The 70,110-nt window shown below is 52.2% G+C and overlaps 1 protein-coding gene and 1 non-coding gene across 2 annotated transcripts; one reads left to right on the top strand and one right to left on the bottom strand.

The window, feature by feature from the left end:
* Window positions 1–2,534: 2,534 nt before the first annotated feature.
* Window positions 2,535–13,775, bottom strand: STC2 (stanniocalcin 2). Its single transcript, XM_024577112.4, has 4 exons — window positions 13,417–13,775; window positions 11,198–11,340; window positions 8,544–8,755; window positions 2,535–3,659 (listed from the first exon to the last, which is right to left on the bottom strand). The coding sequence occupies exons 1-4, from the start codon at window positions 13,565–13,567 to the stop codon at window positions 3,257–3,259; spliced, it is 909 nt and encodes a 302-aa protein (XP_024432880.1). The 5' UTR covers window positions 13,568–13,775; the 3' UTR covers window positions 2,535–3,256.
* An 18,208-nt stretch (window positions 13,776–31,983) lies between these two features.
* LOC112319773 (U2 spliceosomal RNA) lies at window positions 31,984–32,173 on the top strand. The gene has a single exon (XR_002976374.2). It is a non-coding gene; the product is annotated as a U2 spliceosomal RNA (small nuclear RNA).
* The last annotated feature ends 37,937 nt before the right edge of the window (window positions 32,174–70,110 follow it).

Consider the following 70,110-nt stretch of genomic DNA (forward strand, 5'->3'; position numbering starts at 1 on the left):
TGGAGACCTCCTGAATGGCCATGGGGCCAGCACCTCCAGGCTGGCTGCTTGGAGTTCTGCCTCCTCGTGGTCTGGGTGACTCAGGCAGGGTTTTGGACAGAGTCCCTCTGACCGGAGAAGCCGGGTGGTCTCTTTCACCGGGCTCCCCTCCCTGTGAACTGAACATGCAGCCTTTTCAAAGGGCCCCCAGCGCCCACTGGCTCACAGCCCCTCCCCCTTTGCCCTCTCAGACGATAATGCTGCTTGAGTGCAAGCCATTTATTTAAAAGCTTTATTAGTGCTTGGAGAAAATAATCCCATGTGACAGTGCACAGGCCCTGCTGCCGAAATCCACAGCAGACACAGACGTAGTGAGTTGGCTCACACGGTGCCGGTGCCGGGTCTGAGATCAGACGAGGCGGTTCTGCCTTAGGCAGTGGGCCTGGCAAGCACTGTTTGCCGAGGCCGTGCTAGTGAAACCCTTTCTCTGGTCAGGGTTTGACTTTCTCTGTGTGCCTGTGTGTGTCGAAGCAGGACTATAGCTCTGGGCTGGTGTTGGCTCTGTAGTTGTGTCCGCCTGTCCGTCCGTTCAGTCCTCTCGTTTCGGAAGAACGGGGCTATTTATTCACACAAAGGGGAGGTGTTAGACTGCCTTGTTAAGATGCAGAGCTCAAAATAAACACGATATATTTGCGGGGAAATCCACATCCTTCCTCAAAGGACGACTCACGAGTAAATCTGGATGACGTACGAAGCCCTAGCGCAGGCTCTGTTTTTAATGGCGGCTGGGCTGATGTTTTAGGGTGCACCAATCAGTGCCTGTCTGCCGACACTGACAGGAATCCGGACTTTCCTCCGTTTTGAGCAAAAGAGCCTTAGCAATAAATACTATTATTGTCAGCCTTAAAATATCAGGAACCAGAACGAAACACTAGCTACCTGACTTTGGAGAAGACACAGACCCGTAGCATGAAAAACAGACAACAGGGATCATTGAAGGGGTTCAGAGGAGCACAGTGAGCAATTTTATGCCTTAGAAGGAAGCTAATAAATACAAATGAGACATATTTACAATAGAAGCGACACACGAAACATTGAACACAGAGGGAGATAGAGAAGTGATGCCTCTCACACGTCCAGCCCAGCAGCCGGTGAACACAGGAATAGCTGACCCAGCAACACAGGCGAATGTTACTGCTTCAGCTCTTCAGTGACATCAGGAGAACAGTCAGCATGCTGCAGTGGCCCGTGGCGTGAGACGGCCACAATTCACGCTCCGTTCCCATGGCAGAGCCTGACACCCCAGTCCTCCCCGCGCCCGGTGGGCAGGGCCGGATTAAATGCACCATCTCCTCCGCTTTCTGCAGCTCCAGCTCTTTCTAGGTGCTTCTCCAGCATTTGTTCCCCCTCCCCCCAACACCCAACACGGGTTGTGAAAGATTGGCAGCAGGGACCAGGGGCCATAAATCCTAGCTGTGTTTTGGTTCAGGGCCTCCCCGGCAACAAGGCATTTTAGCAGAGATAAATTTAGTTTCCTTATCTCTGGCTTCAGGACGCTTTCAGGGCGAGCTATGAGCTGATGTAAATGGAGGATGCATATGTTTTCATCTGCTTGGTAGAACAGGGGTCAGCAATCTGAGGCACAAGAGCCGAATCCAGTCGGGCGCCTGTTAAATAACATTGTATGGGCGTGGAGCCAAGCCTGTGATGTCTCATCTATGTGTGTTTGCATTTGGGCCACAATGGCAGAGTCGAGTAGTTGTGACAGAACCGTATGACCCACCAAACTGAAAACAGTGCATTCACTCTCCAGGTCTTTGCAAAAACCTTGACGACCCTGCTCTAGAAGGACCTGGCCCAGAACCTTTGTCCCCCGTGTGCCGTCCTGGGTCCCCATTTGAGTACTGACTGCAAAAATAGGGCTAACTTTTAATCTGAGACCTGTTGGGAGAGGAGAGAAAAGGCCTCTGTCTGCAGCTTTGTCAGGAGCTGCCAGAACCCTTCCAGGGACACCTTCTGCTCTGATCCACTTCCTCCTGGTGTTTTAGAGAACGTTCTGTCTCTGCCCCCTGCCTTTCGTCCGCTCTGACTCCTTTCCTCAGAGATGAACAGCCCATGCAGATCTGGAAAATCCTGGCCCTCCACATGATTTTCGGCCCCTCCCCCATGTGTGTGAAAGGCCGGCATTCCCCGATGGGAATTACCGAGTGGCCTTGCTTCTCTGTCCCCTGGTCTGTCCTCCAGCAGTGTAGCCCTCCCAGAATCCAGGCTGTGGGGCTTCATAGGCAGGGCCGGGGTGGCGTGATGTGATGCCAAGGGGCCTGGCGGATGTTCTCGTGTGTGCCCGGCCCTGGTGTGGGGCTCACCCGACGTGGCTACAGCCCCACCAGGCAGCCACAGGTACAGCCACAGTGACCCTGCTGTAGAATTCCTTTTAAAAGAGCACCCAAAACAAACGCATACACAAAGTCAGCTCCCAAAGATGGGCTGGGTTTTTTTCTTGTTTGTTTGCTTTTCCTTTGAGCTGATTTTAATGACCCAGTTGCTTTGTTTGAAAGCCGTTTATTTAAATGACAGATATGTAGATGTGACTGGATAAATAAAAAAGTGAAATCGAGACTTTAAGCAGTGGTTAAAATACAAACACACAGGGGCCACGCCCTCAGGCAGAGCGCCCCAGACAGGACAATGGCTCAGAAGTTACACTTGGAACCCTCGCCCTCTCCCTGCTCCCCCACCCCCCGCTAAGAAGCTCCAGACCTCCAGGTCCCATGCAATAAAATGAATTTCCATTTGGCACCAAGCACCCACATTTCCACCCTTCTCCTCCTTCCCAATGAGATTATCATGTACATTCCCGCACCGGAACCACCGCCCTCCACCAAGACAGCACCAGACGGGCGCAGCACCAAGTGCGTGGTCCACCCGGTGGGCCTGCTGCCCCCTCCCCGGCCCACCGCCCACCCAGCAGAGGAAACCGCAGGCCACACCCAGTGGCTCCACGGATGGAAAGAAGACAAAAGCTACAGGGAGCACCCGCAGCGTGTTCACAGGAGGCGCAAGCGTGGACCCCACCAGGCCCAGCCAAGACCTCGCCGCAGCCCCGGGAGTCCCTGCCTCACTGTTCATTCCGCTAACATACAAGGTCATCCAGTCCGCAATCCCCACCAAATCCTGCCTGTGACATCCCCCCACTTTGATGGCAAATGTCTTGGAATGTCCGTAGAGAAGAAAATGTACGGCGTGGAGGAACGATTTCCTGGTCTGGCCTGCCGCTTCACCTGCGGATGTCGGAATACTCCGACGGCTCCTCCTCCCACTCGCTGCTTCCGGACATTCCCTGGGCCCGGTGGGTAGCCGTGCGGCCGCGCGCGTGGGTGTTTGGTGCGCTCTTGCTGCCTCGCTCGCCCTTGGCACCTCGAACGGTCTCCCTGCTGCTGGGCTCCGGGAGGTGGTGCCCGGCGTCCCGGTGGTGGGCCCTGGAGGGTTTGGCTCTGTCGGCCTGCGGCTGGCGCTCTGGAGGCGCCGTGGGTGGCCTCTGGACGGAGGAGGTGCAGAAGCTCAAGATGGAGCACAGGCTGCCCCAATTCTGCTCGCACTGAGCCTGCACGCTGTGGGTGACCGCCTCCTTCACCTCCTCCCCACAGGTCAGCAGCTGGTTCACCAGGTCCACGTAGGGTCTAGATGGAGAGCAAAGAGAGGGAGAGTGGCACCCGTCCCGCCTGGGCCTCACAGGGCTGTGACCATAGCAGAGAAGACAGGGGTGGTAAACCCAGGGCTTGGCTGGGGTTCCATGTGGTGGAAGAGCTTTCTGGAATTACCTCTAGCCTTTACCCATAGCCTACGCAGTGCTGGTCTCAACCACCATTTACTGGGCGCCCATTACACGCCAGGCCCCACGCCAGGCTTTGGAGAGTGTTAGGGCCTTGGGACAGAGCCCACTACAAGGAAAAAGGCCAATAACAATTCATAGGTGGCTACGATGGAGGAATAGCCTCTGGGGAAGGTGGGCGGACCACGCCAGCTGGGCAGCCGTGTGAACCATGACAGGTAGGCCAGAGAGCTCTGGGCACGTTTTGGGGTGGGCGGGGTAGGAGGGTTTCAGTGGGCGTGGGGATGGGTCTTGGGGGCCAGAGGAGCGATCATTAGGTGAGTGGTAAAGGGCCTTAAATAGTGAACTGAGGAATCTTTCCGGTAGGAATGGGAGGAGCCCCAGGTTGTCCCCTCACATGTGATGCCAGCAGGGCCAGCTGGCCGGGTCACTCTTCCAGGTAAGCGAGGCTCCTTAGGCACCATTTTCCCTGTGTCGGTCTTGGCCCCTGGTTTAGGCTTGTGACCAAGAAGGATGGTCATGGAAGTTACCGGATGTGCTTCCCTGTGCACCTGGACGAGTCTGGACCAGGAGGACAGGGTTGGGGGGAAGAACCGCTTCCCTGGGCTGTCACGTCCCGTGGAGTGCTCCTCCGGGTCAGTAGTAGGGGCAGAGGAGCAGAGGTGGCTGGCCAGGCATCTTCCCATGGGGGCTTCCCCACAACCAGAGGTGAGGGCTGGCTGCAAGGGGCCGGTGTGTTTGGAATGAAAGTCAGCTGTCTCCGAAATAAACACGCTCGGTTCCGGAGGAGACAGCTGGTGGCTCAGGCCGTGCCAGTGGCCATGGGTCTTTCTTTAGGGAAAGTGCAGGAGGGATGACCGCATGAGGCCAACCTTCCTCCTGCGGTTGGGAGCTGCGTGCAGAAGGTGGGAGCGGTGCGCTTGCTTTTTATATTTATGGGCCCAGCTGGGAAGAGGTGTCCCCAGCAGGAGGTGGCTCTCACAGCTCATAAGCTTTCCTTACACCTCACTGGCCCTTTCCCATCCCCAAGGTGGGCGTGGAAGGTTTCATGCGGCTCCCCAGCCCTCTGAAGCTGGTCCTCGCTAGCGAAGTTCCTGGGTCTCTCTGACCACGAGCATCGCGGCCGTCAGCTTGGGCAGCAAAATCACTCTAGGCCCTGATATCACTTCCAGGGACCACGACTGTTTTCCCCTGTGAGCCTGGACCACCCGGGTGCTGCGTTGTATATAGCCCACTTTTTCCTTTGCCAGGTGGCAGTGTCGCTAGGCAGGAAGGCAGATTGTGTTACGACCTGGGAAGCCTGTCACTGCCATTTTTATGAGTTAGTCCTCCAGTTGTCATTGAGTGAACTGTCCTTGTTTCATAGAGGCAAAGATGGACTCAAGGTGGGGGAAAGGGCCTTCTGGAATCTTCTGGGCCTGGTTGGCCTTGGGCTGGGCTGGGAGTGGAGTGGGGGATGTTCTGGCTGATGGATCAGGGTGCCTTTTAAGGCCTCCTGGACACCTTTGGAGTCACAGTTTGCTCATGGCTGATGGGCAGGGGGCCTGACCTCTCTCTGGCAGGCCCCGAACAGTGACAAGGAGATAAGGACAGTGCTGACGCTTGTCTTCTTGGGCTGAGGGAAAAGGGCATGGGGCAACCCGGGGAAAACGGTCAATTCACACTAGTTTCCTTCCTGCTGCCTCAGGGAGTTCAAGTTCACCGAGTGTGTATCAGCTACAGCAGCACCTGACTGTCCCTGGCATGGCTCTGGGGCTCCATGAGCCAATTGCAGGGGCTGAGAATCTGCCTGTCTTTTGGGGACACAAAAATGATGCTCCTCTTCCAGTTTCTTTCCCAGAGTAAGGGGATGGCTCTCGGGAATGAAGGTGCTACCTCTCGCCTCCTTTGCCCAGGCGGTCAGCCCGCCAGATGGCTCTCAGCACCCAAGGTGGGCCTGAGATGGCTGGCTTGGCCCACGTGCTCTTTGGCCCCTGGTGCCCTGAGCTGTGTTAGGGCTGTGTTACTCCACGCTGAGGGGCCTGTGCTCGCTGGGGAGGGGCGTGTGTTACTCCACGCTGAGCTCAGAGCTGGTGTAGCGCCTTCTCAGGCTGAAGCCCAGCCCGTCTAATGACAAAGCCCAGCTCTCTCAACTGGGTGTCAGCAAGGTGAAAGGATTTTAAAAAGGAAATACTTGGAAGGGGACATGCCCGGAGGCGGCCAGAACCCAGTGACAGGCTGTGCAGTGGCCAAGGTGGTTGATATGGAGACAGGGGGGCAGGAAGGGGTGAGGGGACCACTTTAACCAAACGTGACAGTGTTTGGGGGGGATGTGGATGGACTTGAGGAGTGGGGGTGATGTGGTTATGGGGGTGACTATGATTTCTTCCTGTCTAAAGAGAAAAGCAAATTCAGTTCTTATTTGCCTTGTCTGGGACCAATGGCACACATCCTGAAATGGTCTTCTTGATTTGGGGGGACCGATGAGATCTTTTGTGCCCAAATCAGTTTAGTTGAAAAAGAAAAAACCCAAGAAACTCATTCAAGTTAATGCACTACATAGTCGTGGCTTCTGAAGGGGCAGTAGTGGGGTTAGTGGGGGCTGGAGTTAGGTGGGACCCACTGCCTGGAGATGCTGCCTTAGCAGGAGGCGAGAGGGCTTGCGTTCAGGGCCTTGAGTCTTGTTAAAAGAGGCCCGGGCTTCCTTTCGGGGTAGGCCACCGGCATTTCCACAGTGGGCTGGGTGGGGGGCTACGTGTTTGTTCTCAATGAGGCAAGGAGCCCTTTGGAAGTTAAGGGTCCCAGGGCCCCATGGGCCCCATGGAAGGGACACAGAAAGCCACAGTGCTTTGCCGCTTCTTACACGCAGGGGTGGGGGCGGACTTTAAAACCTGCCATTTTCTGAAAGAAGCATGTCTCCCAAAAGACAGTCTTCTTGGCTCCAAGGAATATATTAAGGACTTATAAACTAGGTCCCTATCATCCATTCTTGAGGCCAACAGGCCGTCTCTAATGGGATGCGGGGTTTTGGACAAATGACCTTCATGAGTTTCTTAGCCATGCGGGCATTTGTGGGCTTCCGGGGCACCTCGAAGGGACTTCCCCAGCACGCTCCTCATGTAAAGGGAACAGCCCGGGCCACACGTGGGGACCAAGGTCTAGTGGGGAGAGAGCAGGCCACAGCAAGGAGCTTGGGGTCTGTTCCTGACAGCTGGCTTCAGGCACATACCTCACCTGTTCCCAGGTTGGAAAGTAGGAATCAAATCTCAGAGGGAAGTTTTTAAACGCGGCTTCACTTCCCTCCTCTGCTCAATGGGGGTGGTCATCTCCATCTTGCGGCGTGGGTGGGAAAGAACACTGGGGAAAATCCGGGGAAACTCCCTGGCCCAGGGCCTGACCCACTCAACAAGTGCATCATTAGAGTTGTTACTGCTGATGCCGTTGCTGCTTCGTCTCTTTACAGGTATTTGGAAGAACAAAAAATACTTTATCAAGCCTTAGTGTGACTCAAAGGGAAAAGCGGCCTGTGGAGATTCACGGTGAGTCTTCGAAGTCCAGCACTCACCGGGGTGTGGCAGGACACCTAGAGCCTTGTGACCAAGTGGAAAGTGACAGCAGGTGGCTGTCTCTCATGCTCTCTAAGTGCTGTAGGTGCGTGGGGAGCAGCCTGTTGAGTGAAGGTAGCTGGGGGAAGACAGGCGCGAAAGAGCAAGAGCTCCCAAGCGTGTGCTGCTTTGGCCAGTGAGTGAGTCACCGTGCAGAGGGGAACGGTGCCGTCGAGCTGACAAGGACTTGGCCTGGGCTGCTTAGCTAGGAGCTTGCTTTCTGTCCTAATTCTCTGAAGAAGGAGCTGTTGTACCCCGCAGGGACTATCGACGGTGCTTCGTGTTAGGAGCAGAGGTGCGCCCAAGGCCTCGCCGTTCTCCAAGACTTAGGATGCGCTCGATGGCGCGCTCTTTAGGGAGTGAGGCATCCTGGGCTTATTACTGAATTGTAAGTCTTCAAAGGAGTCAGTCCACGTTTCCTTGCTTTGGCCTAAAGGTGTCGGACTGATTACAGCTTTGGACACTCGTTTAGCATTTTCTCTGGGAGGCTATTCCTGGGCTAGAGAAGGTGAACTGGACTTTCTAAGGGCAAGGAGAGCTTATGGAAACGGGAGACAAAGAAGCTTCTGCTCTCGGCAGTTGGCCTTGAAGAGTGTAGGTTCTGGAGCCGAACTGCCTGGCGCAGGGCCTAGCTTTGCCTCTCACTGTCTGTGACCTGGACTCAGTGAATCTCAGTTTTCTTATCTGAAAATGCAGATGAGACTGGGACCAGCGCAAGGCTAGTGTGGGGATCAAGTGAAAAGCTCACAGAAGGCACTCAGCCCCCGACCTGGCACCCAGTAAATGCTGGACAGATGTTACAGGCTCTCAGTGGTCCGTCGAGGCCCCTTCGGAGCTATGGGGAATACTCAGGGAATGCTGGGGGTCTTGGCCAAGCGGAAGACAAAGGGCATTTCTGAATCCCACCCATCTCATGCTTAGTAAAAAAGTTTTCTGTTTCTATTGCTTATGACTTTGAAACCGATGGTGGAAACTTCTTTCACTTTCTCTGAAGGTCAGCAGGAAAGGCGCTCCCAGGGGAGCCAGGGCCGATTTCAGACATCAAATGCAACCTCCCCCCACCCCGCCCCGCCCCGCCCCATCCGTCTGACAGGAGAGCTCAGCCCCTACACATGGGCCCCTGAACCTGAACCCCAGGAGACACTCACTCTTGCAGTAGCAGGTCCTTGAAGTGGATCATCTCGGCCATCACCCTCATGTTGTCCCGGGCGGCGGAGCACAGGTCGTGTTTGAGGTAGCACTCCCGCTGCAGCTGGGACACCATGTCCCTAATGGCCGGGCACTTCCGGCTTATGCAGCCGAACCGGTGCCGCAGAGCATGGGCCTTACACTTCAAGGTATCTTTGATGAATGACTTGCCCTGCAGACGGAGGACAGAGCGGGGAGAGAGGGGCAGGAGAGGCGAGGCCTTGTCACACGCTCAGACACGGACCCTTTGGCCTCACACAGGAGCTTTCTGAGAGCCGAACCCCAAGGCCCCGCCATTGACTGACGTCCTTGCAGGTGACACGTTGACGCTTTATCAGGAGGTGTGTCCAGAGTGACAAGGCACCTCTGGCATTTGGCCAAAAGGAGTTCACGTGGGGAGACTGACAGACCTGCCTCCTGCCCCCCAGCTGCTCTGCTAGCATCCCTCAGGCTGGGGCTTTCGAGGCTGCCTGTCCCCAAGGCGGACAGACCCGGGTTGGCTGTTGGGTGGCAACTTTTCTGGAACACAAGGGGACTTGGGCCAGACATAAATCCAGAGCCCCTTGGTGGTTCCCAGCAAGCCTCTTCCCCAAGTAGAAGGTGCCTGCTTCTCCAAGCCTCACACCTTCCCTTTTGCTCTGAGCCCACGAGTGCCGTCAAGATGGGCTGCTAAGGGTGCCTGTCCTTTCTGCCAGCACCCCAACCCACACTCGCATCTCCCCCATCCTTTAAGGAGGAACATTCTTTTCCTTTTTGAAAACCTTTCGACTCCTTTAAACTGTTAGGATTACTGCCTCTAAAAGGCCCGCCTGGCACACTGCCTGGCAGCATCTGGCCCGGCCACCAGCCCCGCCTCCAAGCCCCGCCCCTGAGTGGCGCAGGCAGCCAGGCATACATCTGGCCCACACTCCTCTTTCCTGGCAACCCCTTTAGATTGTTCTTATCCTAGAAAGGAGACAGCTGTTGGGGGTGTGGAGGCGAGCTGGGCCGTTAGCTCCCTGACCAACCTTGGGGGCAGAGAGGCATTGTGGGAGACCCAGCAGGGATGCCATGCCCCCATTACTATAGAAATGAGCTGGCCTTGGAGAGGTCACCCCTGTTTTTAGACAGGCCCAGGAGGAACGAAGTCGGGAAAGTGAAGGGGTGTAGGTCAGGAGTGGGAAGCCAGCCAGCATGTTTATTTCGGTTTTTTCCTTTAGAAGCAATGGAAATGTCTAGAAATGGTGTCTGGCCACTGAAAACCACCTCCCTCTGGCCCCCTCCGCGACTCTGCAGCAGCGGGAGCCCAGTAGGACGGAGGGCAGGGTGTGCCGGTTTACGGAGTAGCTATGCACTGGGAAATGACTTGTAAGGGGTGCTTCTGACTTGAGAACATACTCCTCTTGGTTGAGAGTAAGAGGGAAGATGAATTTATGCGAGGACTGTGGCAATCTGCTCTTGGTATTCCTCCGACATCCTGTGGGGTCGCCCTGAAACACACGTCTTTCCTCCGGATTTCCTAGTACGCTTCCTAATTCCAGTTCACCCAGAAGGGACGCTTTATTTGGGAGCCTTAAGGAGTTCAACCTTAATGTGTGACCTCTTTCCTTTGCCGGTTTCTGTTTCCCCTCCTGCCACCCCACATCCTCTGAAGGGTAGGCTGCCAGCCCTGCCGCATCCCTCCCGGGTTCCCAGGCATTGCTTTTGTCAGGCTCTCTACAGGCTGTCGGGAGATGGTGGCTGGTGACGTTCATAAATCACACCCACACCGCGGGCCTCATCCAAACGTTGTCATCGCTCGGGACGTTTATGGGGGAGACTAAGAAGGGGGGGAGGCATGAAGGTGAGCCTCATGACATCTGACATGTGGATGGTCAGCAACTGCAGCCAGAAGGTCGCTTCTTTCCCCGCCCCACGCTGCACCTGGGCTCTGCCCTTGGGACCCTGGCACAGCCAGAGCGGGTCAGGCCCTGGCTCTATTTACTACTCAGGGCAAAAGAAAAGTGTAGGCGTGCTGGACTCATTCACGGCTTTGACTGTGTGGGTTGGGAGAGGAGGCTCTGTTGCTGAGGAGGAAGAGAAATCGCTCTTCTGGCGTCCTCTATTTATCCATGTTGCCTGCTCACACCCCCCACCCCCAGGAGAAGGTGAATTTCTCCCAACTTTGTGTCTCATTTATTCTGGCCTATTAGATGAAACTAGCTTTTGGAGTGTATAATCGGAGTCTCTGCCTCTCCCCCCTTAACCTCATGTTCCTATGTGATGGGCCGTGCAGACTGGGTTCTGGGTGGCCGGACACAGTGTGCTCCCTTACAAGGTGTTTATCATGATCTCTGTCTTCTCAGCCAGGTCTCCTCAGACTGTTGTTCCGCAGGGTCTCCAGTCCCCTCTGCCTGTGTAGACACAGCTCAAGAGCGGAGGAGGATTTAGCTCCCCGTGACATCTCCAGAGAGAGGGACTCCAGGGCTGTGGCGGGGGACCCTGCTTCCTGCTGTGTGCCTAGAACTGTCTTGTAAGTGCTAATACACACTCGGGGGATCAGCGAAGGAAATCCACGTCAGCAAGGCTTTCCAGCGGGCATTTCAACCATGCTCCGCTAACCCCAAACGTCCTCTGCACTCTCTGTGGTTTTTACCTGGGCATCAAATTTTCCAGCGTTGTGCAGAAAAGTCATGCAGATCCCGTGTAAGCCCTGAATTTCACAAGAGTTGTTCTCGAAACATTCAAACACGCCACACCCCACATCGCCGGCGTTGACCAAACAGTGCTGGATTTCCGCTAAAATGAGAATTACATACAAATATATACAAAGTTTCTCAGCCGTGCTGGGGAATGCAGAGAGGTTAGCTGAAATAAAGGTAATGACCGAAAGGAAATTTAAGGGGGAGGGGGAAAAAAGTTAGAAGGAGTATTTCAGGATCTAAAAAGCCGGGCAAAGAAAATGTTGTCGTTTAATCTCCTGATGAAAAATAGCTGTATGTGTAAATATTTGTAAAAAAAATTAGCCAAACTCACGTTACAAAAATCACAACCAGAAGTTAAGTCTGAGCACCTTATCCTGGGGTGGCAGGATGGGAAGAGCACCTTCCCATCTTATTAAAGTGTTTGTGGGAATTCTTAGCCTGAGAGCAGAAGATAATTCAGCTTTGTAAACCCACAGACAAAAATAAGATTTTAAATGATTAGCGTGCCCCTCCCTCCTGTAGGCCGTCAATGAAATACCCTTCTCTGCTTGGAACTTGAAGCTGCTGCTATTAAATCACAGCCATTTCCTTCCTGACCCCCAAATGAGAGCGTCCAAAACAGTTTCAATTCAGCTTTACGATTCAACACCTAAAAAAATCACAACAAAATTCCTATTAAGGTAGCGCCTCCAAACCATCCGCATTAAAAATACCAGGCTAGGGAAGCTGGTCCCCGAGCAGGCTGGGAATCCAGGCAGATGGGGTCGAGCCTACAGAAAGCAACCTTCGCGGTCAGACGCTCCTTCTAAATAGAGATCCGGTGTGAGATGGCACTTAATCCCGTCGGATTCCCGCGACGGGGAGTTTGCCGCCCTCCTTTGCAGAATGTGGCCCTAATTCCTCCATCGAGAAAGGACCGACTGAGGGAGTTAACTGTCAAGATGCCGTGTGCAAAGCCTCCCTTCCTTCCCCCCACCCCCTACCCAATCCCCTGACTTAAACCAACCCCAAAATTACATCAGAAAAGTATAATTTGGAAGAAGGGCAGGTTAGGAGTAGATAATCCACATTCAACTTGAAGCTACCGAGGAACTGAGGGGCGTGTGTTTGTTGAGGGTCACCAGTCACCGAGAATTGTGTTCAGTTCTCAGGGAGAGAGCTGGAGGGGGGAGGGGAAGGGAGGGCGAGGATCCTCGGAGGAGCGGCAGGGACCTGGGCGAGGGCGCTCTCGTAGGGAGGTGAGGGGCTGCGGTGTGATCCCACGCGTGGCCCCAGCGCGCTGGGCAGGAGTGCGCAGGGCCACGATTCAATCGCTCAGGGAGCCCCTCATGGGCACTTGTGCATTTTTGCTCGTGCGGAGAGCGCACGCTCCCCGCTGCCAGGCTCTCCGGTCCCCTAAATGGAGGGGGAGCCGCCTAGAGCCAAGGAGCTGTAGGCAGGTTTTCCTTCTCTCCCCGGAGCTGGGAAAAGGGCCAGCCCCGCGCCCCGCACGCCTGGCTCTGCTCGGCAGCTTGCTGGTGAGCAGAGAGAGCCGGTTGAACAGTCGTGGTGAACAGTTGGGGCCGTGTCACCATTTCGTGGCTTGCTGACCTGCCCCGGAGCGGGGGATTGCGGCAGCACCGCGGAGGTACGCTTTGCGCCCCCCACCCCCACCCCAGGGGGAAGTTCACCACGCAAGGTCTTGCCTACAAAGTTCTTGGTTGCTGGGCATCTTTTGAGGAGGGGGAGAAGTGGTCCTGCCGCGGCCAGCCGGTTGGGAAGAGTAGTTCTCCCGGTGCAGGGTGCAGCCCAGCTCCGCAGACCCTCCGTGCCTTCCGCGGGGCGGCCAGAATGGGGCGGGAAGCTTTACACCGGACGGGGGGAGCCCGGGGTCCACACTGGCTTGGCCTCGCCAGGCGCTGCCTCATTTACCCTCGACCCCGGGGAGGACAGCAACAAGTCCTGCCCGAGCTATTTCATCACCCTGCCGGCACGTGCGGATTCCGGGCGCGCGGAGCCCGGCGCGGACCTCGCCCGGCCTCACGGTCTCCTTTGCATGTCCCGCGCCACCCCAAGAGTTTGCACTGCCCTAGGTGGGCGCCCAGTTCCGGGCGAAGCGCCCAGGGAGCCCTGCATGGGTGCCCGGTGTTGTCTCCCAGCAGCTCCCCGCCACGGGGGCGCACGAGCTTACCTGTGTTCTGCAGGGACAGGCGGCCTTTCTGCTGGGGGACCCTGTCTTGGAGACCCTCCGGCGGGTTGGTAGCGTCGGTCCCCAGCGCCGGGTCGAAAGTGGCCAACACCAGAGCCAGGGTCACAAACTGGCCCAGCCACTCGGCACACATGGTTCTTGGTGTGAACCTCCCGCCGGGAGACCTGGAATCTTTGTGCTCCCCTCCCCCTCCTCCTTCGCTGCTTCCCCTCCTCTTCCCACTCTTCCTCCTTGCTCGCCTTCCTCCTCGCGGCCGCGGCTGGATAGAGGTTACCCAGCGCCCTCCCGTAGCTCTCAGGAGAGCATGTGACCGGGCTGTGAGCAGCACCGCGAGTGCCCGGCAGTGGCAGTGATGGTGCCTCAAATATCCCTGGAAGCTCTGGTGTCACTTGAATGAGGGAGTCGAGCAGGTGTTGTCCCGGTGGCTGGACCAATCCGAGACCCCGGCCCGTTTGACAACACGGCCGGGGGCGGGGCCTGCGCCTAACTACTACAGGGGGAAGCCGGGCTCCGCTGGGAGCGCCCCACGAAGTTGCCGACCTGGCGATGGCCACCGGTGTGCGTGCGTGTGTGTGTGAGTGTGTGTGTGAGCGCGGCCGGAGGTGCGTGCGTGCGCGTGTGCAGGGGCTCCAGGGCAATGGCCGAACCGGTTTAAAACAAAAGCGAGTTGCAGCTCTGGGTGCAGCTAAAGAAAGGCAAGAGGGGAAGGGCTGCGCTGGGACTGCTTCCCCGGCCCCCGGCTCGCATCACACCCACATCGGACTTGGGAAGTTTCCTCTTCCCGCCATTCGGAGCTCAGTGAGAGTCCCAGCTCCGAGATCTTGACAGATTGAAGGAGTTTCGTGGTCACAGTGATGCTGAGGGCAAACTGAGCACACGTGGGAGTCCCTGGCGTTGTGACGCTTTGCATTAAAGAAACCCCCAAACTATTTAAGAGCAGAAGCACTAGATATAGGCCTTGGCCCCATCATCGTCCGCCCTTCCTTTTTGCCCCGCTGTAGTGGGCCGTGAAACATCTAGGGTGCCAGTTCCCCGCCCTCCCCCAATCCAGACCGATTTCAGCCCGGGCCGCAGGGATCCAGGTGACAGACTGGACTTGCATCATTTCCAGGCGGGTGGCAGGGAGGCCAGGCAGCCCTGAGTCAGCCGCCTCGGAGCATCGCTTGCCCAGGAGGCCGGAGCTTGAAAGGCAACTTTACTGTGTCTCCAAACACATTTCCATTTTCCCCAAGCGCTGCTCCCCCGTCCCACTCTGGGTTCCCTTTTCCCCCCAGTCATCTGATAGAAATGGTTAACGCCCCTCCCCCCCAAAAAAAACACCCGAGGAAATTCTCCTCATCTCTTCTCTGTTCTTGTTGGAGCGCCCTCCCCAAGCATGCCCCGGGTGGGATGCCTGCCCCCACCCCGCCCCTGCTTTCTCCACCAGCGCGCGGAAGCGGGAGAAACTTGGGCGCCGCTGAGAGCCGCGCTTCCCCCGCTGTGTGTGTACGTGTGCACGCTCACGTCTCCCGGCGCCGGCCGGGGGCAGGAACTGCTCCGTGCACGGTCAGTCCGCTGGCGCAGCTCTGGGGGCTCGCAGGGCCGGGGGAGGGCGCTGTCTCCACCCTCTAGCAGCAGAACAGGTGAGCCCGGGGACCAGCTCCCACCCACTACCCCACCCGGCTCCCAGCCGTGGCCTCCGTGGTAATGCGCAGGGGAGGTTTCGTCGCCTGCCGTCTGTGGACACTTGGCCCTGGGTCTCCGCGGCAGGATGCACTGGGAGCCTCCTAGGGGTCGCCATGTGACGAGTTTGGGGGAGGGGGTGCAGAGATGCCAGGTCATCCTCCCGCCGCCTTTGGGCTTCCAGGAGAGCTTCCTTCCCAGGGTCCCTCCATCCCTACCCGACTTTCAGACCCCCACAAATGGTCACTTTGAAGGTCTGAGTCTGCAGCGGTGGCAAGAAACTGACCACTCATGCCCAGGATTCCAACAGCAATTACTTCATGCAGCTTCAGGTCTTTTGTGGAAGCAGGTGGGGTACAAACACATTAAAACAGGTGGTTCGCATTTCCCAGGCTGCTTTTGTTTGCAGAGTGGACTTGGCTTCCTTTATTCTTTCTTGAAAACCTAACTCCAGTAAATCCTTCGAAGACAAAACCTAACAAACAAACAGCAGCGTTCTGGCCTCACACCAGCTCCACAGCCCCGGAATTCCTGGGGTAGGCTTTCTTGCTGAGGAGCCTGTTTCGTGGGTGAGAACATGGGCAATGTTGGCATTAAAAATGGCATCAGGCCACCTGGTTCTTTGAGCAGTGGAAATAGGAGAGGTCCAGCCTGCGGGAGCCAGGCCGCCTTTGCTGCAGGAAGTGAACAGTCGAGTCTACTTGAAGGAAGGTGCTGAGGGCACCTGGGGCTGCAGCCGGGCAGATGGAAGTCTCCCGGCTCCTGCTTCCTCATGGCCTTGGGCTCTGTACTGCCTTTGGCCGCCCTGAGGCCCCGGGGCTGCCCTCAGAGGACCTGCACCATTTAAACATTCATCTTGAGGCTATTTGCTCCAGCCTTCCAGGGGGTATTTGTCTCTGCCACCCGAGCCAACTGCCCCTTTAGAAGTAAAAGACAGAAGATAACTAGATTTTGAGGGGTGGCAAATATAGGCACCAGTTCTTAAAGGCTTTGTCTCCAAGCCACTTGGCCAGGGCCTGACATCCAGAGAATACTCATCCCAGTCAGTCCCATCAGGGCCAAGCAAATTCTGCAGAATCAGTAGGCAGTTTGCTGGGATCACCAGTCTAGGCCACAGGCCTGGGGGTGGGATGGGGGATGGGGGAGCTCGCCACCGTGACTTGGTTGTGGTCTCTCCCTCCCCTCGTTCTTTTAGCTCTGTAACTCAGGCCTGGCTTGGCCCACTGTGGCTGATGAGAATGGGGTGGGGAGGGGACAGTAATGACAGTGACATTGTAACGATTCTAAAGCTAACAAGAATTGAGAGCAGACACTGCCACACATCGAGCTTGCGGCTTTGGTGTCCTCCCTGGATGGGAATTGAGACTTGGGAGGAGCAAGGCCAGACCAGCTGGTGTTGGTTGCCCCCAGGTTCAGCAGGGAGCCCGCCCGATAGGCCCTCCTTCTCAGCCTTAGAAAGGGTGAGGCAGACTTGCCTCTTGACAGCCCGGGGCTTCTGTGGTTGACACAAGGAACCCACATTTTACTCTCTAACTCTGATTCACCCCTTAATTCAGTTAAACACTTGGTGAGTAGCTCTCAGGGAAGAGGGCATCTGGGCTGGACTTTGAAAGGCGAGAGGACACGGACAAGGGGGGGGGAGGAAAAGTGGGAGGGCCTCACGGGAGGGAGGGCCAGCAGTGATACAAGCATGGAGGGGTGTGGGGGGATTTGTGTCTGGAGTCGAGTGGCTCAGTTTGGTCTTAAACTGGAAGAAGAAGCTGGCAAGGGCAGCCGACACCCTGCAATCGAGGCCTTTGAGACAGATCTGTGCTCGCTGTGGAAGCGAGGGCATGTAAGAGTGAGACTCCGGGGTGCTCCCAGACTGGTTCCCTGCTGGAATTAGGACGTGTGCAGAGCCCAGTGCTGATGCTGGGAAGACCGATGAGAGGAATGGAAGTCATTAGTTGGGCTCCCGAGGTGGGTGGTGATGCCCGGTGCCCAGAAGGTGTTCTTGCTCAGGTGTGAGTAGGCAGGGCCTTGGAGGGTGGGAGCAGTTGCTGGGTGATGAGGCAGTCATGTGGAGGTTGATACCTGCTGTTTAGTCCAGGCTTCCTGTGAGTTCTAGAGCCTGGGTGGAAAACGTGGCTTCCACGTGGAGAGCTCCTCCTGCCTGCTGTAGGCCCTGCCCCCTTGGGATCACTGTCTGGGCCGATGGCTCCACCTTATGGTCAGAGAGGGAACTGTCTGGCCAAACAGTGGTCTCTCCCTGACTCCAGGGCCCGGGGCACTAACATTGGGTCTCCTGCCTTCTCCTTAATGTCCTTAGCAAATCAGTCGACGCCCATTTGGGCAGACCGCCTCACACTGACAGGATTTAGTCATCCATCAGGGAAATCCCTTTCCGACTTTTTGCTTTTCCTCCCCCTTCTTTGCTACCTTCCCCCGAGAGCCCCAAATCTACCCTATCCGTGGCTCCTTTGCATCCCGCCTAAAGGGAGGGAATGAAAAAAGGCACTGAAGTGAAACTGTAAGAGACAACACAACACACTGCTGCTAGAGGCCCCCACATTCTGGAAGGCAGAAGTCTCCCTAAAAAGTTCCCATCTTTTCCCTCCATCTCCTTTCACTGAACTGGTGGTTCTGTTACATAGAGTTCAGGATGAAGGAGAGTCTGTCTTCAGCATTTGAGCTGGTTTCTTAGCACTGCAACAAAATTGCTTTCCACTGATTTTTGCTCTAAAAGTACAGGGCTTCAACGGCATTATGGGTTCAGAAGGCTGTTGGGCTGGGCTGGAAAACCCTTCCATCATTTATAATACCGCTTATCGGAGGAAAATACAGGGTGCGGCACAAATAACGCCCCTTTTTATTACAAAGTCTTTTATTACAAAATCATGAGCATGTAATTCTTTAACATAACGATGTCACACTCAAGTGCACCATGTGAAATTTTAGGTGAAATGTTCAAATTAAAACTACAAATTATTACACCCATATTATTACGCTACCAACCACGCTCAAATAGGCATTACTTCTGCTGGACCCTGCATATTCTGAGTTTCCCCAAACAACCAATTCCCAAAGTTTTTGAACATGCCACGTTTGTGAACTGGACATTTCCTCTGTGTCATAGATGAATAGTCAAACCGTATATCACTGGAATGATGGAAAACACAAAAATGAAAAAGAATCCCCCCCCCCGTTCCCCCCCACTGTCTCCCTCACAAGAAACCCGTTTCCTGGAAAGAATGTAACAGCTGTAGATGTTACATGTCTGATTGTGCTCTGAATTTTGTCTCAGTTCCGTGCTTGGAAGTCTGAACAGTATTCCATAAGTCCTCCCTGTTCTCCTTGGGTCCTAAATCTGGCTTCCTCTCTGTGTGGGGGCAGAACTCCAGGAGGGAAATGCCCCAGGCAGGGGCTGCTTGGTCCCCATGGAGGCTGCCGGTGGAGCTCAGGGCTGCACCGCTCTCTGACTGCGTTTCAAATGTGGTCTGAGAACTCTTGGATGTCTCAGGAATGAAGGAGCAACCTTTTTGTGGGGCAGTTTTCCGGGGAGCCAGCTTTTGAAAATCTCCATGAAAGGACCAAACCTATTAATGTGATTTCACTGTTCGGGTCCAATCAGGGTCCCTTGAAACCAATCTTAGTTTTGTTTTTTTTCTCTGAGAAGTTCTAACTATTTGTAAAGGTTTCCATTTCATAACTTCTGTTCTTTTTTTAAAAAAGAAATCTTCCAAAGATCAAAGAACATTGACTTTTTAACAAAAACAGAATAAAACTCATTTTTCTTGAATTTGCCACATGGGACCATTGGAACCGTTTATAAATCTAAGATAGTTCATGGGATTTCAGTCACCTTTTAATTTAAAAAAAATGATTTTTTTAAAAACAAGATTTTATTTATTTATTTTTAGAGAGAGGGGAAGGGAGGGAGAAAGAGAGGGAGAGAAACATCAGTGTGTGGTTGCCTCTCATGCACCCTTTACCGGGGACCCCGTCTGCAACCCATGTGCCCTGACTGGGAATCGAACCGGTGACCCTTTGGGTCACAGGCTGGCGCTCAATCCACTGAACCACACCAGCCAGGGCTGACCTTATTTTTCTTACATTTTGAGTACAGCTTCCACTTTGTCATCCTAGGAATGATTTCATTACTCATCAATTATTGCCAATGATGCTACAGAACGTGAAAATAAGAGGAAATGGAGGCGTGACAGAGGCAGCACCTAGAAGGATGATGGGACAGGGGAATGAATGTCAGGACCACGTCCCCCTTCAGGGTCGCTATTCCGTTGCTGAGGGGATCGCATTGCCTTTCGAGGAGCTGTGAAGGAAGATACGGTCTTCGTAGCTTCATTATTGCTTCACGGCATATAGCGGAGAATACAGAAGCTTTTGTTTCCTCCACAGAATGGGAAAAAGAGGAAAACTGACAAAGGAAAATGTCTTACAGGAGCGAGGCAGAGCCGGAGAGAGAGCAGTGAGATGGACGCCAATGATAACAGCAGAGCGGATTTCATGAGCCAAGTCTCAGACTGCGAGTCTCGAAAGACAACGATCGGGGTGGGTTTTCTCGGGAACTCTGGAGCCAAAGAATCAACAATGTATTTCTGAGGAGGAAAAGAAAATATAGGGAGTTTCCATCCAGCTGGTCATTCCACAGGAAAGTTTTTATCACTTCATATTTTGTGGCGAGATCCTGGACCATCCTGCTTTGCTAACGGAATGGGGCCAGTCTTCTTTTATCGTTGGATGAAGTTCGATGTGTATGCACAGGCAACCAAAAGGAAACAGGCGATAGGGGAACACAAAGAAAATTACCGGGCTAATCACTCTTCCTGGTGTCTATAAATTTAAAAGTGAAAATGCTTTGCGATTGTGGAGAAAAGAGGACTATCTTCTCTTTAACCAAATTATGAGCCAGCAAAGGTTTCAAAGGTAACAAGTTTCACGATGCCCGTGGAGGAAGAACCCGAGTTTACTGGCGATTGACCCGGACTCTGCAATCCGTCTTTACGAGATGTGCCGCTCCCGGCTTCCTTCACGATAGCTGATGGCGAGTTAGTTGCACACTCCGAGAACACTCGTCACTTGGGGGTTTTGTGCCTCCGAAGCCCTGGAAACAGGGGATGAGAATTGGCTATGTTCAAATTAGAAAATTTTCTAATGAGGTTTTAAAACTATCCCTTTATTGTTCTATAAATTATTCATAAAAGTCAAAAGGCTAATTGGAACCTGCTGGTAAATGAGGATGATAACTTTTTCCTCGTGCACTGGGCCTCAGGTTACAGAGGCAAGATATTAAAACAAGAATCCAGCCAACTCCTTCAGGCACGGCGGAGTGACTGCAGAGTCTCCATGCATTCCCAGCCCATTCCTCCCCCCTCTCCCGCCCCCACCACATGCTCGCCGTGAGGGGTCAGTGACTGTTTGAAAGCGAGGGGTCTGAACGAGAGATGGTCACGGCCTCTCCGTTCATTCGTCCCCGACGTGGCACTCAGTGCTGCTCCAGGTCCGGCGGGGACAAGAAATACCGTGCAGGACGCACGGCAAGGGTGCGGTTTTTCGTATGTGGCAGATAGGATTTTTAAGATTACTTTGGACCATTCAAATTTCTCCTTTGTTTGCAGACTCGAGAGCTTAACTGTCTAAGTGTGTGGGGGCTGCGGTCACAGAATATCATGGACTGGGTGGCTCAGACGACAAACGTTTATTTCTCACAGTTCCGGAGGCTGGAAAGTTTGAGATGATGGTCCCCGCTGGCAGGGTGGAGTTCTTGGGGAAGGCCTGCTTCCCGGGTGTGTTTTCACGCTGCCTTCCCTGGAGTGTGCACAAAGAGGGAGAGAGGGAAGCTTATGTCCGCTCCTCTTTTTCTAAGGGCACTGACCCCACCAGGAGGGCCCCCCCTCATAACCTGTCTCACTGCAATCATCTTCCGAAGACCCACTTCCAATTACCGCCATGCTGGGGGCTGGAGTCTGAAGGTTGGAGTTTGAAGGGGACATGTCCGGTCTTTAGCACTCACTCACTCTGACAGTCCTTCATTCACAAGTGCGTGTGTGTCTGTGTGGTTCCATTAGCAGGGCGGGCACTGACAGAGGGGGAGCCCCGAGTGGGGGGAAGGCGGTGAATGTAAAGGGGGTGATGTCCAGTAGGTAATTCTGCAGGTGTCTTCCTACCTTTTGTGGCATTTCCCAGTTCCACCACGGCCCTGATCCCATACTGCTTTGTGCCGAAATTATTCATGGCTTAAAGGTGCTTCCACGAACATTGCTCATTTAAACCTTCCTACAGTCTCGGGAGGGAATCCAGTGACTGTTCCCATTTCACAGATGGAAACCTCAAGCTCAGAGACTCTTGTCCAAGGCAAGATGGGGACCTGGGTCGTCGGATTGCCAGGTCTCTGTGTTCTGTGGTTGCTCTGGAAGTCATACCCCCGCTTGCCACCCCCGCCAGTGAACAAGGAGGATTACAGCTCATGTTGCAAAACCCTGTCGTGCTGGTCACAGTGGCCAGAGTAATCCACCTGTGTACGTGTGTGTGTGTGTGTGTGTGAGTGAGTGTATACATACTTAAATTTTTTTCTCCCTTAGACCTTCTGACCTTGATAAAGCCCAAAGAACTAGGAAGAGAGAAAATAAAAAGAGAGAATCAACTAAAAGACCTCAGAAGAAAGAAAGAAAAAAGAACAAAGGTAAGATTATAATCTAAAAGAAAGCCCAAGACTCTTTTTCAGATTCTTCTTGTTCTTTGGCACGCTTACAAACAAAAACAAGTGGGTAATGAGATAAAATTAGGCGTGTCGAACGACAGCACGAAGCTGGCAACTGATGAGGAAAAAATAAAAGAGGAGAGCACAATCCCCGGGGAGAGGCAGAGGCTGGCCGGAGGGGAGACCCTGTGAGCCACAGCAGGAGGGGGGACCCATCGCCAAGGCCATGACCTTCAGAGACGGAAAAGAAGAAGATGCTGCCCCTTGATGTCAGTTAGCTGCTGGCGGAGATGAGGAAGGGCAAGGAGAGCTCATCGGTGGAGTGTGAGGGGGCACAGCCTCTGGGTTGATCGGGAGGGTCCAGACACTATAAGATTCAAATCTCAGTCTTGACTCTGATTAGCTGTGTGACTGTGGCCAGGTTCCTTCACCTCTCTGAGCGTCTGTCTGTTCTACCTGCGTCCAGGGATAATACTGTGCACTTCGCAGGGTCGTCTCAGGGCTAACCGAGGTAGTGCGTTGACGTGCTTTGCCCCGTGCTTGGGTCCTGCAGGCACTGAACAGCCCTGATTACAGAGCGGGTGGTGGCTGCGGCCATTCTCTGACCCACATGGAGTCTGAGCAAGAACTGCGGCCTTCTGTTGCTTTGGGCACCAGCAGCTCCTCAGAAGGCAGGACGGTGCTGGTGAGCTGCCCCCCTGCCAGCTTGGCTGACGTGGCCCTGTTTGGACAGTGCGGTTGGGGTGGGCCCCTTGGGGGAAGCCGTGTGGGCAGTAGCCGGTACCGGTGGGTTTCTAGGTTCTGGTGTGCTGTGAACGACCGCACTGGCTTTTCAAAGACGCCTTCATGGACTGCTAGTGGAAAGAGAGAAATCTTTCATTCGCATGCGCATGCCGTCCAAATGGTATTTTTAAAGATTTATTTTTGTGCGTTCGCAATGTTCTTGAATAATGTTTCCATAAGTACGGTCGAAGATAAACTTCGTGCGGTGTGCAGAATCTGCTTGTGCATATTTTTGAGTGTGGCCGGCTTGTGACCAGCCTCAGGTTCCACTTGTCTGGTTCCCGTGTGACTGTGTCTCTTTAGAGGACTTGCTGGAGCTGGCCTGCTGACCAGGACCTTCTGAACACAGGCCGAGTGAACGGTGGCGCCCTCTGCCGGTGTCACCCCTTTGCCTTTCCCGCCAACGACGTAGAGCGCCAGGCAATTCGTCCACGGAGTCTCGAGGTGCTGGCTGTGTGGACAAGCACATGAGCCACATTTGGTTCTTGCGCAGCAGTGGGTAACCCTTCTGTGGGTACAGAAGTGAAAGCAACACGGTGATTTTTAGGGTACAGGCTCTTTCATGCTGTGTTGGATGTTCGCACATGGCTTGATTACCAGCCTCCGAGTTCCCAGTCTGTTGTGTCCTCTGCTCAGTGCGAATATGGAGACTCCTAGAGCTGGAAGGTGTGGAACATCTCAGAGCCCTTCGGCATCCCCAGCACCAGATAATAAGTCCTGGCAGGGGACCCCCTACCTCTTAGGGCAGCTCCAGCATTGTCCAGGCTGCTGATGCTGGAAGCTGAAGCCCCTGCTCTCTGGACCCCAGGCCTCCAGCTTCTGGTTTGGGACAAGTCTTTGCAAGAATGTTGAGAAGCAGTGTGCCTGGCTGAGGACTGGAGAGGGCATTGCAAGCTGCTGGTCGAGATTGGGTGGCTCAGAGGGCGACCCAGGCTGATTTGCCGCTGTGAGTACCCCCATCCAATCAACGAGGCTTTCAGAGCAAAAGTGAGGTCTCTGAGAGAAGGAGTTTGGTCTCAAGACTGTAGTAGCCACTCCCGCCCATGTTTCCAGCCTCCCGGTGCACCCTGTGGTGTCTGACTTGCCACCCCCACAGTGGTGTGAGCCCGTTCCTTATTCGAAACCAGTTGTGTGTGTGTGTGCAAGCACACGTATGACAGGTTCTATTTCTCGAAAGCACCGCCTCTGGCCTGGCCCGGACCTCACGTTCCGGAGTACTCCTCCGAGTGGCCAGCCTCCAGGAACTGTGCCCTCCAGCCTGTTCCTTCTGCACCAATCACCTGGCTTTCTCCTCGACTTTTCTCGGATAGTGCCTGGCGGGGTTCCGTCTCTTTATGCTTGTGCCCCCACAGTTCGATTCTGGAGGCGAGGTGCCCATGTCCCCCTCCTTTAGATCTTCCTCCGCTCCCAGGAGAGCAGGCACACAGCAGGCGGTCACCAGGTATTTGCTGGGTGAGTGCCCGTGGTGGGGTTGGGTGGGCACTTGGGGCTGCTGGTGAACCTAGGCTGATTACAAACACTTCGCTGGTTTTGGGGGGAAATCAAGGGTATGTAACCCCAGGTCATACTTCAAAGAGTTGGTTTATTCTTTTTGTGTCTGAGGCCCAAGGCTCTAAAATATACCCACACTGCATTTCTTTTCCTCTTTTCTGTCTCTCACCGCCCAGCGTGGTTTCCGGATAAAAGTTCAGGCAGAGCAGACCAGGACTTGAAGCTTCCGAGCTTCCAGATGGTCATTTGCTTGGTGGACGCAGCTCGATTTTTGTTGTGCTTCAAACTGCATCTCGCTTGTGACCAAATGTCTTTCTGGGCCTTGCCTCCCAAGGGGCCGTCCCTCGGGTGCCTGAATGCGGACCGCTGAGTCGAGTGCCGGACAGTGGCGCCCTCAGGACCTGGAAACCAGCCTCCACCACGCACACGGATGCCCTCCCGGTCCTGCTGATATTTCTGCCGCGTGGCCTCGTGGCTGCAGGGGACGTTCAGGCACGAAGTCTCTGCCTTGAACTAGGGAGCCTTTCAGGGTTGACAAAAGCCAAGGCCTTCCTGGAATTTTCTTTGAAAGGCCTGCAACATAACCCAGCTTTACCTCTGCTGGGGTGGTTTGTAATTGACAGCCCCTCTGCTTTCTCTTTTAACCAAAACGCCACCCTTGTGGGTGGGCGAGGCTGAGCTAACGAGCCCAGGGAGCACATTGCAAATGACTTCAAAATGGCCAAAATTCCTTCTATTTTGTCAGGGCTTTTTTTTTATGAAAAAAAAAAAAATTGGGTGCAGGAAAATGTCTCCTCGGAGGAGTTATACTTAGGGTTGACCAAAAAAGCACACTTTGTTGATAAAATATGAACTGCCTGAGACATCTGTAAGACTCTAAAATCCTGGATGGCCCTTCTGAATTTGAAGCAGCAGGAAACGGTGATATTTTTAAAACAAGTATTTATAAAAGCAATTGGGTACTCTTGATGTGGAGTAAGGAGGAAAAGAAAACTGCTAAGGAAGCTATATTGGACTTGACATAAAAGCCAGGGATGTAATTTGGGAGTAGACCAAAGGCCGAGGAACCCGTACACGCAGTACCTGGGGGCCTTCCCGTCCGAGGAGCTGGAGGTGGGAGCCGAAGGCGGCGCCTCCCCAGCGCCCGGAGGGAGCTGGCGTGGCCAGGCCTGCGGGTAGCGCCCAGGTACGGCAGCTAATTTCTGAAACCCCAGCTTAAAACTCCGAGGCCTTCTAAAACTGATTACATGCAAACAGGACAGAAAACACATGTTTCTGAGAACATTTTGGTTAAAATTAAAAAATGTGGCAGAGACCGTGCCAATAATTTACTTGAGAATATCTGAACCAGATGCTGCTAGCCCGTAATTCTGAGTAATTTGCCAAAATTATGTATTTACTCTAATCCCAGAGATGAAGTTAAAATATGCGTGGCTTTTGTTATTTGTGATGCAAAAAAAAAAAAAAGAAAACCCCCCAAAACCCCAATGTGACTTCAGCTAATACTGGATGGAGGACGAGAAGTGGGAAGGCTGTCTGCTTAAACCCAAATGGAGTTCAGCAAGAGATGTCAGGAGCAGATCCTTCAAACGCGCAATGCTGATGGAGACCAGAGAGACACGTTCCGTTAGGATGTTAGTTCATGAAATGACAACCTGGCTCTAAGACAATGTTTCTGTTGGTGGCACCATCCTAATTCCCAAGTGGCTCCCAGTCATGGGCACATTGTCTTGTTTGTGTGATGCCTAACATCTGGATGCAAATGAAAAAAAAATGCAGCCAGCTGCCTGCATTTCTGTCGTCTGTGACTGAGGAGGGGGCTAGCTGGTCCGTAGACAACATTTTTTGGGGGGAGGCCTCTTGTTTAGACATTCAGCATCTATGTGGACAGAGGCAGTTCAGTGTAGTGGGTAAGTATGCAGGCTCTGAAGTCACATTGTCTGAGTTCAGATGCTGGATTTTGCCACATACTATCCATGGGGTAGTTACTTGAGTTCTCTGTGCTTAGTTTTCTCATCTGTAAAAGGGTGTAATAACACAATCCACCTTGTAGGATTAACTCACCTTGTGAGTTAATACAAGTCCCTAGTGCAATAGATGAGCACAGTAAGTGGCCCTAGTAAATGGGACCCATCTTCCTTCTTCATAGTGTTTGAGACTCAGAAGTGGGTGGTCCTGGCATTTCTGCCTTTTGTCCTTTTGACAAATGAGAAGTGTAACTTGAGGGGGAGATATATTTTTTGACTGTGGTAAAATACACGAAACATACAATTTACCGTGTTAGCCATTTGTAAGTGCTCACTTCAGTGGCATTAAGTCCATTTGCATGACGCGTCCATCACCACCGTCTGTCTGCAGATGGTCATTGCACTTTGTTACAGAAATAATCTCTAGAGTCCATGGCTGGCGGTCCACCCCTCAGTCTGGCTCTCATCCCCTCTCTCACCTAAACTCTCCCGGTGGCCATGTGGCTCTCTCATCCAGATGTGGCTCTAGATCCCTCCCAAAACACATGCCTGATCTCTGCTAGCCCTCTGGGGCCTGTCCACAGTCTCTCCCACCCCGTGTACCAATCCTGTGGGGTAAAGCCTGGCCTCACTAGCGTGGCACTTGAACTTCATGCCTGGTGGCCCAGAACTTGGCCCAGAGGCCTGAAGAAGTACTGGGGAGTCTTGGAATACGTGCTGCCTGAGGGATAAGGGGTTCAGCAATCATGCTTATTTTAGAGATGAGAAGTGGTGTCAGCTTTGGCCTGGAGTAGCACCCCACTTATGACTGGGTGCACTTTGGGGTCTGTCTTATCGAACGGAATGTGAGGGGCACCGGGAGCCTGGCAGCGTGCTCTGCCTCCAGACCCCTGCTCGGGATAGGTCCTGGCATGTGAAATGGTGCCACCAGTGAGTCTGGCCCAAGCAGACCTGGGTTCTAGTCCTGCCTGTGCCCCTTCTGCCTGGTGGGACCTGACCCTTGTCCCTCATCTCTGAAACAAGGAGGTTGGGCCTCGACAGTCTCAGGGGTGGGTGAAGTCTGGGAGGGTAAGGGGTGCTGGCTTCCTTAGAAGGGGGGACAGACATGCCTAGGGGGAGACAGAGGGGCCTCCTTACTCACCACTTGGCTTGGGGAGCTGGCTGGCTTCTGGCTCCTGCTCTCGTTCAGCAAATGTGCAGCCGAGGGCCTGGGGCAGAGCTGACACTAATTAGGTGTCTGTGGAGTGGAGGAACGTTCTGGTCCTCAGCCACACTTTTGACAGTCAGTCACTTGTGCACACGGCTCTCTCTCCCTCACTCTAAGGACCGGCCCCACCCGTCTCCCTCTGCATTAATAGCTCTCTGAGGCCCGTTCTGACTCTGCAGTTTCCCTCCGTGGGGCCCCGACACTTTTCTTCTGGATGCTTTAAAAAGTAACCTGAAGGCTCAGTCTGCACCATGCCTGCCATTTCTCTCCATTTCTTACACTTGCTCCCCTTGCTTTGGAAATAACCCCAGAACTCTCTGGCTTTACAGCTGGGATAGGGACCTTGGCCTGGGGAGGGGGGATGGGGAGGACTCGTGACTTCAGATTACCAAAGTCTGTGGAGAGGCTGCTGTCTCTGGTGCCTCTCCTGGGGCCCCATTTTCTGGGCGCTTCTTGCTGTGATGTTCAGGGGGAGTCTGCCCTGCAGAAGGCTTTGCTGGTCGCCTTGACTGAAGGCGAGGCTGCAGGCGGCTTTGTTTCAGGACCCGCAGTATGCTTGGGGGTTCACGGGAGTATTAGGGTCAGGCAAGGAGGATGCGTGCTTGCTAAGAGGGTTCCGCCAGGTCTTGCTTTTCTGCTGTTTGCCTGGCTCCAAGAAAACCTCCCAACGTGGGATGGACACCTTCCTGTGGGGTCAAGCACAGTACCATATGAGGGGCAGACTTGAACGTGTGGCCGTGCCACAGCTGGAACGGCCCTGTGCAGGAGAGCGTGGGTTAAGTTGTTCAGCCCATCCAGAAGGAAGGGTTGGTGACCAGGCCACGCCGGCCGCCTGGGCCTCTGCTTGACAGCACTGGTCACTTCTCCCCTGTGCACCGGCAGGGAGGGTGGAATAAGCAAGCTTTTCTCTTCTTTCAAATCTGAGGAATGCACGAACAGTGAGTGTCTGACCAGAAAGGAGGGCCACCAGCTGTGCCTCCGGCAGTCCCACCCACCTGCCCCGGCCACAGCCCTGCTCGCTGTCAGTTTGTCAACAACTCAGACTGAGCCGCTCTGTCTGCGGGGCTCTGTGGGCGCACTGGGAGACAGAGCCGGAGACGTGGGCAGCTGCCCTGAGGCGGGGTGGAGGCCTGGCTCTGAGGTGGCTGTTAATTTCCAACGGGGAGCTAGGCCAGGTTGGTGGGGAACACCAGTGCTTCGGGGCCGGTCCGTGCAGCCGGGCTCCTCACGGGCGAGGCCGCTCACGGTGCCCATGCGCACACACACACGGACACGCACACTCCTGCCCCCGGGCACACACTCGCGGGCACAAGTGCAGCTCTGCTGTGCAGCAGGCAAACATAAAGGTCAAACACCACCACACCCTGTTTATAGAAACGACCAAGCGAGCAGACATCAAGGAAATAGATGCCAACAGGAAACCTCAGGCTCTTCTCTCTACTCTCTCACTATTAGCATCATCTTTTCCTTCCCTGTGTCTCTCTCTGCTCTAAGGCGAGAGGCTGCTTCTTTCTCTCACTCTTATTTCGGCTCTGAACGCTGCCCTGGGTCTCTTCTGCTTTTCTTTTGTTAAGTTTATTGCGGTGACATCAGTTAGCAAAATTGTGTAGGTTTCAGGTGTACACTCCTGCATCATCTGTACCCTGTATGGTGTGCGCGCTGCCGAAAGGCTCCTTCCGTCGCCATGTGTTTGATCCCCTTCACCCTTCCCTCCTCCTCCCCCCTCCCCCGGACCCCCTGAGTCTTACTGTTGGCCGGGAGCAGAACGAGAGCTCCCCCTCGCCTTCTCAGGCCTCGGTGTCCTCTCATGGCCTCGGGAGTCAGGCTGCTTGGGCTCAGAGTTTCAACTCTGACACTTCTTGGCTGTGTGACTTGGGATAATCACCTAACTCTTTGTGCCTCGGTTTCTGTGTCTGTAAAATGGAGATAAAAATAGCACTGAGCCCAGGGCCTGGCGCAGAGTGAATATCTGATCAATACTAATGGTTACTAGTTTCCTCCTGGCCCTGGCTTATCTGGAGAGACTGGGCTGTCTTGGGCTTTGTCCTCTTGCACTCAACAACCTGAGTGTTTGTGGTTTGCGGGGACAGACCTTTTCCACTGAGCGGGAGCTGAGCAAGGGGAGGCCCAGAACTCACGATTCTTTCCTCTGGTCCACAGGCTTCCGTCTACCTGCCCGCCTGTCTTCACCCTTTTGAGCTACACTTGGGATTATTCCTAATTTGCCTCCCAGGGTTCCTTAGCAACCCTTGCTAATATAGGATTAGGTACAAAAATACTTTTGGTTAGAATTCTGAACATCTTAATTTATTAAAAGCCATCACTTTAAACATAATTCCTTCGATTTCCCCCTTATGTCAAAAGCAATGCAAATTTATTTAAAAATATTTAGAACACTCAGATAAATTTAAGCCCTCAGAGGCTAATGGTTGCAGAAATTAAAAAGGAAACTTGAATTTCAGTTTATATACATTTCCTGCATGGAAGTAGGATAGAGCGATGAATAAAATACTTTCTATCATAAAAATTGTCTTACAAGAAAGTTCTGCAAGAAAAAGCCAATAAGATTTCAAGGAAGAAAAAGGAAAAATGTTAACTTTTCTGACTTACAGAGAAGAGTTTGTTCATGTATTTTTAAAAATAGCTGATGGTGGGGATCACATTACCACGGCTTTCAGATTCCATGGGAAACATTTAAAAGAGTGATGTGACAGTTTTATATGTATCTAAGTATATATACACACACACACACATATATAATGTCAGTATTTACAGTGCGGTGGGAATTGCATCTTTTGTACTATTTAAACTTATGGTAAAAATTTTGGATGTCAACTGAAAATGGGCAAGCACCTCCCTAGTGCACTGGAATTCCTTTAGGGGTGATCTGAGGGGTCACTGGAGCCGGCGCCCTAGAGCTCCTCATGGAGGTGATTAAAACATGTTTGTACTCGAGGAGGGACTTGGCTGAACTTTGCAAACTGTTAGGAAGGGTACAATGAAAGTGACCGCACATACTTAAAAGGAGAAAGTTCTAACCCACAGGATTCTCTGACAGGCGGCCTGGCTGTGCCCCTCTCGACAGATACGAGCACCCTGGGGTCCCTGTGCTCCGTTTTTCCCAGCATCCAGTTCTTCCACCCTCGACACCAACCAGGTGTCCTACACTTCAGTTCACTTCTGACATTGCCTGGAGTTAGTGCAGACGCCACAGAGGAGGGCTTAGTCTCACATGACAGCCCCAACTGGAGAGACCAGTCATGGATGGGGTCCCCAAGTTACCTATGTTCTGCCTGGCCAACTACAAGTTTGGGGGTTTCCATGACCCCACCCTTCTCAGGTTTGATAATTCATTGGAATGAATCACGGAACTTAGGAAATGCTGTGCTTATAATTCCGGTTCCATTTATTACAGAGGCTACGGCTCAGAACCAGCCAGATGGCAGAGAAGCATAGGTCATGGCTGGGGGCAGGGCGGAGCTTCCATGTCCCCTCTGGGTGCCACCCTCCCGGCACGCCCGTGTGTGCACCAGCCTGAAAACTGCCCCAGCCTCGTGTTTCAGAGTTTCTATCAAAATAGGTGTGGTTCATGAAATCACTGGCCATCGATGGCTGAGCTCCATCTCTGGCCCCTCTCCCCTCTCCAGAGGTCAGGAATGTACAGGTTGGGGCGGGGGATTCCTCTGGCATCCAGCTCCCATCCTGAACCCACCTAGGGCTTGCCAAGGGTCATCTCATTAGCATAAACTCAGGTATGGTCAGAAGGGGCTCGTGATGGATGATGACATTCCCGTCACTCAGAAAATCTCAAGGGTTTTAGGAGCTCTGCGCCAGCAACGCAGGACAAAGACCAAACATCTATATTTCATGATGCCCCACGGAGATTCTAAGAAACCATTCATTGTTCTCCATCTGGGAAGCCGGAGGGCTGGCTTCAGGGAGCAGGGGCAGATGTGTCTACAGCTTTGTCAGGTCTCGGAGGGGCAGCACTTGGGAAGGGAACCTGGGGCTCTCGGCGGAGATTTCAGTTGCTTGTGCGACCCACCAGCCCACCAACTTCACAGAATGCTAGGTGCTAGGCTAGAAGCCTGGAGCTGGAGGGTGGAGGGGAGGCAGGAAGTCCAGAATTGAATTAAACACAGTTCCTGCCCCTTCGGAGCCAGCAGTTCATGATGAGATACACAAACTCTTGGTCTCTCCAAGCTTTTCCTGGAGGGAGCCCCTCTTCTCCCCTCCCCCCTTCCCCCTGGCTTCCCTCTGTCTCTTTTAGAATAGTGTCTCACTGACAGAATGTGCCTCTGGTGGAAGGGGACCTTGTCATCCATGCTAGCAGCAGTTGGGAGTAGGGTCCCCAGTGTGGCAGCTGCTCCTCCTCTTCACTGTGCACCCCACCCCCTGCCCCCATGATTCCCACCTCCCCCCACCTAAGCTCCAGCTGACTTAGTCTCTTGATTTCTCATTAGCAGGAACGAGTCCATTTTTAGGAGTGATGAATGGATGGAAAAATGTCGCCAATCACCCATGTCAGATGTCGCCAAAGTTTAATTAAGACCAGACAGTTTCAGCTCAGACACTGCGGAGTGATGTGGGAGGACTACTTGGTCACCGAGTATGGACTCAGGGTCTCAGGCAAGCTCTGTCTCGGCTCCGTGTGAGGAGGCCGCTCTACAACGGAGGGGGGCTAGATGCAAACGATGCAGTTTCTGCCTCATGGAAGTTATAGTTAAAGATTTAAAAAATCTATTGCTTCTCGGCCTTTTGGCTAAGGTTAAGTGTAGTATCTGTACCGATCAGTTTAATATCTGATACATCCTCTGTCTGAGGACTTTATTTTAAATGGATTTTTGGAGCTGGGAGATGGACTAGGAGCTTGCTCCATCCACTCTGCACATCAACCCAGTATTGCAGTACTTCCGGGAATGTGCACACACACACACAGGAATTAAAAATCTCTGCATGAAAAGAAATCAAGTAAGACACGAAAATTGTATTCTCTCTCCTGGCCCCATCACCTATTCAGACACCTACATACCTGTGTCTGTATCTCACAGCATCCTCTCCTTACACTCGTGTATCTGTATCATCTCTCTCTCAATATGTAAAGGATTTTGGATTCTGTATCTGGCTGTTCAGGCCTTGCCTCCTCTCTGTTAACAGTGGCTGTGGGTCTGTCAGCTAGGTTCAGGAAGTGGGGTAGGCTAGGGTTTTGGGGGAGATTTTGATGGGGAGTTAGTCAAGGCTGGGCATGAGGAGGGAGGCTGCTGGGTTAGGATCGCTGGGAGCGGAGAAGGAGAGCTATGGGGAAAGAGGGTTGAGTGCTGGTTTGGATTGTGATTTGGCTCCCCTTCGATGTTCTAGAAGAGATCCTGGCAAAGACTGGAATTACTCTGAATTATCTGTGATCTTATTAGGATGCACTTCCTAATAAGGAATTACTAGGATGCACTTCCTAAACTGTGGCATCAGAGGAACACTGGACTATGGGGTGCCTGGTTTGCATTTGGGTTATATGCATTTTTTAATTAAATGAGTTAATGCCTGTAGTGGTGTAAATGATAAAATGCTAAGCGTTTGTTATTGCTAAGGCTACAATACAAACAATAACTCCCAGTTTAAACTGAGGCCAACTAGGCTATTTGAAAATATCTTCAAGCTAAATTGTCAAATTAATCATGTATTATTTTTTTATAATTGTTTTTAAAAAAGATTTTGCCTATTTTTTTTTAGAGAGAAAGGAGGGAAAAAGAGAGGGAGAGAAAATTGACGTGCAAGAGAAACATTGAACCTTGGCCTCCTGCACGCCCCCAACCGGGGACCTGGCCCACAACCCAGGCATGTGTCCTGACCAGGAATTGAACCGGTGACCTTTCGGTTTGTGGGATGATGCCTAATCCACTGAGCCACACTGGTCAGGGCCAGTCATGCTATTCTTCTGCTTAAGACTTTTCAGTGGTCTTTCCTTGCCCTGGAAGTGAAATCCCAGTTGCTGACTGTGGCTTCAGGATAAGCCCCTGCCCACCGCTCCCAGGCTGTTTCAGGCCAGTGCACTCACTGTGCTCTGGCCATTGGCCTTCTGTTTCTGGAGTACCGAGCACTCAGCTGTCCCCAGGGCCCTGCACAGACTGTCAGTGATGCCCTTCCCCCTCTCCGCAGTTCCCCCTGCCTTCTACGTGGTGGGCTCCCCTCAGCCTTCAAGTTCTGGCTAATCTCTCACCTCCTCAGAGGCCTTCTCTGAGCTAAAGTAAGCTACCCCATTATCACTTCTCACAGTGTAGTGGTTTGAATGGTGGTCCCCAAAAGGTATGTCCTGAAACCTGGAAGTGTGACCGTATTTTGAAAAAGGGTCTTTGCTGGTTCTGGTTAAACTCTCCAAATGAGATCCTCCTGGGTTATCTGGTTGGACCCTAAATCCAGTGACAAATGTCCATATAAGAAACAGAGCAGAAACACATGGGGAGAAAGCCACCTGAAAGCGGACGCAGCCACAAGCCCAGGAACACCTGGAGCCACGGAAGTTGGGAGGGACAAGGAAGGGTTTTCCCCTAGAGCCTCAGGGGAAGCGAGGCTCCGCCCACTCCTTAATTTTGAACATTCAGCCTCCAGAACTGTGAGAGAATAAATGTCTATTGTTTAAGCCACCTGATTCGTTATAGCAGCTGCTGGAAACTCATACACACAACATCCTGTCTTTTCTCTTCCTATCAGTTACAATGACTTACTTTCCTATCACGGAGTGGGTGGCCTGTTTATTCCTGACTCCTGACCCTCCTCAACACTGCACAGACGGCCAGGTTCGGGACCTCTCTGTTCTCCACTGTACCCACAGTGCTCTGCACAGTGTCCGACACAGCCGATTCTGAATAGATAGTGAACGGATCTAAACGAATGGCGCATTTCCTTATTTAGAATCACTGATGGAAGCACCGCTGCTGGAGAGCCTCTGGCTCGATGTGGGGCAAAGCATGCTTCTCAGGTAGGTGCCTGACGTCACCTGAAGATATCAGGTGATAGAGCTGCTGCTCTTTCTCAGGGGTGCAGCCATCCCCTCTGAAGTGGAGCCTATGCTATTCGTGTTTCTTGCAAATCCTTTCTTTATGGAAAGGGAGATATTTAGCTTCCCACAGGTCCTTGTCCGAAAGACCCCCGACACCGATGTGAGCTGGGGCATCTGGCTTGGAGGGGACATGCACCAGGCCGGGCCCAGCAGGTCTCAGTGCCAAAGAAAACACATTCTTTGAAGAGAAGGGTAATTGCCGAAGGCCTTGTCCCATGTCAGGGTGGAGGAGACGGACCATTTGAACTGGTTTAGTACTCACGATAATGTATGGTTCAGGACTCAATGAAAGGGTATAATTCTATTGAGGGATTCCACTGAGCTCATAACCCACGGAGCGCGGCTTGTCAGCAGAATGCAGAGATTGGGTTACCGCGGGGCTCGTCCCAGGCCCGCTCAGGGCTGTCCATCACTCCGGGAAGGGGTCATCACAGGGCTCCTCGGACTGCATACCTGGAAAAGTCAGTGCCTGAATACTGTAGTTAAACTGTGTGTGTTTGTGGTCCCCATATATGCCAAGGGTCACAGTGGAACAAACGGTTTTGCTTCATGGCATTAATGATATTTATGTAGCAAACAATCTATCTCTAAGGATGCCATAAATAAGCAAGTGGGTGAAACCGCCTTTACCTTTACTCAGGAATCCTGGCAGCAGATGGAGAAAGTGGCATGGTGAGAGACAATAGGGAGGAGTGCAGACCGGTCAACTGGAAAGCGAATGTCTTGCTTAAACCTGGTGTTTGCCAAACAAAAGCTGTCTGCAGGCCAGTGTGAGATTTTGATTTACATGCTTATCTTTCCACTAGATAACTGGTTCAAAACCCGCAGCCCTTGGGTCAGATCTGGCCCACCACCTGTTGTAAATAAAGTTTTATTAGAGCACAGTCATACGCGTTTGTTTATGTTCTTTCTGCTGCTGCTTTGGAGTCACAGAGGCAGAGTAGTTGTGCAAGAACAAACGTCCTTTCAAGCCTGAACTATTTATCATCTCGTCTTTTACAGAACAAGTTTGCGAACTTTTGCATTGGACCGCGAGCATCTAGAGGGCAACTCGGCGCTCATTTTAAACTTAGTAATTATTTACTTTGAGGAGGAGATTTTATATTGTCCATGGTAGGTACTGTGGGTTGTTTACCCAGTGGCCATTCCCCTTCTTTCTTTTCTTTTAATCCTCATCCAAGGATATGCTTATTGATTTTAGAGAGAGAGGAGGGGAGAAATAGGGAGAGAGGGAGAGAAACATCAATGTGAGAGAGATATCTATCAGTTGCCTCCTATATGCTGCTTGACTGGGGGTTGAACCTACAACCTCTCAGTGTATGGGATGGTTCTCCAACCAACCAAGGTACCCGGCTGGGGCTCCTCTTCTTTCTTGCTGATAGGGGCAGCCATGGGCTTCAGAGGGAAGAGATGGGCTCCTTCCTTGATGGTACGTTTTGATCAGATCAAACCATCCTTGGCTCTCCCTCGCTCCTGCTAGTCCTGTGTCTGAGGCACAGGTGTGATGGGGTTATGGCCAGTCAGGGGTAGGGGTGTGCATGCTTCCCAATGGTGGAAGGCTTCTGGGGGTTCTGAGAAGGGGAGGTGGTGGGATGGGCTCCTACTCTTACAAAGAGACCCGAGGAGTGCTGTACTTGCTTCTTTTGCCTCTGGACACTGTTGTGGAAGGACATGGTGCAGCAGCTACTGCATCCTGGGGCAAGCCCAGGGCCAACGTCAGAATGGGGGATCTCAGGGGGAAAGGAAAAGCCTGGGTTGTAATCACAGGGTGAAAACCGAGGTGGCCAACCCGGGAGCCTACTTCTTTTGGTTTTGATGCTTATTCACTTATGATTCCTTATTGCTTATTCACTTTTGGTTGGGTTGGTTAAGAAGCTTGTACCCTAAAACAATGACAAAACTTAATGTTGTTGCATCTGCCTACTCTTTCTTTGGGGGTTTCCAACTTTCATGCTTGTCTACTACGAAGGTCTTCACAGACTTTATGAAAATGTTCTTTGATATTGTTTTATTTTTACATTTAGACCGTTACTCTTTTAGGAATTGTTTTATATGGTGGGAGGCAAAGCTTTAATTTTGTTTTTCTTGGAGAAAATAGATGGAGAAATAATTTTTTTTGAGTGCATGATAGTGAATAAAATCCAATGTAGTTACAGGATTTTCATAAAGATAAATGTTATTTTCTACACTGGAAACTAAAGACAAGATCATTTTTTTTGTAGGTACCTTTTAAGGAAATGGTTAACCTAACTGATTTTTTAGGTGTGATGCAAGTAGAGTGCTTTCTAATTCCCAAGAAGGAACTTAAAGTAACAGAAATTACCAATTTTAAGACAAACTGTATCATGTAAAGGAAATACTAGTCTGTTAAATACATCTGGTCTGGTCCGTCCCTGGGAAAGATGCTGGGTTATTCCCTGGTGTTGATCAGGAATGTTGAACGAAGGGAGAGTAAACATTTATCATCTTGCACTGACTTGAAGGAAAGCAGTTTGACTTTGAACCACAGAATCTGCTGCCAATAGGCGCTGACATTGCTTGTTGAATCTAAAGCAGACATGCAAACAAAAAACTCTTGACTCAAGCATTATTCATTAAAAGATATCATCAATAGATCACTTACTAGGAGAAGATATTTGCAATAAACACAACACAGGAGTAACATTAAGGAGATAAAAAGAACACCTACGAATCAGTAAGAAAAGAAAGTAGAAAAATGGGCAAAGCCATGAACAGATATTACTCAGCAGAGACAGGCCCATCTGTGAGTTCTGGCTCATCTCAGAAGGGTTGGGGCCATTCAGGCCAGGCGAGGCCTCCATGAGATTACTCTTCCCCCCAGTTATTTGGGAAAAACATACCACACACTTAAACAAATTTAATTTATAGTTGCAGCTGTGCACTAACTCTTGGCACATGCAAAGTGAGAGTCAAATGTTGATTTTTTTGGTGTTAGTTTTTTAAAAAATGAAATCATGAGACCAGTACTAGATATACCCAGAGGTCTTATCATAAAGAGAAATGATGTTGACAAAAATGTTTGAGGACGCCTCATTCTGATGTCTAGCTCATTCTTTTTTGGAAACTCTCACTGAAGCACCGTCCCTGCCAACTGTTCCTTTTCTGCGATAAGCTGGTGGACTGGGGCCAGGCCCTCTTTGCCAGCGGCCCTGCATGCGATTTGAGCAGCTCTCTCCCATCACTGTCCTGGAATGCGTGGCTTCGTGCATCTTCGGTGACAGTCAGTGTCACTCTGCAGTCCGTTTCCAGTGAAGTGACAGTGCTCTGGAAGCATCTGTGCGGCTCCCCTGGGGGACTGACAGAGAACGTGGTGTAGAGGCAGTGAGGTTCAGGGCCCTGCCTGTTGTTCTGGCCTCTGCCTCCGCTGCCTTTGACCCCTCTGGGCCCCTCTAATGAGGGCCTTTGGGTTAAATCAGGCCCATCTGGAAAATCCAGCATAATCTTCCCAGCTCCAGGCCCTTACGCACACCTGCAAATCCCTTTTGCCGTGTAATGTGACACCATCACGGGTTTTGGGGATCAGGACGTGGACATCTTTGGGGGCATCACCTCATGAAGCCGTCATCGTCACCCACCGTCGAGGACTCAGGAAGACACTGTCTCTAATGGATCAGCTGAAAATGGAAACCAGCAAGGGGATGTTGTGAAGAGCACTGCTCTCGTTTCGGACTTTGAATTTCAGTTCTAGGACTTTAACAGAGAGCTCTGAGGCTCTGCGCACACACCCAATGACTGGGAGAATGAAGACATTAGCCACGCGGTTCAGGCGCTGGGTTGGCCTCCTATTTCCAGACAGATGCCTCTCCCTGCGGACAGCCTGTGTACACATTTCGGGCACCTCTGCAGCGGGGTCTCAAGGATGGTGAGGTTCTCAGGTACAGACCTACATCCTGTCATTCAAGCGCGGGCACATTCAGCCAGCAGGTATTGAGCTAAAATCTGTGTTGGGTGTGGTGCTGGGGGGAGGCTGGTGAGGGCAGATGGGTGGGGAAGTTCCTGGCAGGAGCCAGAAGCCCCAGGAGAGGCCAGAATGACTAACCCCAGTTTTGGAGATTCAGGTGATGTTTGAGTCAAGTCCTTAAAGAGAGCAGGCCTCATCTGGGCCAAAAATAGCCTGGGGGAAAGCCAAGGGCACGGTGCGTGTTGGTGGGGAGAACTCTTGGCTGTCCTCTCACCAGGCCCACTCGACAGTGAACTCCCTGGAGCCATGGTGTTCAGAAAATGTGGGTCAGATCTTCTAGTACTTTCTCATCCAGGGGTGGGAGCATGGGCGGCAAAGGAAGCAAGTTTACGTCAGGGGCAGGGACTTCATCGAACGTGGTGCCAAAAGGCATGGGGCAACTACCACCAGGCCTTCTCCGTGTGCTTGCAGGGCAGGAGCAGCCCCAGGGGCCCAGAGCGGTATCAGGCTGGGACTTGGGTGCTGGGACTGTGAGGGGAAGAGGTGCCATTTCAGGTCAGAGTTGCTGTTTTCACAGAATGTGCCAATGCAGTCACAGCACAGGAGTGGAGGTCTTGTCCCCAAAGGGGAGGCACCTCTCACTGAGGCAGATCAGGGACACGTCCACAGCACACCAGAGTACCTGAGGGAAAATACATCCCTCTCATACTGTGCACAATGGATGTGTCTTTTGAATGAGATGACGAGGCTAACACCCTTTAATGATACGAAGGCTGGTGAATATATGGCAATGTGCTTGCCTTGCCAGTAATCATGGAAGTAAAGAGCAGTGATTTATCATGGTATGGTTAGGCTGAATTCTTGAGTTTGTGCAGGCTCTGCTGAGATGTGTGCTGCTTTCTTTCCTGTTGCACTTGAACCTGCGGGTTATAGGCTGATGTTGTGGCAGCCATCTTGCCACCATGAGGAGAGAGCTTGCTTGAGGATAGAGCCACGCCAGAGGAAGGAGAGAGATGGCCAGAGACCAGGGCCTGACAGTGCCACTGGAGCTCCTGGATCCAGCTCTACTTGAGGCTGGAGTCCCCTGGGCTTTTCAGTCATGTGAGCAAAGCTTTGTCAGGTTTTCTATCTCTGGGAAGAGTCCAGCACTAGTCCTTGCCTAGTCCCTACACCTAGTGAGGGAGAAAAGGCTTGTGATTTATCAGTCGCTGAGTGTTTACTACACACTGTGCTAGGCACTTTGCGTAGTATTTCATTTAATCCTCACAGCAAGCCTGTGGGGTAGTGAACCCTTAGCATCATTTTACAGACAAGGAAACTGAGGCACAGTTAAAAACCTTGTCCAAGGTCACAGAGTCAAGCTTGGACCTAGGCAGTCTGGCCCCAGAGCCTGTACTGTTTTCTTTTCTTTTTAATCCTCACCAGAGGATTTTATTATTTGTTTTAGAGAGAGAGGAAGGGAGAGAGAGCGCAAGAGTGCCAAACATCGACGTGGGAGAGAAACATCATCATTTGGTCGCCTCCTGGACGCGCTCTGACTGGGGATCGACCCACAACCATCTGGTGCACAGAATCAGCTGTGCCACCCGGCCGGGGCCAGAGCCTGTACTCTTAACCACTGCCTTGGGAACCCTTGGGTGCAAATCATGAAGGTTTGGGGCTTCCTGTGACATTGGTCAAGGCTGGCTGGGTGGCAGGTCCATGCATGTGAGGAGCCCTTGTGAGGTCTTGGACGTTCAGTCTGTGAGGAGAACCCACAAGATGTTCCCAAATCCATTGTCTTCCCACTTTTAGAAGATGATGCTGATTTTCCATTATGCAGTACAATGACAGGGGATTAATCTGGTAATTAAATGTTTGTTGCTGGGAATGAAAAAATTGTCCTCCATCACTAGGAGGTTTTGAAGTTGGAGAAGCAAGACGCCTGCTTGTTTGCTGTGGCATTCCCTTCCTCTCTGTCACTTCGCATGATACATGCTGACGGGGTTTCCCCACTTGTCCCTTCTGGGAAGACGGTGTGTACTGTGCCCGACGAGAGGGGAAGAAAATTAGGTCGCTGCCTCACACGTCTTCCTCAAACCACCCGGCACGTGCTGCAGGAGGCAGAGAGGCACTTTTCGATGAGAAAACCGGTGCTTTTTTCCTACTCCAGCCCAACTTTTCTCCAGGACTGCTGTTTCTGCAAAAGTCTGCAGAGAGCATTCTGAAAGGGCGCCAAATATGTGTCTTAGTCTGTATGAAGTGCTCAACCTGGAGCCTTCTGTTCAGCTGTAACATCATTGTATTTTACAAAGTCCTGAAATCATTAACCCCTGAAGTGTTGACTCTCTGCAGCTCATCTTCCTCAAGCCATTAGGAGACTTTTTGGCCAGGTGCCCAGATACCCGACCTCTCCCACCTGGGGACATCTCCCAGGTGCCCAGGGTTCACACCGCATACCACTACAGAGCCTGGGCAGTCAGACTTGTAAAAGTCTTGGAAGTGGCCATTTTTCTTTAAAAAAACTCATATATGTTCATATTTACTCCATACTGTATTTCAAAAAGGATATAAGGTACCTTAAAATGTACAAACAAATATAAGTTTTTACACAATGCAAAGAAAACTAAGGGATGAAAAGTAAAACAGAAGCAGAGACAGGTTATGTTACTTGATATTTATGCCTAGAGCTCTTTAACCCTGCTACACTTCATGTTCATTATCCCAGCTGATTCTTGACACAGTCCTACTAAGTGGAAAGGCTAGGTGTAATAAACCCAATTTGACAGATGAGGAAACTGTGGTAGGAAGAGCTTAAATGGTCTTTCCAAGTAAAGATAGGCTGGGACCAGATCTCAACTTCGTAATTTCTGGCCCAGCACAGTTTCTAATGCCCAGGACACCGGAGTGGGAGAGTCCCAAGGAAAGTGGGGATGGCCATGCAATGCTTTTTTTGGCCTGTCTTGGGGTTCAAGTCCCTCTGCAGCCTGCTGGCTCTGCAGCATCGCTGCCAGAGCAGATACGTCCTCCATTCCTCCACCCCTCCCCCACCAAGCCTCACTGAGCCCTGATTCTTGAAAAGCATACACATTCTATGCGTTTATCATGAAAATCGCCCAATCTGGTTTAATTAGCCCTCAAGGGTTAATTCTTGGCTAAGTAAGGACCAGCTGAGTGTATACATTTAGGATTAGACAGGTATGTTAAAGCAAATCATGAACCAAAAGTTGTAATTATAGGGAATGATATTTTGGTCTCAATAAAATAAAGATCCCCCTCATAATAGGCTTCTCTACACCCAGAGTGGGCTGGGTGCATGAGGGGAGGCCCACGGGGTAGTAGTCTTCCCATCTCTGCAGCAGCTCCCATGCGGGTTCCGTGGCCCCGGCCCCCCCACCCCCCATCAGGGAGGGCCTGGGCAGGGGCTCTTTGGCCTCCACTAGTTGGATTAGATGCCTCTCACTGTTTCGAATTCCTTCAGATATGTAGGGGGACTATTTAATTTGTTTTGCATTTTCTTACAAACTTTTTACTACGTGTAAACATAACATAAGTCAATGTTGGGTTAAAAACCAGTTAGGTCCATTTACACAATAGAACACCGCTCGGCCGCAAAAAGGGAGGAAATCCCACCCGTTGCGTGGATGGACCCCACGGTTAGCAGGCCAAGCGAAATACGCCAGCCAGAGACATGCAAGCACCACACGACCTCCGTCGTACGTGGGATCTAGTGAACAGAACAAAGCAACAGAAACGAAAACCAGTTACGCTCTTTACATTCCGGAACATACTGTACTTTCCCTCTTAGTAGTAGTATGTATCACGGAAACCGCATAGATGCCTATTGCAACACTCCCCAGCCCCTATTGCTGCCTCTCGCGATAGTAGCTGCCTCACGCGATAGTAGCTGCCTCACGGGATAGTGACCACTTCTCCTGCCTCGCGGGAAAACGGCCTATCGCGAGAGTAGCTCCATAGCGCCCAGCCGGGAGCTTGCCTCGGGCGGTTTTAGTTGCGATATTGCCCGGCCTCAGGCTTAGGTGTTTGTTATACTGTTGTCTGGCCCAGTAAGTTGCCTGTCGTGTTATTGTCTGGCTCTTTGGCTGCACGGTATGAGATTTAGGGGATCCTAAGGGAATATGTGTTTAATTTTTATATTTTATCTCGATTTTTTATGGTGTCATCCACAAACCACCAGTTCATTTCTTAAGATGGCAGCTTCTTTGCTTGTGTGTGGATGAGACTTTGCGAGAAGAGTCACTGGTTCACCTCGTTTCTGCCAAATTATATCCATGTGGCCTTCAAGTTGTTTTTTGGTTTGTTTGGGGAAATCACTGTCCTTTTGGAATAATTTATTATGCTTTTTTAGTACACAGAATCCTGGAATGTGTTTTTGACTCTTTTTGTACCCTAAAATAGTGTAGGATTTTCATCACTTCTGAAATTTAAAAAAATCACGTTACTTGAAGATCAATCATTAAAGTCATTTCAGAGTCACATGCAAGACTCATTCTCCAAATATTTTATTTGGAGGGACACTGAGTGAGCCTGTATGTATCAGCTTTTGAGTCAGAAAGATTGGGGTCAAATCCAAAGGCTTGATTTAGTAGCGTGGGACTTTGGAGTCCACGTCTCTGAGCCTCTTCTGTAAAATGAGGAAAATAACATCTCTGTGAAAGCAGTGGAGAATAACATGAGTATCCGAGACACCGGGGACGCTCATCAAATAGTAGCTGTTTTTATTATTACCGTCCTCGTGGCTTTCCCCCTACTGGTGTGATTCCCGTGGGAACTTAAATGCCAACTGTAGGCTTAAGCAGGGGTAGAGGTAAAGTGATTTTCATAAACAAAACCTTACGAAGGTATGGAGTCCAAAACAAAACAAGAGGATCTTGGAAGCATCATTTGCTGTGCGTTCAGAAAGATGCTCGTTTAGGCCGTGAACTTCCCTGATGCGTTTAAAACACGACTGCATTTTCCTGCCACTTTTGGGAATGCGTTTCAGACACACAGTGGGGTGTGTTCTTCAGGCCGTCGCCCTAGACCTAGAAGAGACTGGGATTCTCTTGCAAAGCAGATTTAATGTAGAGGCCAGGGCTCTGCTAGCTCATAAGCAGAGACAGCTGAGCAGGAGAGCTGGGGGAAAGAGGAGCGGCCTAAAGGGGTTGCAGCCAGGCACAGCAGGGGGACATCCCTGAAGGAGACCCCTAGGCAGGAAGGCACATGATGCGGGGCGAGAGAGGAGGAGAGAGGCCAGGGGACAGGGGCCATACGGTTGGATGGGAAAGGCCACACACAAATGGTTAAAATGTTGCTCACTTCTATGATATCATGAAAAAATGGCAGTGACCAGAGCTGCCTGGATTGGGAAAAAAGGGTGTAATTCCATCCTGGGGCTTCTGGTGACTTGAGCTTGTGGTTCTGTGGTTTATGATGTCACCAGAACCCCTGGCTGGAATTACAGCCTTTTAATTTACAAGTTGGTAAGTGGGGAGACTGAGGGTCCATCGGGCCTGCTCCAAATGTGGTGAGGACCCCACGTCGAGGGGGGTTGGCCCCTTCTGCTCTTGGAGGGTCGATGGTCTCTGGGAAGCCACTTTTCCTGTCTGTCCTGTTTCTTCTCTCCCCATCTCCCCATCCTTCCCTTCTCGTCTCCTCTAGTTGTACAGCTTGATTTTCCCATGATTTATTTGTTTTATAAAAACCCAAGTTAACCAGATCCCTCTGGTCCTCACCCTCATGAAGCTGACGGTTTAACCTTTTCATCTCAGGACCCACCCCAGAGAGGCCCGAGTGGGGCACTGCTGACGTCTGATGGTGGAGCCCTACCATGAACTGGGGCGCTCCTGTCTGTCCTTTGTTCTTCCCTCTAACCTCCCACCCCCTCGTCCAGGGCGAGGGCAGGAAGTGGTGGAGTTCGTGGTGGAGTTCATGGTGGAGCTGGCCCAGGGTGCAGTCTCCTCAAACGTGGTGGCAGAGTCGTCCTCAGTGCTTTTGGTGGTCTCAGCTCCTCAGCCTCCATTTATTCTTCAACCGTTAACACTGGTTTTCTGAATATTTATTAGGTGTCAGGGGGCCCTGGGTCAGATCTGGGGTTATAAAGGAGAGGACGAGGGCTAGGACGGCTGTCCTTATGAAGGCCCTGCCTGCCTGTTTGACATGGCCATGCAGGGTTGCAGAGGTCTCAAAGGTAGAATGTCTCACCCTTTTCTCCAAATTCGCTCTACCTCACGTGGTCCCATTCCAGCTTCTGCCACTGTCAAGCCAGAGATCTCAGAGTGTCCTGCTCCATTGCCGCTTTTCCCTCACCCTCAGCATCTAGGCTGTCAGCTTGTCTTGGACACGTGGTTCCTCCAGAATGGAGCCATTCAGGCCACTTTTCCCATCTTACTGACATCATTTCACCCCACCAGCCCTTAACGACGGCAACAGCATCTCAATCGTGCCTCTTCTTCATTGTCCTCTCTAATCCAAGGGCTCTCAAAGTGGGGTCCTGGATGACTAGCCGCAGCATCAGCTGGGAATTTGCCTGCCGAGCATACTCATGGACCTCTCCCAGAGCCTCTGAGGGTGGGGCCCCGCAGTCTTGATTTACAAGCACCTCAGGTGATTCTGATGCAGGTTTATAGCTCAGAACACCTTCAATCCATTCTTCAACAAGGGAGGGTACTCGGCACTCCCTATGCGTTCTCTTACTTACTCCCATTTTCCAGACGATGGAACTGAGGCCTGATCTTAGAAGGTAAATCCTTACTGCACTTAGAATAAAACTCTTCCACAGCCCTGTACCACCTGGCTGGCCTCCCTCCCAGCTTCCCCTGGAAGGATGCTTTTTCTTGGACTCACTTGCTTCTAGACATTCTCATCTTCTGGTTCCATGAATACACAATTCCCTTCCCAGCCCCAGGGCCTTTGCACACCCTGTTCCCTCAGCCTGGAGTGCTCACTCTCCCCTAATTTTATGTGGACAGCAACTTCGTCTCATCTTTCAGGCTCAGCAGCAATGTCACCTCCTCAGAAAGACCTCCGTTGACTGTCTTGAAATAGGTTTTCCTGGTATTCTCCATTTCAGTTTGTTACACATCTCTACACAGCACACAACATTAGCAGTAGCTTTTTAATTCATTCTTTTTCCTGTTTCTTCCACTAGGAAGTAAGCTTTTTGGGGACAGGGGCAGTGTCTGTTTACCCCCATCGCCTGAGTACCTGGCATAGTGTGGAAATAGGGCGTGGGGTGAATGAATGAATGAACGAACACACATAATCTAGCTTATTTTGTGCTACCAACAAAGTCCTTACTTGTCCTTCAGGTCTTGTCTCAAACATCACCATCTCTGGGGAGCCTTCCCTCTTGGTCCCAAGATGGCTCAGTCAGTTCTCCCTACTCTGCTGCTGGCACCATCTGGATTCTCAGTTCCTTGGGAGGCAGTGGGGGGGCTGGTGGTTGGCAGCAGGAGTGTGGGCTTGGAGGCACCGGGACCTGGGTCACTTCCCGGCTGCTCCTCACTTTGCCTCGCAAAGTTCCCTTGCGTTTTGGATGGACAGTGCCTGTGAGGGTCAGAGATGATGTGCACAGACCCTTCGGAAGTGGTGGCTGTCACTGCTGTGGGGCCAGTCATTCGTGTGACCCTCCTCTCCTGCAGGGCTGGCCTGCCTTGCCCCCCGTGCTGGCTGAGAGTGGAAGCATAGTGAGTCCTCTGCGCGCCCCTCCCCCTGCACGTCCCGGGCATGGTTTGGGGGGCCGGGCGCCTGGAGAAGGCCAGCTGTGTCTGTGGGTGAACCTGGCGTGTGAGTCACAGGGACAGGGAACACAGTTGGATTGAAAAGCAAGCTGGACCTATGTACCAAAGCCCCTCCGATGGCCACTGGGAACAGGAGCAAAGAAAATCAGGCTCACAGCTGGTGCCGAGGATCCCCTGCGCTGGGAAATGCCACTGAGCTGTTGTGCAGCAGTGCTTGGAAAGGCCCAGCAGGCCTCTCTTCTCCTGGAAACCGCTCCCTTCCCACGCTTGCCCACAGTTGCATGGGTGGCCAGGAATGCAGGGGACAGCGGGTTCCTGGGAAGCGCGTCAGGCCTTTGCCCAGCCCTCGCTTGGTGATGGCTGGTCTGCTTTTCTCTCCCCTGGCCTTGCAGTAGGTGCTGATGCCTGCCAGTCAGTGCCCCAGTGTCCCCTCCACGACAATCTCCCCTCTGCCTTGGAGCTTCCCGAATGGCCCTGCCCACTGCTGTCCTGCACCGGGGCTGGGGAGTGGGGTGGGGGGCAGATGACCGTCCCCTCAGTTCAGTGGCATCTGCCACCCTGTGCTGTGTGTCTCGGGGTGTTGTCAGGTCCTGGTCACTTCCTGAGCCCTCCTGGGCACAGCACGTGGCTGTGGGACTCCCCCCTAGGCTTTCCTGAGCAGATGTGGGTATTTTCCCCACGTGAGGCAATGGTCTCCCCTTTGTGATTTTTTGCTGTAGTACCTTTGCAGCTATTTACCTGATCTCACATTTTCCCTGGAACTTACTGTTTAACATCAACAAATGTATTTATGTGCAATCTACCACTAATCGGAAACAGAAGACTGGTGTCGACTGCCGTGAAATGACAGTAATCATACAAGGAAGGCAAAGTCAGTTTATGCCTCTCAGCTGTCTGCCTGCCACAGACGTGAACTTGCGGCTTGCTCGCTCTTTCTTCAGAGGGAGAAGGGCAAGTTTTAGAGATGTGGGAAAGTCGTGTGAGGACCAAACTGACTTTTCCGTTGACATAATCAGAGAGGGAGTTGAGAACAGGTTAGTTCCTTGAGTTAAGGGTATTCATGGCTGTCTGGGGACCACCTGTGCCGTCATCGGGGGTAACGGCCACCACTTACAGAGTGGAGGCACTGTGCATTTCTCACAGATGAACTCACTTTCTTCACAGCCACCCTCTGATGTTATGGGACAATTACCCCCATTTCCCAGAGGGAGAGATAGAGGCCGCAGGAGTCAGCTGGCCCACGTCCACACAGCACAGGAGTCGTGGAGGCAGGATTAGGGCCGGCTCTCTGGTTCCGACGCCTTGATCTCAGATGCTACTCTCTCTAGTGTCATGTAGGCGCCCCTGGCCCCAGCCCTCTGGGACCAGCTGGTTCTGTGAAGGGTCGCAGGTAGTGCGGCCAGGCTGTCTGTTCCTTGGGCAGGGTGGGTCTGGCATGGCAGAGGGGAAGGCTGTTGACAGTGCTGCTCCCTCTTGGGGCCAGAGCTGTGGCCAGCACTGTGCATGTGGCACGTTCTCTTCGTCCAGTGTCTACTGTGGACGGGGCTCTGCCCTGGGCACTGGGGAAACAGAGGCAGATGCGCCCAGGCCTTACTCATGCGTGGCTCAGCGTCGGGTGGGGGAGAGGGACTTGCAGATGGGTTCAGAGCCACACGGTGGAGTTCCAGTACAGAGCTGTGCATGGTGGGCTGGGGAGGCTGTGGGCATCTCGCTCGGGTTGGGAGGTGGAGGCAGGTGGGGTTTGGAGAACGCCTCTTTAAGGGAGGAAGGGATGTCCGGAGTCCAGGGAAAGCCAGAGAAGAGGCCCAGGGTGACCAGCAGGGAATGGGCACAGCGGCATGCTTCTGCTCTCCCTGGGAGGCAGTAGGCAGGTCTGGTTCCCCTCCCGCCATCTCTTGGAGGGCCTCGGCGGCACCGCAGAGAACTGGCACCAACCCCCCTTTGACCTTGCTCTTCGCAGGACGCAGATTTGGGAGGCATGCATGGTGACCACCAGCAAAGCATCAGCTCGACTGAGGAAGATGGGGGCTCTGGTCGTCAACCCTTCCTGGAGAACCCAAGAGCACTGCCGTCTGTTACATTTCCACCTGGGACTCGGGTGGGCAGGCCAGCCCTGAGCAGTGACCCTGGGGTGAGTTTGTTTGCTTTAAGCCCCACACCGGCGGTCGGGGCGGATTTCGAGTGAGTGAGGACGGTGTGTTCTATGTGTAAAGAAGCATTGCTCGCTGCTGCTACCATTGTGCCCGAAACAGCTCTCTCCAGAGTAAACTCGCGCTTTGCCGATGACCTGAGACCCACTGGGGCCACCTTGGAATTGGGGTGTCCTTGGCATGCTGTGGTGGCCCCTGGTCAGGTGCTGACAAGCACCTTAGGGTGGGAGCTGCCATATTTGTGCTTGGAGCTCCACAGCTAGGGAGCTGAAGGGTTGCGATGGGGGCAGGCTGTGAACACTCGGGGGGCTGCAGTGCCCCCCGGACTATTGGAAGGGCGTGTGGGCGCAGTGGAGAAATGGTGGTGGGCGGCCCAGGGCGGAGGGCAGGAGTCCCATTCTGACCAGCTAGCTGGAGCAGCTTCGGGTGTATCTCCCCGGAAAATGGCAACTGGTTGAGAGTCTGCTCCGGAAACAGGCTGGTGGGGCACCTCAGCACCACACACGAACTGGAGGTCAATGGCTTAGCCTTTCCAGATAAGAGCGACCTTTTTTGAAAAATGTGGTTAGGCCACTTGGGAGGCTTTAGGCCACTGTGAGGTCTCAAGTCCAGCGATTTTCTGGGAAAGGTACATAGGGATTGGCTGAGATTGTTTTGCTCAGCGGAGGGGGCTGGGGTCTTCAGCTGCAGGTTAGAGAGACATTCTGGGACCATGTCAGCAGGACATGGAGCGTGCCCACCGGGTCAAAGCAAAGCCGGGTGCCTGAGTCACACACAGGGGGGCCGGACGTGCCAGGGACATGGGTAGCTGAGCTGAAAGGCCGTCTCTCATGGCTTTACTGACAAACACAGAAACTCGGAACAGGTTCTGGCCTGTGTTGCTAAACTCCAGCTTCCCAGTTGCTGTGAGAGAGAGGGCCTGACTGGTCTGGTTTGGTTCTAGTGCCCTTTCCTCGGGCGAGAGGGCACAGGGCACCTGGACTGACCGTACGCAGCGTGCCGGGGCTGGTGTGGGAGGGAGGAGGTGAAGAATAACTCCCTCAGAGAAGAGTGTGTTGTCACCCCCAAGGGGGGCATCGGTGCTGCACGGGCTAAGAGGACAGATCTCACTTTGTCAAAGGCGATGAGTAAAAAGGAGGTGATTTGAGCTGTCACCATGTCTGGTTTTGAGGTCGCATAAGAAGCATGACCATGGCTATGGGTCTTCTCAACCTGATCCCATGGACCGTTTGCCCGATGTTGCAGTAAGCTGGGGTGGAGACAGTATTTCCACATGAGGCTCATGGCCCGGCCACAGGGCAGGACCCTGGCCCCTCCAGCCATTTGCCCAGCCCACCGACATCCCGTGTTGAGTGACGCTGGACTGACAGCAGTGACGGTGTTGGGGGCTGCCTCTGCAGTTTGGGGGTCGTCACTATGGTTCTTCTGTCAGGGTTCTTTGCGGACGTCCGTGGACTAGCAGGGCAAAGGAAGAGGAGGAATATGAGGGGCTTGTGCTGCGCCCCTTATGCTCTTGGTGCACTTCATGCCCCCGCCCTACTGGGTCCGGTGAGCAAGTCGCCGTGGCCAATGCCCACTGAGTACTGTTCCACCGTGCGCTGACTGTGGAGCAGCTTCGAGCAGTGCTTTCCAAAGTATTTTTTGTGGGCTCTGGGCCCCGAGATTGGACTGTGTTGCACGTTACATAGTCTGTCGGGTAGCGGTGATGCACGTTAGCATATTGAAGGAGCTCGTAAGTCCCGCACTAAAGACACCTGCTTAGTTTTGTCTAATTTGGCATTTCCCAACCATTTTTGACCACATACCAGTTCCAAAATAATACTTGTTACGCTCTGGCTGGTGTGGCTCAGTGGACTGAGCACCAGCCTGTGAACTAAAAGCTCGCCAGTTCAATTTCCAGTGAGGGCACATGGCCTGGGTTGTGGGCCAGGTGTAGTTGGGGGTGTGCGAGAGGCAGCCAATCGGCACATCTCGCACATCAGTGTTTCTCTGCCTGTCTTTCTCCCTCCCTTCCTCTGCCCCCCAAAAGAAATAAATAAAATCTTTAAATTAGCACCTGTTAGGCATACCACCTCTGGCTTGGAGGAATGTTCACGGTGCCCTCTCACCTCCATCGTTCAGGAGCACTGCTCACCTCTTGGCATTTACAGACTTCTGCAGGGGGACAGAGGCCATGTTTGCTGATATTTGATAATTCTGAAGTTAACCTGGGGCCTCACTGCAGACTTCCACATTGCTCCAGATTTTCTGTGACAAAGTTCGTTTACCCTGCTACCAATGTTTGTTACTTGCTCTTGGACAGAGTGTTCTGTGAGGCACAGTGGGAAGCAGAGACAAGAGCAGGGGACTTTCAGAGCCTCTGGGCTCCCAGGGGAATAGTGCAGAAGCAAATCTCTAAGAAGAGGTGGGGCGAATAACAGTAAACGGATGTCCTGTGCCAGCCTGGGGTGGACTCGCCCTTTACATGCCCGCCGTCTAAGGACTTGCAGATGCGGTCCTTGGTGCCTGAAGCTCACGGCACCTCTGCTCTCTAGGCACTAGTCCCCTTCTTACTGGTGAGGGAACTGACACTCAGAGAGGTCTGTCCCTTGCCCGGGGACAAACTGTGGGTGAGTGACGCAGGCAGGGTTTAGACTAGGTCCGTGGGACCCTGAGACGAGGTCTCTCCAGACACCCCAGGTGACTGCCACTTTCTGGCCAGATTTCCCCAACCCCAAAACTGGTGAGTGTCAGCGGCTGTTGAATGGTAGAGTGGGCCCTACTGTTTAAATGAGCACTGTCTCATGAGACCTGAGCTGCCGTCCTTGTCACTGATGGGGACTGAGAGGAAGGCCACTTCAGCCTTAAGAAAAGTCATTTCTGATTGAGGGATTATTAAACACTCACAAAAAGTGCAAAGACGGCAGATAAGCTGAAGGACTCCGTAGTTGCTGTCCTGGGGTCCTCTTCTCTGCCTTGGGAGCAAACCACGTGACCAGCCTGCTTCCTCCAGACCTTTCTCTGCCTGTTGCTTGTGTGCAGATGGATGTGGTATGGAGATGTCACACGTGTACATTTTCACTGTCACTCAGTGGCGCCTTTGGGGCCCCTCCCACGCCAGTGCATAGAGCATTCATTTTCCCCAACTTTCCTTTCAAAGCAGTAACTTCTTGTTTTGAAACCAAAAAGTTGCAAGAATAAGACTAGTTCAAAGAATCTTCTAATACCCTTTCTCCAGGTTTAATAGTTTGCCGTTTGCTGTGTATGGATTGTGCATCACATAGTGTGTGTGGATATAAACACATTCTATGTAATATAATTTCCTTCCCTGACTCATTTGAGGGTGGGTGCTATATGTTATGTCCGTAAATACTTCCCTGCACGTTTCCTGAGAGTAAATATACTCTCTAAGCAGTCTGGAAGCTTCCAACTTCTTTCAGTTTAATAATGGCACGCTGCTTTTACCTAGCCTGCCCCCGGCATTCCGTTTTTGCCAGTCAACGGGATGGTGTCCTTTGTGGTATTTCCCCTCCAGTCTAGGACCCAGCCTAAGAGCAGACATTGCATTTAGTTGTCACGTCTCTTTGTTTTTCTGCTAATGTGGAACATTTTTACAGTCTTTTTCTTTTTTTTTGTATTTTATGATAACGATGTTTTTAAAGAATACAGTCACTTTTTATAAAGTGGACTGTTTCTTATTTTGGGTTTTCTGATACTCTCATCATTATATTGAAGAATAGATTCAAGTTAGGCCTTTTCCACCAGAATGTGTAGGTGACGTGTCCTCAGGGTACCAGGTCAGTTGGGGATGTGAATTTTGATCACCTGATCAAGGAGTTGTCTGATTTGTCTGCTATGAAGTTTCTGTTTTTCTCCTTGCAACTAACATGCAGTTGGCTGAAAGGCACTTGGGGCTGTGCAAATACCTGCTCCTCGTCGGCATCCCCCCAGATTTAGCACCCACTGATGGTGTTTGCCTGAACCAGCCTTTATCGTGATGGCTGCAGCCAGCTGGGACAGTCCCCCGTCGGTGCCAGTGGGCATGGCAGCCTGCTGTGAGCCGGGCTTCCCCTCCCCCACTGTGTATTTGTGAAGTTATTGGTTTATTATGGACTCATAGGTTCTCATTTTTAGCAATCTATAATTTATTACTCTCCTTCATTATTTGGTCCTCAAATTGTCCCAGATTTGGTCAGTGGACGCCCCTTCCTGCATCCTTGTGATGTACCCAGCATTTTTTTTTTTTTTTTGAGTACTCCATTACTTTCTGGCATTACAAAATGTTCCAGCCTTGTCTTATGCCTGCGCTGCCTCAACCCTGGAATCATCCATTTCTCCAAGGACCTCTGGTTTCTTTTAGTTGGGAGTGGTATGGTAGACTGAGGTCTGTGGGCTGGCATGTTCATTGCCACTGGGTCTCGTTGCTTCTGTGTACTGCATTCTTTTTAACTGCTGCTGGTATTTCACAGGATGGCTGCACACCAGCTCATCCGTTGCCCTGTCGATGGCTGCTCAGGGTGCTTCCTGTTTGTCCTTGCTTCCCTCAACTCTCAGGGAGCATTCCTGTTCATGCTTCCTGTGCATCTGTGCAGGGAGTATCTCCAAGGCCAGGTGGTGAGAAGCGGAGTTACTGGTTCGTGGTGTGTGTTGCAGATGTTCTTAGTTACTGATGACTGGGTCCCCACAGCGGCTCCACCAAACAGAGCCCAACCAGCAGGATTTGGGAGTCCTTATCTTCCACGTCCTTTTTGATGCCTGGTATTATCAAACATATATGTTTGTCTGCCTGTGTGCATGTTAGAGCTACATGTATGTATATCTGTGTACCCATATGTTTTCATTTTGACTGGGACCTTTCAATTGCAAACGTTATTGTTGTACTACCTATTTGGGAGACAGGAACCACACCTATTTGAATGGAGAGAAGTTACTGTAATAACTTAACTGGGTATAAAGTTATTAAGTAGGTAACTGGAAGAGTAAACAGAGAACTCTAAGGAATCATGAAGGAGGCAATTTCAGCAAGCAGCTACCATCCTTAGGGCTCGCGGCATTAACACGAAAGGTTAGAAACTTAGAGAGGCTCTCTGGTACCCTAACTGATCTCTGGGGCCAAGGGGCTGGCCAGAGGGGCTGCTGTCTGTGGGGCGGATTCAGCAGCTGCTGGGGGGTAGGGATGGCATAGGGGGAGCGAGCGGCACTGGGAGGCAGAGCAAGAATAGGAAGTGAACAGGAAGGAGCCCATCCCTTCTTCCTCCTCCAGCCTCACAGGCTGTCTCTAGCTCCCCTGCCACAGGGTTTGCCTGCCAAAGGGTTTGCAGAGTCCCACACCTGGTTTCTAAGGCCAAGTATAGAAGGGTGAATTTGCAGCCAAGAGACAGCATTTGGCACAAACCTTAAATATTATAGCTTGTGTCTCCTAAATTAAGAGGGTTCTCCGACACGTACGCAATGTCGTCGTCATGCCTGAGACACAGCAAGTTCCTGATTTCATCTACTGTGCAATTCGTGTTACAGTTTCCCTAATTATCCCCCAGATGTGTTTTATGGCTGGGATTTTGGGTTTTTAGGGGTTAGAATCCAGTCAGTGTTTCTGCATTGCATTTGCTTGATAGGCTTCTTTCTAGAACAGTCTAATCTCATTCTAAAACAGTCTACTGCCTCCCTCCACTTTTGAAAATAGCCATATGAGAGACTAGGCCAATTCAGCTGCACCAAGTCCCACGTTCTGAACATCCGAGTGTGTCTTCACGCTGTTGCTCTCATGGTTTTCCCATGTCCTTAGTGTTTCCTGTCTCCTAGGAGTCACGTCTGCAGGCTTGAGTGGATTCATTCATTTTTGTCAAGAATTCGTCATAGGGGGTGTTGTGCCCTTCATTGCAATGCATATTTTAGCAATGAATTCCAGGATCATTTTTAAAACTTTTTTTAAAACTTCAGATGAACTTTTGTACCTGGGGTAACAAAAGCCAGACCATTCTCAAGGAAAGAGTGGGAAGGACAGCCTTTTCATCATTAGTACTGCTAGAACTTGCCCTTGTCCTCCCCCCGGCCCCCATGCACTGAATCCTCCCGGCCATCCTCTGGCCTCATCTGGAGACATCCCACACCACACACTGGAACTTCCGCTCACTGAGACCAGGTCTATCCCTCGAGCATCCTGGTCCGCAGTCCTCTGGGTCTCCCAGCTGCCCTATGGCACACACTGTGAGTGTCACCGCTTCCCCAGGCACGCTGACCTTGGCCTCTGCCAGCTCTTCAGGCCTGGCTGCACAGCCATCTTGATGAGAATTGACAGTGACAGGGGAGTTTTCTCCGCTTTTCTTGTTGGCAGTGGTCCTCTTTGTCAGTTCTTTGGGGGCTGTCATGTAAGCCCCACACTGTGTCATGCCCCCACCCCTCTCCAATGGTGCCTTGCTCACCTGAGACCCTGTAGTGTCTACCTGCTCTACCACCTGGGGGGGCTTGGCCATCCTGACCTCCCTTTGGCATCACCAGGCAAAGCCTTCACCTGCTACTTTGGATCCTTTATTTTCATCAAATCCATTCTCCTTCCCATGCTTATTAGCAGAAGGGTCATGTAGGCTTGTTCTGAACCAATTCCCAGGAGGGTTCTAGGTTCCGTTCCTTAACTTGGGTGCCTCCACGGCTCCAGGTATAGTGAAGTTTTGAGGAAGACCAGTAATAGGAGAATCAGCCTCTCAAGTTCAAACAGAAATGGCAACTGACCCTCAACCCCCACCAGTATCTGCAAGGTGGGGATTATGGTGAACTGGAGAGCCCATGAGAAAATAACCATAGATCCTTCATAGCTCTTTTATCAAGAGATGAAGTCTGTTTTCCTGACCCTTGAGTCTGGCTGATCTTGTGTCTTGCGTTAGCCAATAGGACATTAATCAAAGGCATGTAGGCAGAGGTTGGAAGAATGCCTTTTTCTTGGGGCTTGTCCTCTCTTGCTGATGGAAGAGCACTAAGGTAGCCTGCCGGGCAGGCACGTGGAGGAGAATCCAGGTGTCCCTCCGACACCTGCCAGCCTCTGGGTGAAGCCGTGTGTATGTGTCAGCCTGGGCATGACCCGCTGAAGAAGTGCTTAGCTGAGCCCCGCCCAAATTGCCGACCTCTAGAACTGTAGCTGACAAGTGGTGGCTGGCAGCTTTGGGGTGGTCTCTTACGCAGCCAGGGCTGCCTGGTGTGTGCACCATCTGATGCGGGCAGTTCCCACTCAGCCCCAGAGCTCCTGCCCCGGAGAGTTGCCATGCCAGGCTATGGGCCCAGAATTGTCACAGCCTCAATTTTTCCAGAGAAGAGAAAAATGCAAGATAATTTTTATGTGACATATTCCAACTTTTAAATGATGGCACTAATAAAAATTTTAAAAAATATCTTGGGCCCAAAGGAACACCTGGAGGCTGGACCTGTCTCCCCAAAGCCATCTCCCTCATCTTCTTTCTTGCTGCTGGCTCCAGTGTTCATCCCTGTCATTCTCCCTGACACAGGAAAGGTGGACAGCAGGCAGCCTCTAGGGAGCCCTGGCTGAGGCTGGAGCGGAGGCTTCATCTGGGTCTGCCTGGAGCCTTGCATCAGTGTGGATATTTGTGGCAGGAAAAAGACTCTCTAAAAGGTCCCCGAGGAGGAGATTTATGTTCATTCTTCTACACTCAAGTGAATACTAAATTCTGGACTTTTCCCTCGACCTCTGCCTCCCTCAGTGGACTTGGGAGCTTTGCAAGGGCCAAGTCTGGGGGGCTCACTTCCCTTTCCGTCCTGATGCCCAGGCTGATGCGGAGCGTGGAAGAACAGGTGATCGGGAGAATGCCTGGAATGCTCTCTGTGCCTCCCCTTTCTGTGGGGCAGGCCGAGTCTTGTCCCGGCCCTGTCACCTTCCCCTGAAACTCTCTGTTAGAGGGAGGCACCGGGCACACATGCTCATCCGGCTGAGAAACTCAGGAAACCGAATTTTCTTACATCTTTGTCAGTTTGTGGAAAAGCAACCGATGAAACTGAAAGCAACCCCCCCAAACCAAACACAAAGGCCCTCCACACGTCAAACACTGCAGAGGGTATGCTCCCAGGACGGGGCATCCAGCTGGCTCTTGGCCAGGGAGAGCATCTTGCTTCCCCAGGGCCTCGGGGCTGCTCCAGCCACAGGGCAGCATGACATGGGCCTCTGAGCCAGGTGATGTACCCTGAACAGGGAGACTGTGGTGTTTTACTTGGCTTGTGTGAGCCCGACATGGCAGACATCTGGCCAAGGATGGAAGACGAGAGCCTCCCCGTGTCTGGTCCCATAGCTCCTTGAGCTCCCATTGAGAGAGCCAGAGTGTGGACACACTTCTTCCATTCTCATTCACCTCTCGACCTCTCACCGTCCAAGACTTGGCCTGGACTGGGTAGGCCAGAAAAACTTTGAACCAAGGCCATGAGAGGGCACAGGGGCGGGGGGTGGGACAGATGTGCCCAGTGGAGCCTCCTCTCCTTTCTGCAATGGCCGCTCTGCCGGGCTGGAGTGGGGCTGCCGCTGGGCTGGGAGACGCACGCTTTTTTCTCTCCCCTAGGGGGTGGCGAGTTTGGATGTCCAGCCCAGACTGCCTGCATTAACTCATGGACAGGGGAGCCAGGGCGCTCAGAGAACCAGTAGAGGGTAGGGCCCTGTGGGGCTGAGGCCTTCTGATGGATGCCTGTCAGAGGCAGGTCTGGTTCTCAGGGGAGGGTGGGCAGTTGAGTCTTGTCCAGTTCAGTCTGCAGTGAGCCAGTGATGGCTGTACTCCAGCGGCGACCCCTGTCCTTCTCACCTCCAGACCCATGGCCAGGCTCACCTCCCCCAGTGGCAGCTCTGTCCTTTGTCATAGACCAGCCATGAACGGTGACTGGGTACTCAGTGGAGGACATGGGGTGGGTGTCCTCTACAGCACCCTGATACGGGAGTCAGGGTGCCAGGGAGCCGCTGCCACTTGGAATTGTCCCCGGCCTCCTGCTTACTGCCTGAATCTCCTGCCTTGCAAGTTGTATTCCTTTGAGTCAAGGAGTGGGCGCTTCCCTGTGGCCTCCGGCAAACATTCTGAGAGAAAGCACATTAAGGAAGGGCCGTGGTAGTCGTCTTGGAGTGAATTAATTGGTGACACCTCTCCCTCTCCCCAGGCCCCTTCCCCCTGCAGCTGAGGATGGAAGGGAAGGACAGTGACTGAGGCTGGGGTGGAGGGGGGAAGAAACTGCCAGGACACTGGGGAGGAGTGGCTGAGTCAGCCTCACGGCAGATTTCTGGGGAGGGGAAAGATGGGTACAAAGGGGGGTTTTAGACATGAGGAGGGGAGCTGACCAAGGGGGAGGCGGGGACATTGACAGACAGGTCCCACCATTTAATGTCATGCTGCCTTTCTACCTGAGCTCCTTGAATTTGGAGCTGGAGTTTTTGTCTCCCAACCTGCCCAACTTGCCCGCCCCTCCCTGAGGGGTGGATCTGGGGGTGAAACGCACTCAGCTGAGCTCCGGGGTCTGGGTTTTCTTTCTGGTGAAGGAGAGCGCTGTCCTCGCCCTCATGAACGGAAGGTGTCTGTAAGGAGCACGAGCTCATTGATGCCGTGAGAGAAGACCTGCAGGCTCTCCCTTTGCCCCAACCCAGAAGAGCACTAACAGGAAACCACCCCACTTGCTGGGAGGTGGCAGGAAGGCCCTGGAGAGGAGGGAAGGCCCAGGAGAGCTGGCCTCAGTGCCCTCCAGTTGTCACCAGCTGAGGGTGGGAAGAGGGGCCAGGCTGGCCTCTGAGACTTGCAGAGAAGTAGCCTGACGTTTCTCCTTGGGGGGCAGTGGGCTCCATGTAGGCCCAGACTGTAAGTGCACAAGAATAAAAAAAAAAAAAGACAAATCCTAAAATAGATAAGCAATATACAAACATCACTTTTGATGATTTGTACCCAAGCAAATGATTTCAGAAAACCACAATGTACCAAACGTATAAAAAAGCCAACCACATAGAAGCGCCAGATGTTCTTCCATGGAATGAGCAGGCTGGTTGTTCGCTGTGCGCAGGCAGGCCGTTCCCACCCTGCGGCCCTGCCGTGTCTTCCCAGAGTGCAATGGGGCCCCGAGACGTCTGGGAACCCCTCCCTCCTTGACTCAAGACACCCTCTAGCCAACACACAGGAAACGGAGTTTGGCAGTGGGCTCAGTGGTGGCCAAAGCAAGGAGGGAAGTAAGACCCACATGCGGCCTCAGACTATCCATCAGTTGAACCCAAGCCCACTCGCTCAGGAGGGCACAGTTCTTACTGCAGTTGAGGGAGGCTGGCAGCTTTCTGCCCTGATGTTCAGGGAGGGCTTCCTTACCGCAGCAGAGCAGTGAATTTTATAGACTCACCAACAAGCTCCCTTCATGCAGGCAGATGCCAGGAAAGCAAGGCCCTTCCAATGAAAACGATTGCACAAGAGCCCCACACACTCTGGCCCAACTGTTCAGCCTTTTCATGGTCGCATTTTACCCAAACGTAAAATTCAGAGAACGCAGAGCAATAACTCGCAAGTTGTGTCCTGTGGGCTAGTATTACACATGATGTGGGAAGAGGTGATGGGAAGGTTAGCGGGCTGTTTTTGTAAACTGCAGGTGCGCTCGGAGCCTTTCCTGGGCCGAGGTGCTCACATCTGTATGGTTTGCAGGTTTTGCGAAACCCGGTCAACTGCTTCCCTGTATGTGTCTGCAGGCACTTGCGCATCCAGAGGAGGGGAAAGGGGGGACAGCTGAAGACAAAGGCCCCAAAGCTAGAGCAATGTAGTCTTGTTCCCCAGCTACACTCTCACCTCAAACTCTTTTTGGAGGGGATACTCATGGGGTGTCCTCTTGGCAGGGGCTCATCTGAAGCAGTAGGTCATGGGTCAGCTACAGTTTCCCTAGGAAATACAAATAACAGTACAAATACAAATAATACAAATAATATAAACGGACACTATAACTAGTTTAGCAGTAAATATTCAACTAAGCCTCACCTAAAATGATCTTGCATCTGTTCAATGGCAGTCGGCTACTGAGCTGTAGATTTCTACTAGATTGTAGCGTTTTTATTTTTAGTTCTCTTCCATATTCGGGGTAAAGGGAGGCCCTTGAGGGATCCAGCTCTCGGTGGAGTGTGGGTTCACACGTGTACTTCTGTCAGTCCTCCGTGGATTTGGGGTCTCATCCCTGAGATGTGAGGAGAAGAGTTGGGGGTGGTATCCTGTGGCCCGGCCCTGGCTACCACATCCCTGGGCTTGGTGTGGTGGGTAAAGGCCGACCTGTCCTTCACGGAGCAGAGCGGGCAGCAGAGGGTCAGGGGCAGAACTGGAGGGTGCCCCTCTGGGACATGAGCTTCAAGAAAATGAGCATTAGCTCTGATTTTTTTGACCCCCCAGTGGGTCTACTACTTTTTCTCTTTTGCTTACATATGTTCTTCGGTCTGCTGGTGGGGAGCTTTCCAGATGGGATCCCTCAGGTTGTGGGAGAGGGGATCAGGTTTGTATCCTATTAGGTCCTGAGCATTTCCCCCAGTTTTGTGGCCAGATGTTTGGGAATGTTTGCTTTCCCAAGGCCGCCATTCCTTTGTCTCTTCCTGCAGCAGACGTACATTCAGTGCTGACCATGTGCAAAGTACGAGGGAGCAGGCTCACATAAACATACACACACGTCGTCTAAGAGTGCCATAAATCTCTGCGTAAATAGTATAAACCAGAGTTCCTGCTAACAACGGCAAGCATCATGTATTTGACAAAGAACATTTATATGACAAAACCCTCTTTTTTTTAAGTAAACTGGTTTTAAAAAATTATTTAAATGTTTTAAATTGTTTTCCCTCTCACCCATCTTCCCATGCCCGTCTCCTTTGGCAACCGTCTGCTTGCTCTCTACATCTATGGGTCTCTTTCTGTTTTGTTCAATCATACATTTTTTTAGATGCCACATATAAGTGAACACACCCTATTCTTTTGGTAAAGTGACTTTTAAACCACTTATGCCCAGTGATTGCTGCTTACCTGGCCGGCCCAATCATTACTTGGGACAGAGTGCGGTAGGTGAGTGGTGGACTGGCTGATGTCCGTCTGATTTTCAGTGTCCCCTCCTGTTGTGGCCATAGGCCTTTCTTGGTCCTTTTCCCTGATTGCATCGCTGAGGACCAAAACCCTTACATACTGGCACGATCCACTCAGCAAAGGTTTTCTGCCTCTCCGGTCTGAGCATCTTCACGTCGGACAAACCGTCGTCTGGTGCCTTCCAAAGGCCTTCTGGAACCCACCTTGTGTACAGAAGCTTGCCCTCAGGAAGTGCTCTCCTTCACTTTCGGCCAGGCGGGCCTCTCCGAGAAGACAGGGCAGGCCCTTATGCGAGAGTTAGGGCTATGAGAGGGCACACTGCAGACTGCTCCCCAGTGGGATGACTGCTGTGCTCAGAGTTCCCCCAGCGCTTTGTGCCGGGGTGGGTCGGAAATGTGCAATCAGCGGGGGAAACCCAGGGTGGTTAGAACCCCAGGATGATAAATTTCTTTTACAATTCCATTGTTCGGGTAAAAACCAGTACGTTAGAAATGAAATTCTGTCTGCGTGTTAGGTCAAAGATCACAGGGGGCTATTGTCTGGCTCCTGGGAAGAATTGGTAACACAGTAAGAGCAAACACTGTAACTCTGGCGAGCCGACCGTAGAAAGTCACAGATGAGTGAAAACGTTTTCTTGCCCAAAGGACTTGAATGAACCAAGGAGACTTCTTTCCAGCGCATGGGCGTATCCGACCAGGAGTCATGAATGGGTTTGCCAATCGCGCTTTACTATTTCTGGAGGTTTGTGCCTGCCGGGGAGGATCTCTCTGGAGACTGAGTGGGGAAGAAGTATCAGTGGATTAATCCATTAGCATCCTGTTTATGCTTTTGTCCTGTGTCTAACTTATCTCTTAATTGAGATGCTGTATTACCCTGAAAATCCTAGTCCTGTTGCCTGAATGTTTTGTGCTGGCCACTGAGAAGGAGAATATTTCTAGTGAAGGATGGGTGGTCAGGTAGGAGTTGTTAGTGAAGCCCAGTGAGGTGCACTGCCAGCATCTACTCAGCAATATGCGCGCCAGGAGTGCGTGTGAGTTCTAGCCCCAGGGAGCTCCGCTGGGCACGGAGGCTCTCCAGTTCTCTCTCTCTGCCATTGCATCTCTTCCTCAGCATTGCGTACCAGTATTCTGCAGCTTGCAAATAGCATTTTCCCTTTGAGTGGGGACCCCTTTCTGTTTCTGAAAATCTAAATTTCACACTGGCACAAAGCAATGTCGATGGAGAACCAAACAGTTCTGCTCCCAGAACCCTGTGAAATCCTGCTTCAGCCTTTTCCTCTGACTTTTAAAGATGTGAGTGTCTTCTCCCAGGAAAATAAGGGAGCACGCTTCTTCCCCTTTTCTGTAGGGAGGAGTAGGTTATGATCTTAGAACGCTGTCTGGTCCAGCAAGTTTTGCAACACAATGACCTCATCTGTATGAACCCAGATTCTGTGGGCTTTCAAAAAAAAAAAAAAAAGGCATAGAAGATTAATTGGAGGGGTTATTTGGAACAATCGATACTACTTTAATCTCATTTGCTGTGTCTTTGGTTCTTAACTTGTTGATTTAAAATGTTTCCCAATTAGTTACTTGAAAATGATTCTCAGATGTGTTTCAGCACTGGGTATTTTTTATTTAAAAAAAACCCACAGATTTTTAATTACAAAAAATGCAGGAAAACATAAAGAAGAAAACTCAAATAGCCTATAATCAGATGTTTAAGAACTCAATGTGGATGCACACGTACTTTTAGTTATGAAAGCAGGTTCGTATCGTACAAACCATTTGTAAGCAGAGTTTTCCAGTGAATGTCTTGTAAACGTTTCCATGTTGTTTCATATTTTCCTCCATCATCACGAATAATAGTCTCATGGTTATTCCCTGTGTGTAACACCGTAATATATTAAACTGGCCCTTCATTGTTTGGACAGTGAGGCGATTTCCAGCTTTCTGCTTTCATAAACAATGCTTCACTGGATGTCCAAGTGCATGTATCTTTAGCCATGATGATTTTCCTTAGGGATAAATTCTTAGAAGCGGAATTGCTGTGCCAAATTTTATGCATATTTTAAAAGTTATTAATAGGTTTTGCAATACTGCCCTCCAGAAAGGTTTCCCCAGTTCATCCTCCTGTGAACAGGGCGTGAAGTTGTCTGCCTGTCCTCTTATCAACAAGCAACCACAAGGATTTGAGCCACATCTGCTGGTTTGACAGACAGAAATGCCACCTGACTGTTTGCTCTGTGTCCTCAGTCATCAGTGGGGAGAATAGTTTGTGGTTCCTCTTCTGTGAATTGCTTACTTACGCCGTTGGCTTTTTCTTTAGTTGGAGTGTGGATTTTCCCTAAGCGTTTCTGATGTGTTAACATAGTAAATACTTACTATTACTAATGCTGTGACTGTTTTCCCCTCCTGATGTAGTTTAAGGCAATTTCTTTATAAATAGAAGTTTCCCAGTTTCATGCAGTCAGGTCCGTTGTGGTTTCTGCCCTCGTCACATGCGTAGCCCATGGCACACGCATGTGTGCCAGCCTTTACTGTGAACATCACAAGTGGGAGGCATGCATCTCTTCATGAAGAGCCCCCACAACGGGCACAAGTGTAAAACAGAAGGCGGCGTTCTCTGCCTCCTGTTCTCTGTCCACATGCCCCCAAGTAACTCCGCTAGCCCATTGGAAGCCTTTGGCCTTTAAAACAGGCAATTGGGCTTTGTTCGGCGTGAGGATCATTTTTCACTTGTGTGTGCTGTGATGGTGTGTGGCGGTGGCCCCACCTCCTGTAGAGTGTGCTCTCCATTCTCTTCCTTTGGGCCCCAGGATTGGTATGGTCAGCAGAGGTCTGTGGCCGGCGGGTGGGCTCTCATTCCTGCTCAGGGACACTGAAAGCAGCTGGCCCAGAGAGAGGCTGGGATGGACTGAGAACGGGACGGTCTAGCCAGCCTGACAGGTTCTCTACCAGGGTGTGCGATCTGGTGTCATGTGCTTTTCTGAGGGTCAGGATTTTACAAAGGGGACATGCCCGAGGGGTCCTCCCTGCCCGGCATCAGGTGGTTGAGTCAGGCTGTCTGATATCCACACCTCCTGCCCTGGACTGCTGGTGAGCACAGCCCCAGAGTAGCGTGCCTGAGGTCACTGGGGCAGCTGGGACCAGGACTGCGGGCTCTGCCCTCTCAGCGGACACTTTTAGGCTCGGTCGTGGCATGCTCTCGTCAGCACGTGGGGAACTGACTAGTCTGAACGTTCCTCATTCACCCTTATGGAGGATTGAAATAAAATAATACTTTTAAAGCACAATCTTTACACAGTGTTCCTGAGAGCACTGAGCCATGGGGAGGTACAGCACTCCTTCTGGAATGTCTTTTCAAATCAAGAACCTGGCTGGGATGAATATTGGTTTTGTTCACACAACATTTTGATGTGTGATTTTGGTTCTTGTGGAGTCGTCTTAGAAAATACACAGGTTCAGCTCAGGTTCAAATAGGATTGCCTTTTTTTTTTTTTTTCTGGAATGAAACACTTAGGTTTGTTTCACTGTTTGGTAACACAACTCAGGTTTGGGCCCTGCCCGCTCAGGGCTCACTTGGGGCTCAGATAAAGAGTGCAGGCTGTGTCGGTGGGGGGTGGGGGGTGGGGAGGGCCTCAAGGGTGAGCTCCTGTGAACTGAGTTTCTCCTGTTCCCGGGGAGAATGGCCCCTCTGTCTGTCAGCCAGCAGCCTTCACGGCTCCCTGGAGGGCGGCTCACAACTCCCAGGGAATGTGGCTTCGCCTGCTGGCCAGGTGGTGAGTGGGCTCTGTGCCGGTGGGCGGGGGGGCGGGGGGTGGGGCAGATGGGGCTGGGCAGAGCAGACTCAGCCACCAGCGACATGCTGGCCCCTCCACTCAGACCTGCGCTGCCTGGAGATGCATTTGGGTCTTTCCTCCAGCCTGGCCAGCACCTTCCCAACCTCCATTGCGAATGGATGAAGCCACAGCAGGTGTTTGGGAGGGCTTGATAAGTGATGAGTGATGCTGGGCTGAGCGGGATGTCTGTGGAGCAGCGGGTGTGATCCAGAAATTCATCATCTCACGGCATCCGCGTCTTGGTCATCTGGCTGGAGGCCTTTGGCAGGTGCCTCATTTGCTTCGAGTTTCCAGTCCTCATCTTGAAAATGAGGATGAGATAATAGCACGCTCCAGCTGCAGGATGGCTGTGAGCGTCCTGTAGGAGTTGCATGTACCGGTTTCCCACGGGCCTGGAATGCGGTGATGTGCTTAGCTGCCCTAGGAGATTGGGTGGGACACAGCACATGTGCATGGATGTGACCCAAAGCTATCAAGGCGCTGTAAGGACCAGTCAGGTGCAGGAATTCAAAGCAGGGAGGGACTCCCAAGGGTGAGGGAGGGAAGGGCAGGCTTCTGGGATTCGAGGGTTGGGGAGGCTTGCAGGAGAATTCTGCGGAAGGAAGGCAACAGCAGGGAGATGCGCTGTGTTCTGTGCAGAGGCAGGAAGAGACCACTGCCTTGCCCGCCCAGGGCCTAGGCTTGAGGTGTCAGGGCCTGCACCAAAGCCGTCAGACAAACTAGCGGCAGGGCTGGGGCTAGAGGCAGTTTCCTCTCCCGTGCAGCCATATCCTTCAATGTTTCTATTAGCTATTATGCTTTTGGTTGCAAGGAACAGAATAACCCAATTCAAACTGGCTTAAACAGAAACGCAAAATAAACCCACAGCACAGTCCCAGCAGCACCGCTCATGACCGACCCTCCACATGGCTCCCGGCCACTTCCACGCGCTTGTGCTCCACGAGCCAGGTGCTCCCAGCTTTGCACCCGGCAGAAGGAAGGCATGTCTCACCCCAGGTCCACTGCCATGTCTCACCGGCCTGGCTGTGGTCGTGGGCCCACCCCAGCCCATCACTGTGGCTGAGGGCTTATGCATTTGTTTCGCTGTCATCTGGTCACTGGTGGAGCCTTCTGAATGACTGGGCTCAGGGGTTCTGACAGCTAGGAGGGGGAGTGGCTTCTGAGCAGGCAGAAGCAGAGGTGCCCACTGAATGTTGGGACAAGCTGTGCCTATTCCTCATGCCCATTTTGTCCACAATCAGGAGAGCCACCCATGGAATGACCACCACCAAGAGGTGAGGCCCTCCTTCTCCTTGAGTTATGAGTGGAAGCGTGTCTCGTGCCAGCAGAAAGGGCAGAAATGCAGCCTGGCTGCCTGTGCCCCCAGAGGAGGAGAGGCCGGAGGGCCTGCTGTGTGATCCTGGCACGTGGCCGTGGGGGCCAGTCCAGGGTGGGTTGGAGAGCTGCCTGGTGGAGCTCCCGGTCACTGGACCATGGGGTTGAACTGGTGACCCCGAACGGTTCAGAGGCTGAGTGAGAGCGGGAGAAGAGGGACCCACAAGCATTTTGCAGGCTGACCTCCAGGCCACGGCTCCGAGTGGGGGTGAGAGACCATGTGCCTGAATGTCCCTTGTCACCTCTGCTGTCCTTCTTTGGCAGGGAGCTAGGTTGGCTTCCCTTCCTGAGTGACAAACCCGGTGGTGGGCATTCGGCAGGTAGACCCCTCACTGCTCTGTGGCTGCCGGGAGGAAGCAGCAGAGACAACAGCCTGTGTCGCTGCCGTGACATCTTCCGTGGGTGGGTGGGAAGATGACCTCTGGTTTCCTGGTCCTGTGCTTAGAGCCCACCTGGCCTGGGCCTCTTTGCACCTGGTGTCTTAAGTTATGTTACTCAGAGGATTTGAGTGCAGCTGATTAATGAAGTGAGTGCCCCCAAGGGAAGACTGTGATAGATGGGAAATAGGACGTAAAGCCAAGCAAGAGAGTGACTTTAGACAGAGCCACGACTCTGGGCTGTAACTTACCACTCAGAGTTGGTTCTGAGCAAGAGAGCTGGGCTGTCACACCCTGCAACCTTCAGTCGACAGCTAAGGGCTACCTGGAGGAGTGGCAGCTCCCATGTCCCTCTTGAAGCTTCTGGATTTTCGAGCAAAACACAAGGGAGGACAGGGTTGGGGACCAGAGCAGCAGATGGCACTGGGGTGTGGGTGTGGGCTTGGTGGAGCAGGGACACTGTCTCCTCTGGTAGTTTGGTCTGTTCACAAAACTCCACCTCATCCATTTTTGCTGAGAGCCCACGAGCAGATTTCTTCCCCATGGGAAGGAGTCCTGGAAACACCCAAGTCTGTATCTTGGGGCCCCTGTATTGACTGAGCTAAACACAATCATCTCATCACACTGAGCAGGGCAGGGGGAGTACTAGCTTCAGGCCTGGCTGCATCCAGGTGTCCAAAGGGTACATCAGAGACTCTCACTGCTGTCCCCCTGTGCTGGCTCTGCCCTCAGGCTGGGACTCCCCAGGTGGTGGCAGGATGGGCAGACTCAAGGCCACCTGGTAGTAAGTTGGCTCTGCAGGAGAAAAAGGTGTGTGCTGTTCCAGCTCACAGGTTGGTGTGTGAGAGATGCAGTTGTCCTGTCCCACTCACCCGGTGGTCCTTCGAGGCCTATATACACTGTAGGGAGGACCAGTGTTGTTCTGTTCCTCGGGGGGATGTGCTTCACTTTTCGCCTGTAGCCACTGTGTGAAGAGGCTGAGGCTTTTCCTGTTTGCTTGTGCTGCCCTTCTTGTTTCCCTTTGGTTGTCCCATGCTGGACTCTGGAGACACACAGGGGATTTTAGTCAGAATCCTGACCCCCTGGGAGAAACATGCTTGTAAGCTCCGGGGAGTGTTCCAGTGCTGGGTTGTCATTGTCGTCGTCGTCCTCCTCCTCCTCCTCATCATCACTGCTCACATTTATTCTAACTGTTGTAAGCCTTCCACACATTAACTTACCGAATCCTCCCAACCACCCTAGGGAGCAGGTGCTCTTACACCCCCATTTTGGAGGGAAAAACTAAAGCACAAAGAGATTTAGTAATGTGCCCACAGTCACACCGCTAAGTACTGCTAGCTCAGGGACTTGAACGCCGGTGGTTTGACTCCAGAGCCAGAGAAGTAGCTGCGGTCCTCAGCGCGTCACTGCTCATCCAGTGCCCTCGTGAGCACTGGTTTCATGAGGTGCTGATCGACGCTCCAGAAGGAAAGGGGCTAGAGGGTTAGGAAGCCCTGCAGGCCGTCTCAGAGCCTTTGCTGTGCTAAGGCAACAAATCTCTCGTGGCTGCAATTCCCAGACTTAGCTGGCCATGCTTTTGGGGGTGGAAACCGCTATCAGCATTGCATGGCCCTGGCACCCACTGCCATGTGGCTCGCTTCCCTCGCCATTTTTTTTTTTTTTTGTAGTTTTCTCATTTTGTCTCTCCATGACAACTGTTTGGGTGTCCTTTTACCACTCACTCTACTCATGTGACCTACACAGTGCGGGTGGGTGGATTTCATGTGGAGGCTATTGTTCTGACACTTGTTGCTCAACAGCATTTGTCACTGGCCGCGATGAGGCTGAGGTGGAGCGGAGCAGGCACTGAGCTGGATAGGTGGAGTGGCCCAGAGGGCAGGGGGGGCACAAGGAGGTTCGCTGATACAAGCCATGTGTGGTCTGCTGAAATCCCGGCTGGCAAGACAGAGATGGTGTCTGGGGTCTGAGACAGGTGTGGGGTCCAAGGTGGGCCCAAAGGAGCAGGAGACTGTCCATGAGGTCTGCAGGCCTGGGCTCGGCATCGGCTTCATCCCTTAAAGGGGCTCAGGGTTAATCCCAACCAGAGTGGCTTTGACCTCTGGCTTTTGGCACCTTCCCGAGTGTGGACCATAAAGATGGGAAGGTTTGTGCCGATCCCTGAGTGAAGCAGGAATTAAGCAAGTTTGAATTTCAAATTGTACTCGTAGGAACAATTTCCACGCCTGGTTTCCCAGGACCGTCAGAGTGTGGGCATAGTTTGTAGGGCAGGAGTTTAAGACACCATGTGGTCCTGACTGGTGAGAACTAAGCTGGAATTCAGTCTGGCCACCCTACTTCTCAGAACCCCAGCTCTGAGAAAGAGAAGGAGAAGGATATAAAGCAAGTTTTAAAAAGAAGGGGTGTGGAAACCAGAACTCTTTAAGAATAGACAGTGGCAGTACCTTGCGGGCATTGGGAGTTGTAGGTGCGGGCAGACTGCATGGGGGGAGATCGAGTGCGGTCTGCATTGTGGCTGAAATGGCTAGTGGGCCTCCCAGTGTCCACTCTTCCCAGTGCCCTCTCTCAGAGTAGCACTTCTGCCTACCTGGTCTCAGCCTCCCTTGCAGCTAGGTGAGGTCATCTGACTAAATTCTGTCCAATGAAGTATAAGAAGGAGTAGTGTGTGATAATTCAGGTCATGACCTTTAATAGGAGGAATGCCTTCATCTCCTCTTTCTTCTGGCTGTTTGGAATGCAGACACGATGCCTGGACTTGGGCTGCCATCTTGGACCATGAGGTGACAGGTTAAGGATGGCGGTAAACAAAGACAGGAGGTGACACTGTGGAGCCATTGCACCAACCTAAGTTGTCCATCTCTAGACTTTCACGTGAGAGAGAAACACATTCCTGTCTTCCTTTAAGCTCCTGTTATTTGCAGGGGGCTGGCAGGGGGGAGTTTTGACATATCAACCAAAATGACACAGCCATAACACTACCTTTATGTCCTAGGTGGGGGGTGGCCTAAAGAGGAAAATGCTGCAGATGTGAGGTCAGAGTAGAAACACGGAAAGCCTCCAGGCGGTGACATGTTCTCCTGACCGGCTCAGGCTGCTGCTGTCTGCGGCCTTGCGCATCCCTCCTCTTTGGCCAGAGCAGTGAAAGAGATGGGCGTGGGGTGGTGGGGAGGGAAGCTGTGGCTGGTCCTAGCGAGGCTGGGCTGCCAAGCATCTTGCTCTGAGAAGGGAACAGGTTTCACGTGGATAAGATGGAAGGACTGCTTGTTCCCTCTGGAAAGTTCTATTAAAACGACCAACCCAGACACACTTTAATATTAATGGGAAATTCCTCCCGTTGTTTATGAAAGTATTTTAGAACTGATTTTGAGAGGAGAGGAGAGAGAAAGAAAAAGCCGTTTGTTCGCTAGGTGAAGCCAGACAATTATTTATAGATACATCCGAGTGGCTTGTTTCAACCCAGAGCAACTGTCAGAGACACTCTGCGGAGACCCCGGTGAGCACCTCGATGCTGAGAATAAATGTATGAGTGCCTTTCACGAGCGTCGACGAACGAGACAAGCAACCCACAGACCCTCCTTCCTGTTGAGAGTGGGAACAGAGACAGTCGTATTTGTCATTTGCTCAGGGCGGGCACCGAGCCCAGCTGCGCAGCCCTCCCTGGGCCGGGTGTCCCTTCCAGTTAATGCGACTCCTCTGGGCACTGCCACGGTGGCAGGCAGATGTCTGGTTTATTTCCACTCCTCCACTTCTCTGACTTGTTTGGGTACCTAAATCTCTCTTTCCCAGGAGAACATCTGCTCTTTTAAAAATGGAAAACGCAGGAAGACCTCCAAGCTGTTACACAGAACTCACCCTGGTGAGACAGACCAGAAACTCGTATAATGTGGCTCTGGGGTCCGTGCCACGTCTCAAGAGAGGACTTCTGCTCCTCGAGCCCCTCAGGCTCCTGGAACTCGACCCAGTTGAGTGGGCTTCCAGACAGTTCAAACTCTCTGCTCCAGTGCCTTAAGTGTATTCACGGCTTTGACCAAGTTAGGTCATTTTTTATGCTGTCTCATTTATAGGTGACTTTTTACCACCAGTAACAGAAATGAATCCACAATAATTCAGAAGTGCAAAAAATATGGTGGGAAAACCTCAAACTTGTATGTTAAAGATAACCTGAATGCTTCTGAATGAAACAGTTTCTTCAGGGGGAATACTCAGAGCTCTTCCATTTCTCCAGGGGCCTCCGGGGACCAGCAGGTGCTCAGCTGGCTCTGTGGCAGGGGCGGGCTCCTCGCTGCAATGTCCAGTGGGCCTGCTGTGGCGGGGCTGACCCGGCCTGGTGTCTGGTACCCCAGGCAGGTCCTGCCAGGTGGGAGACTGCTCACCCTTCTTGATCTGTTTGTGGGTCACACCTGCACTCACTACTGAAGTCTT

This window comes from Desmodus rotundus, chromosome 6 (assembly GCF_022682495.2).
Source record: "Desmodus rotundus isolate HL8 chromosome 6, HLdesRot8A.1, whole genome shotgun sequence".
Lineage (NCBI taxonomy): Eukaryota > Metazoa > Chordata > Mammalia > Chiroptera > Phyllostomidae > Desmodus > Desmodus rotundus.

Bases quoted from the DNA above. Each gene is read 5' to 3' on its own strand.
- STC2 (XM_024577112.4), bottom strand. From the start codon at position 13,567: ATGTGTGCCGAGTGGCTGGGCCAGTTTGTGACCCTGGCTCTGGTGTTG. The intron at 11,341-13,416 runs GTAAGCTCGTGC...TTCTCATTTTAG, and splicing joins CCTGTCCCTGCAGAACACAG to CGGAAATCCAGCACTGTTTG. The intron at 3,660-8,543 runs GTGAGTGTCTCC...CTCTCCATCTAG, and splicing joins AAGGACCTGCTACTGCAAGA to ACCCTACGTGGACCTGGTGA.